Here is a 60948-nt window from a genome sequence, read left to right as displayed (position 1 = left end):
TTACGCAGATATGTGTGTTAGTCTGGCTGTGAAATTTTCCATGCGTGTGAAGTTGCAAGAGTGAACATCTCCACTTTTTATCACACTAACCTGTGGTCGCTTCAAGACAGACAAAGAAACGCAGACACAGAAAAAAAAAATGTCATTGACTGCAATTTTCTGAGAATAAATCCATTCTCTAGTTCCCACTCCACAGCATTCTCCAAACACACGCTCAATAATCCACATATTTTCAGTCAGAGTGAACCATTGTTGTGTGATGCACACAATGAAACGCAGCACGGCACAAGGAATACGCAGTACAACCATACAACCAAAGTCAACAGCGACAAGGGACGCTCAAACTCAAACAACAAATAGCCAGGCAAGTGATTCATTGTTGCTGACAAAATTGATGTATGTATTTACATGTGAGCTTCCAGACAAAAAGAAATCACAGAATTCATCATTCCCCCTACATACAATGACAGGTAACACCTACATGTCAAAGTACAGTGTACTTTTATGATTGACTGTTGCTCAGCTCAGCACGAGTCTCAAAATGTTTTCGAAACCTGCAGAGATTACAGTAAAATCTCATGATAGCATAAATATTTGAGTACCTCAAAGTTAGGCGGCTTAAATGAAATCTCACAGAAGATGAACACTTTTCTCACAATTCAGATTTTAGCGTGCACACACAATTGTGATTTGTTTCATCGAGAGCTCATCATATTCGTGTGTTTGCTTTGAGTTTCAGTAGGTTGGCATTCTTTCTCACCTTCTACTTCCTCTTCTTCCTCAGACTGTTGTTGCTGATTTTTTTTTTTTTTTTTTTTTTGGGGGGGGGGGTAATTTCCTTGACTTGTACATACTCATATGGATTGCTTGCAGCACTGAAATCATGTGCAACCTGCAATTTTGCATGTTGTTCTATACAGATGAATTTATAGACAAAAATGTCTCAAAATGACAATAGTCCCATGACATTATTGATGAAGTAGGGACTGACAAGGTGACATCACATATCTGTTGTATCTTTACCATTTTTTCTGCAACTTCAGGCAAATCACTTACGGACCGAGTGAAATACAAAACGCACTAAACGCTATAGCGCCTCAAAAATGTCTAAACGCAGTCATGCTCACTGTGTTTCAGCATTTTCTCTTTGCACTTAATTGCCGCCTGCTGCAAGTCAAAACTCTACATATTCTAGGTCATCAATGGCTGTACTGAATAATGATAATAACCACAGACATAGAACTCATTTCATGTTGGAGGGAAACGTTTGATGAGTCTGTGTTACAAAGTTTGCCCACACTCCTGTTGTATCCCATTATGCAGTTTGTCTTTCTCATTTGTTTGATAAATCTCGAACTATGAAAGCACCCTCATAAATCCAAACCTCAATCATTCCCTTCTCTTCACTTCCATTTGTTTTGTTTTATTTTGTTTTGTTTTTTTCCTTCTTGATACCTTAAAAATGTTCCATTTCTCTGATAATCATTAATAAATCAATCTTTTGATCCTGGGTTTAATGATGTGTACAATACACAAGTAATCTCATCAAGGATATTGTCATGAATTCAGAGTCAGAACAACAGAAATATTCAATGCAGCAAATTTCCACAACTACCGTCGGTAATTTCAAGTCCCTACTACTGCTGGGTGGGGAGGGGGGTGGGGCTCTCCCATTCAGTGTACCACAAATCTAAATTAACACAGGTTGTTTCATTCTTTTTTATTTTCTATAATCTATTATCAACTTCCCTTTCAATTTATTTCCATGCCACATAAAGGGAGCCATTCAATTGCAACACGGCATGGCAAAGTGCATTCAGGAACTCTCCTGTCAAATTAGTACTGCAACCCAAAGTCTTTGAATGTACCTGTCTTTATGGCAACACTTTCAAGATTTAACAAGTCCAACTATGGCTCCAAAATCTTGATTAAGGGCTGCCAAAATTCACTCATGACACTCTGGAACATTCCACAGAGCAATCAGGGAGATGCTTGCATGTTACAAGCAGCTCAATAGGCAAAAACAATAGAGCCCAAGTCATGGGAGGGATTCATATTCTCTTGACGGGGACATGAAAAGATGTCTGCATTTTGAGAAAGCCAACCACAGAGTCAGAAAGACTCGGCAGCTCTGTCTTCTTGACCCTGCACAGAAGATTGGTTCTGCAAAGAGGATTGGTTCTGGAGGGAAAAAGAACCAAAACTTTACCCACTATTGCCAATCTCACGTAAGCACTACCCACTTTTCCCTGGAAAGTGAGGCACCTTGGGATCGGTCACAGGACAAATCCACATGTGAAATATCTAAAGAAATGTTGGCGAAGGTGAAAAATACTTGGATTCATATCAAATTTGCTTATTTTCCTTTTCAATTTGCTGCATCTGAGAGGATTTAAGCTGGAAGGACCATCATTCGTGGGGCGATGCACATTGACATCAGTTCCTGGAACAGCAGCTTGCAGGCGTATGGCATTCTGACCTGAGACACCTGTAGGAATGTAAAAAGAGTGCAATTCACAACTTTTCACTTTGCTGTGAAGTCAGACATGTGATGATTAATGGTTGCAGCAAAAGCAAATTTACCCTGCTCTGTCTAGAAAGTATATATGAGTCATATTTTGAACAAACCACAAACTCAGTCATGGAATAAAAACAAATCTTCAAAAATTATGATGTATCACTTGTATCATACCATTCTAGGAAGAGGTTTTCCATTGGCACAGCAGACAAACTATATCTTGAGTAAACAGAAAATATAGGTCACAGAGTCTACCATGCTGCCAAAAGCTTATATACGATATTGGCACAGTCGATAATTTATCGTTCATGGTTATCGTGTAGACATGGCTGATAAGGAACGAAGAGCTAAAACATGCTTTATGCTCTGCAATTCTGCATGAAAAGGAATGAGGAAAATTGTTCAATTAGTGTATTCAAAAACATGTTAAAGACAGCTGACTCATCACACATCTGCGGTGTGAATCACAGTATGCCATTTCAGTTTTGATATATTTGCTTGTTTTTTCTGAAAACTCTACAAAATGCGCAAAGAAATCTCTCAATACCTGTGTCTTGTTCTTGCATCCTCTGCACTCAAAGGTGTTGTTCCTCAAATTGGCAATGGCAATGAGTCCGCAGAAGTTGCAGACATGGACCCTATATGGGTCTGACACCTCAAAGAGACGCTCCCGCAGGAACTGGGCAGCACCATGGGAGATTTGGCAGTCACGCTCCATCTCACCAAAACGGAGACCACCATCCCTTTTATCCAAAAGAGTGAGAGAAGAGGTCAAGCTTATTCCTGTTTCTACATTGCCAATAATTCTGGTATTCATATAACAAACTATTTTGCTAAAGCCTAGTGCAGTTTCCTTTGACATTGGGGTGACAAAATAAGTTAATACAATGCCTTAAAGGAAAAGCAGAAGTTTTTTTTGAAACCTGAGGATGCTCCGCTTCAAAGGTTAGGACATCAACACTATCTTTACTTTTCAAAATTGTTTAAGCTACTTTCTAATGCAGCTGGTGAGAAGACTTAGTAGCATAATGCCATATTTCAACTGACACAAATACATTAAGTGCTAAGAAAAGAAAATATTCTGCATTCTAATTTTTCCTTTATCTGCATTTTAATTTTTCCCTAAATACTCCAACCTTGTACACTTAAGCATCTTCTCACAAAAAACAGATGAGATTCAAACTGAGCTGATATTTAAATGATTCACAATCAATTACACTTTGACCAGAATAAAGCACTAAAGTAGCATTATGCGAGGGTGTATGTGTACAGTGCAGAGTTTGCTGTGATCTTACCAAACATATTGCAGAGGACTGATATTAACTACATGTTGACAATATAGACATAGACAGAAAATATTTGTACAGTGACTCCGTTTTGAAAAACATGGTTAAAACCAAATTCTTGTTATGACACAGTAAGAGTTCAGGTCCCAAAATCATTTATATATCTTTATTTTTTTGCTATAACAAAATTTCCATATAACTAAAAAAAAAAAGTAGTGCTGGTCCTGATGACTACATTATAATGGAAATCATCTGTATTAATTCTGGACACACTACTTGGGTTGCACCCACACAAACAATCACACACTCTCATACACACACACACACACACATGTAACCCTGCACAACAAAACCAACCAAAAGTCGCCAGACATGGATTTTTAGTTATGGGCGATTCTGAAAGAGCGGACTCTAAGCTTTAAAATGATGTATAACTCAATTCAAATAGACTCTCCTAACCTATCTAAATATTGGAAAGAAAGCACACACTCTGGAAAAGTGTGAACTGAGAAAACAGGTTCCGAAGTACAGGTTCTATTCAAGTGCTTAAAGGGATTGTATAGTTTTGGTTGAGACCAAACTAATTTTTTGGTGAGATAATGAGAAACTTCTTGCAAAATATGAAAAAACATGTACAATTTGTAGTTCCAAGAGGAATTAAACGTTTATTTGATGAAAATTGTTTTTGAAATGGCTGAAATATCCAAAAAAAAAGAGCAATCCTAAAAGGTGGAACCCACCTTTTATTACGAACGCTTTGTTTTTCATGTTTTTTCATGGATGTCGCGGCCATTCAAAAACCGATTTTCATCAAATAAACTTCAAATTCCTCTCAGAATGGTATGCTCTGTTATCTCGTAAAAAGTTAAAAGCCCAGTTCTCATCTCTACCAATACTATACCATCCCTTTAATCTTCAGTAAGCAGTGCTACCTGTGCGATGAATGGGACCAAAAAAAAAGGATTTAAACCACCGTAGCAACAACAATGATGAGATTATCAGAGTAAGCTAAAATTAGGCATGATCTACTATCACATTTTTTCCATGATTAATGTCAACTATCAAAGCAGAAGCATTATCCTTTCAAAAGTTATCGGAGTTGAAAGTGGAAAGTGTGCAAAGGATTTTCATGACATAAAAGGGACCTCGAAGACACACGTACATGATCACATGACTCTTTACTAAAAAAGGAGTTGTAGAAAAACTGTTGAAAACCCACTTTCCCATTCATTTTATGATTCCAAACTCATGAATAAGGTAGAAGAAGAAAAACTCTTTCACAAAAAATGGAAAACTAAAAATTGACGTGGTTGAACTGTTTCACCTCTTTTGAGTCCTCACGTAAAATCAAGTCAATCAACTTTTAATTGGTTTTGATATGCACGGTCATATATATGTGCGGCTTTCATAGATAAGTGGTATTTTTTTGAGATATTCATATCTCGCAGACTTATAAGACTGAACTGCACAAAGAATTACATGGTAAAAGACACAACAATGACTACACAACAAGTATTCACATCAAACAAAGAGTAAAGTGCACACAAATGAATGAAATGATATATCATCACACCGGATGTACCGAAGGGGCAAGAATTGAACTGTTCCTTAGATAACTTCATAACAAAAACACAAAGTCAGGTAACAAGGGTTCGGGATTCATTCCCTGTCTTTCACTATCTCTCATACACACCCTTTACTCTCTGTCACTTTCCCTCACTCTTTCACACCACTCTTGCATACACACCACCACCCTCACACAAAATAAGTGCATTGTACTCAGTCCTGTTGATTTCTCGCTCTCACTACACATCAGTACTAATCACAAACTTACGCATCAACATCACAACACTACTGACCAATAAAAGATTCTTACGAAGATATACAATTGTACACAATGTGCCTACTAAATTATATTGCACAGAAATGATTGCAGAGTTATCTTTCCCAGAGGAAATATTTCTCCACTCAGAAACAATCTCTACTATCATTATTTCAGTGGATTTGTTTTAAGAGTGTTGTTCTCCTCACCTTGATCTGCCCTCCATAGGTTGTCGGTTGAGAATCTGCACAGGGCCCCTGGCCCTAGAGTGGATCTTGTCGTCCACCATGTGCTTCAGCCGTTGGTAGTAGGTGGGACCAAGGAAAATCTGGGTGCTGATCTTTCTGCCTGTGAAACCGCAGAACAGGACCTGAAGGCAGGGAAGAGGGCAGAAAGACCAGAAAGTGAGTATATGTGACCCGCTACAACAAAAGGATCCGAAAGTCGGGGAAAGACAATTTTCTGAAAATGGCATGACGTTATTCCCTTACTCTTCTACTTTAATTTCATATATAGCACAACTCATAAAAGTACTCGGTTGTGGAGATATCGATGATTTTATTAGCCATGTCAAGTAGTTGAGGAAATCCTTTGGTGTGCATATTTGCTAATGGGCAATTCTATTCTAGCAGTCCAATGCTCACGGTTTTCTAATGTACTGCAGCTGGCAGTGAATGAAGTTTAATTCAATCTAAGAACCTTAATATCTGCCGATCGGTTCCCTTTAATCTGGGGCCATCCTGTACCAGGGAAACCTTCATCAGCACACACTTATTCTCTCTGGGTGCATTCGAGTGCTCTAAAGCGAACCAAAGCGAACTGAACCAGAGCGTACCGTACTGAACTGTGCCAGATTTGGAGCATTTGAGTGCTCTGTTGAGAAAGCGTACATCATTAATTATCTTTAGAGCGAGTCACACATTTTGCAGCAACAGGGTCATTCGCCCGGCGCACTTAAACTACTTACAGATGTCCCAAGAATGAAAATAAACTCTTTGAATTGTGACATATGTGCATGATACGCCCATTCTTAACATGCAAATTTTTGGTTTGCTTTTGGTACCCTTTTGGAGCACTTCGTGAAGTGGTCCACTTTTGGCTCAGTTCAGTACGGTGAGGTACACTTTAGGAGCGTTCGAGCACTCCTCTGGCACGGGTGCGGTACGATACATTTGCTTTTGGAGAGCGCTCGAACACACCCTCTGTTCACCTGTGGGGGAAGATTCTCACCTCATTGCCTCTCTGGTGGTAGCCGTACTCATGGAGGAGGTTTGAAACCTTCTGCACGTTGACTGAATCATTGAAGGGCGTGGCATCACCTATCTCTCCCTTGTTGGAGGACACCTTGCCCTGCAGGCACTCGATCAAGTGACCGATGGTCATCCGGGAGGGAATGGCGTGGGGGTTGATGATGATGTCCGGCGAGATGCCCTCGCAGGTGAAGGGCATGTCCTGAGGTGGGATGACCACAACAGTGACAGACGGTTAGTGGTGGTATTACCTATAGGTACTGTTCTCTTGCTGAACCATTTGATCACAATTACTCAGAAATATCTCAAATGATTTCAAATTCAGCCCTAACTTTTAAAAAAAGAAAAAGAGAAACAGAAAATAATTAGTCTGCCCTAGTGATCACATCAGTGTCTCACAGATTCTGGCTTGTAGAATCAATATGATAACAAGTTCCCTTATTCTTTATTTTATGATTATAACAAGATTATTATGATAACAACATAAAAATACAGGTCCAAAAATTATCAACTATATCTCTTTACATACTATACTGTTTGGCTATGGCAACATTTTGACATCATGAAAGAAACTGCTGGTCCTAAGGACCTCATTATAACGGGAGTTGCCTATATACAAATAGACATATTACATGATGCAACACATCTGTCTGATCTGTCTGATGCAACAGATCTGTCTGATATGAATGAACACAAACATTTGCTTTACAAATGTTTTACATGGGCAAATTTAATCATATAACACTCTCTGAGATACTAGTATTGGAATAATCTGTGTCATGGAGATTCTTGCCTACTTTTCATACTCTTCAACTAGTTAGTTTCGACTCAAAAGTACATTTTGCTCGTCATTTTGTAGCCAACATTCAACAGCCAACCATTGACCTGACAAAAAAACAAGATAAAAAGTAAACATCAAACGTAAGGTACAAGGATGAAGAAGACTGCTGGGATCTACAGTACACTATGTCAAAAACAAAAAAAAATTACAATCAGATTTTTGCATTGACAACACCCAACATGATTAACCTGTCTAAATGCTACTTCAGGGTCTTGAAATATAACATCTTGGTTCTATTTTGCAGGAAACCCCATTCAATTTGGTTAAGCGGTTACAGAGAAATGTGGATTATTGTAAAGCATGTCATGAGTCTGATTCTTCCAAGTTTAGCACTTGGATGCTCTTGGAACTGCATATTAATGTGTTAACACAATAGACAGAACTTGGAGGGAAGGGATTCGTGACATGCTCTACAAAAATCCTCATTTCTCTTTGACCACTGAAGCAAATCGAATGGGGTTTTCTGTAAGATGTGGGTAATGAGTTATAGATTCATACCCTGAAATTGTGCTTGGATTGATTCACTATTTTTAAAGTTATCATTGCAGAGGGTACCGTTGTAATTTTTTGAGTACATACGGTAGTGTGATCCTTTCATCATCTACACCTGTTTCAAGATGGATGGATGCTCTAATACAGTAATTCCTCCATCTTGTCACTTAGTAGGCAAGGGGAAGTGAGGGGGGAAACTTCTGCTAAGAGTTAGATGAAGACAGGTTTCCCAGAGTCTGTTGTCATCACACCGGGCTTATATACACAAATATTGCCCAAGCAGTGTCTGCCATCGTGCAACAATTTACCTCCACTCTGTACTTGATTCCACATGTTCCCTTCTGTCCGTGTCGACTGGCAAACTTGTCTCCAATCTGCGGGACGCGTACTGACCTCACCTACAAAATGTGCCATTAATGGGGTTCAGCATTAAAGTAGACTGCAAACAAGCATACAGATATTAATAAAAGTGGCCAACACCTCATGCCCTCCAGTCTGGCCTTGTGAAAAGTAATTAGGACCATGAGGTTTTATAATACAGCTCTATACCATGCCAACAGATATGATATAAACATGGTAATTAGCATAAAAGTGGATATGATCGTTCTCATATGTTTTCATTCACAGAATAATCACACACAAATGAAATAAAAAAGAGATACAATTCATTTTTTTAAGTACTTAAACCCTCACAAAACTGCTTGCTGCAGAAGGTTTTAACACGATTTAGTTTTGTCATGATGATGATGATGCTGTTACCATGGGCCAAATATCATTTGAAATGCTTTAAAAGTAGAAAAGGTTTACTCTTTCAGACCCCCCCCCCCCCCCTTCCCGGTCTGCATCACTGACCCCTACTGCATATTTCAGACCTTCTGGACATTGAGCTGTGGGCAACTTTAACAGACTTTTGCAATGTACTGTAAGAATCTAAGCATCTATCAAATACACTACAGTACGCGCAATAGAAAACGCCCGACGAAAGTGCGTCCAAATTTCGTCCCAACGCTTTTAGCGTTATTGATTTCGCCTGGGACGTTTTCAACGCTTTTTGCGTCCAGACTTCATGGACGGATTTTGGACGAATTCAACGAATTCAACGAAATCCCCGAACGCTTTTCCGAAGCTGTGGACGCTTTCAACGCTTTCAATGCTTTCAACGCTTTCAACGCTTTCAACCCTTTGTACGCGCGATCACACACAAAGCTAGCTACAGTGTATACAAAGTTAGCTCTAATCGCGAATCGCTAGCTCTTCTTTCGTCGAAGTTCTCTAGGTTTCCCGTCCATTTCTCTCATTTTCTCTCTTTTGCTTCCATATCATTGTATCCCTTTCTCTTCAGAGTACAATCATACTTCTGAGAGTGTTTTTTTCTCATTTTTATTAAGTGATTACCCTGTTTGCCACAATTTGGGGTGAGTTTTTGTTCGAGTGTTTGTTGAGTTTTTCGATTGAACGATGTGTCGATTATCTTCGTGTGTGCGAGAATATCGTACCCACTCGTTTGTTTCCGTGTAAGTATTTGTACCGTAAAAGTGTCTTCATCGTTCGTCTTCACGCATCGGGTTTTCACCCTAGTTTTCCTCATCGTAGTTTTCCACATCCATTTTTTTCCGGTGCAAGATACTCTGTGTATTTTCTGCTACGGTAAAATGCCATCGTCGATATTTTTTGTGTATTCATCGTAGTTTTCCACCTCCATTTCATTTTTGTGTGCAAGATGTGTAGCTAGGTCTGCGATGTCTGAATCGTTTACAGATGTGTTTTGTGAGAGTATTAACCACGATGATTTTGAGGATTTTGAGGGTTTCGCTTTGGATGAGATTGACTGGAATGATAGTGATAATGATAATGATTCTACTATCTAGTGGTGTTGATATAAGAGCTCTTATGATGATGCAATTTATTTCGTGTGACCGACCATCATGACGTTGGCGATGACGAGTACGAAACGATGTATGTACAATGTAGGCCTGTATGATCTAAGACGAGAGTGACACTGACGACATGGCCTGGCCCTGGGGGCTGTTTTAGTGTTGTTCGCTCGATCGTGCACTGGAGTGGTCTAGAGACCTGCATTTTATTTTTTCACTTAATTGTATCCTTTTGCTTGTTCACTCTGGTTTACTGCTACCAAAATTTATGTCTCTGAAGAAACTCAACCAGAAGCTAGACAATATGTTTGCATCAGGTCCAAGTCTGTAAATTGCGATGTTCCTACTCCTATTGAACTCGAAATCCCATTTTCTTTGCTCTTTTTTCCACTGATAAATTATTTAGAACTGTACTGCATTTCTGATGAATTGCTTTTGCGTTATATCAAGAGCCTGCTGAGTAGGTGTTTCATTCTATCCTTTCAATTATCTTTCTATCACTTTCTTCTTTTGACCCTGGATGGAAAAAAAAAAAAAAAAACCTTATCTTGCCATGTAAAGACAGAACACATGCCATCATGAAATATCATGACATTACGAAAGTAATAAAAGAAATAGGTAAGCGATGAAAATTCTTGTTTGTAAAATCATAAATCAAAGGTGATTTCATATGAACCAGCTCTTTGAAATGTATTTATTTTGCCTATTGATACTTGCTTTGCAAGTATACATTTTCTCTCCCATGGACTTTGTGTCCCCCTTTTTTATGTGCTTTAATGATTATTATTCTAATTTGTTTTGTCAATATCATCGTTATTACTGTATTAATATTACCATACTTTGATATGGTTAATTGCATTTGTTGATTGACTCTCACTTTCATTTTGTTGCATCCTCTTGGTACTTGTACAGATCCTTTCTAGGGCTTGCTGTTTGCTCATCCCCCCCCCCCCCCCCCTTTGCTGTTGCTATTTCACGCTTTACCTTTCTTTATCTCTCTGTTGTTCCTTATCTTGTTTGATGTTGCCTCCATATTCATCCTTTTCCTTCAATGGTTGCCCCCTGGCCCTCACGGCGACCATTACTAACCTTCCCCTGCCTTTTGTCTGTCCATCCTCCTGCTCTAATCCCCCTCCCTTTACCTGTTGGGCTCCTTGCCCATGACTTCCTACCCTCTCCTTTTGTTTTCTTTGTTCCGTGTCCCTTTGCCCTGACTGTTCTTGTTGTGTGAAGTCGCTTTACATGTGTGTGGTTGCTTTTTCTGCCTATTTGCCATTTTGCTTCTGACGAAGGTTCTGCTATAATCGAAAGCTTAGGTCTCTTTTGACTCTATCCTAAAAACATTCATGTACACTCCCAAAACTTGCTGGGCTAGTAATGAAAACTTCCATTATCTAGCAGGGGAGGGGGAATGCTTTCATTTTCTCAAGAGAGCTTTTGTGTGAGAGAATGAAAAACTTGATTGAGTGTTGCCAAGTTGTTTTCAAACTTCTTCATTTTATTTGATCTTAAGCATAATCACTTTCGTAAGTACATGTACAGTATTACGATTTCTTCTCCCTTGACTGTAATCGGAAAGTTTGCCATAACGACGATCGCTAATGTGTTTGGATGTGCCGATATGCGAAACACGTGGTTCAAAGGAATGCACCATGTGCTACTAACTTACTGCCTTAGAGGTTACTGCTAGTTGAACGGATCGAATGCGCCATAGGCTTAGTTACGGTAAACAGTTTACGTTCGATGCGAATAATTATTACGTCTTTCAGGATCGAGGAATAATACACACAAAACATGCAAACAAACAAATCCACGAACGAGTGTTGATAACCAAAATTCATATGAAAAGTAATAGGCAGTTTTGGTGAGCGTGAAATTTTACTGTCATGATTTTGCTGTTTAATCGGGTGGTGGCTGCATCTCACATAGGACATCTCAGTGAATTTGTCTAGGCATATGAGACCTTTCATAATCTGTGATTGCATTTTTGAGTGATTAATCAATTCCTTTTTACAGCTCGGGAACATATAAATACATTGTACTTAGATCAAGTACGCAATAATCGACTGTTCGATGTATGCGCCTAAAGAAAGGCGAAAGAATCAGAACATCTTTGCAATGATTGCTTTAACTCAACTCACCAGCGAGTTCTTCGATCGATATACTACACCAGTGCGCGCATTCTTTCGTCTGGCACCTGGGGTCTGGCACGCACCTGGTTTTGTGGAAATTTCCACAAAGGGATCCGAGGGTGGGGTTTTTCCAATCCCAAGAGACCGCATTATACACAAGAAGACAATCTCGTCGCTTCTATTATTTTCCGTCACTCGTGTTTTCCCCTTATTCTTTGCTAATAATGAACGTTTCGATTGAACTTAACGATGGTTGTTCACACGTGGTTCCTTTTGTTGTGAGGTGTAGGTACAGTATTTTCTTTTTTTATCATTCTTGGGAGGGGAAAGAAGAGTAAAAGAGGGAAAACTTATTTAAATAAACGAAGGGCACGTATAAACGCTCAGCATCCACAGCAAGCCGTCTTTTACATCAGCATCGTTGATTATCATCACCTGCACTATCATCAGGCATCACTCAGATAATGTCCTTTTTTTATAAACATTTAGAAACACGATCACCATCACTCGAGATAAACACGTAGCAGTGGCAGATCCAGAGGGGGCGCATGAGGCGCACGCCCCCTTTATTTATCGTAAAAAAAAAAAAAACTAGAAGTGAAACCCGGAAGTGGCACCAGAAATATTAGTTGCGCCCCTCCCCCCTCCTGTACAGAATTCCTGGATCCGCCCCTGCCTGTACGAAAATAAATGTCAACAGACAAAGTATCAACAACCTCCCCGACAACTACATAAACATTACCACAGAGCACACCGAAGCGGCTGGCATCAAACACCCTTCGAAATACTGCAGCAAAGCGTGAAATCGCCGTTACGAAAATGCATGTACACAGTGCGAGGCAATTGAAAGAATTACCTTTAGATTAAGAATATGAAGGGAACAAATAAAGTGATATGAAACGAAAGAAATCGTACACCAAACGAGAGGTATAACGACCTCCAATAGGCCCTTAGCCGCAGCATATCAATAAACATGATGTATAAATAAGCACACGGAATATGCGTGTTTCGGATTCCTCCCTTCTATTTCTTTCCTGAACTATTCCCAATGCCCGAATAAAATAATGACTAGTTTGTTACTCTGATTTCTTCGTCTGAGGAAAGGAAGTTCGTTCATCCGAAAACAAAAGGATTGACACTCCGAAGGTTTGCTAATCGGGCAATGCCCCCCCCCCCAAAAAAAAAAAAAACAAAACAAAAAACAGCCAACAAAATGCTCGTTAATCAAAATATTGGTTAATAATGTTAAAGACGATAATAATAATAATAATAATAATAATAATAATAATAATAATAAGAATAAGAATAATAAGAATAAGAATAATAAGAATAAGAATTATAATAATAATAATGTAACAATAGACAGAAATAAACAATATATGGCCCTATAGCAATTACCCGCAGCATGATTACATTTTCGAATCAACAAACATGGATAGGCACAAGGAATATGCGTGTTTCGGATTCGAAATAACGCCGTAACCATCGGAATAGCGCACCCGTTTTCTTTTTCGGAATAATGAACACCACGGAAATCAATAAAATGATTTCAAAATAAGAATCCATCGTAATTCTTGCCTTAAAGATATCCCTGAACTACGTGTATTCTCAATGCCCGAATAAAATAATGACTAGTTTGTTACTCTGAAAGTGGTGTTGTGAGTTAAGGAAGTTCGTTTATCCGAAAACGAAAGGATTGACATTCCGAAGGTTTGCTAATCGAACAATGGGGAAAAAAATAATAATAGTAATACATTTTATTTTCACACTAGGTACGAACATCTATGGTGTAGGGAATTTGCGTGTTACGGAACATTTTATCACTTTCGCATCAGCGAACTTTACGTGCAGTGGGTACTTCAAAAATGCCTCCCCCTAAAAAAAAAAAAAAAAAAAAAAAAAAAAAAATGTATATATAATTACACCAACACTTGAGCATAACAACAAACAAGCAAGCAAACAAACAAATAAACAACTTAAGATTTAATCTCATAGCTGCTTTGAATATTTCATGTTCCGTCTGTATACTTCTTTTCAGAATTATCTCTCGCTTCCCGCTTCACAACTAGGAAATAAACGATGTCAAACTATAATAAGAATTAAACTTATTGTCTTGCTCTGAATATAAAATTCATTATTCCAAAAGTTCGTTTATCCGTGAATACAACAGGCTCGATACTACAGTACTCCGAAGGTTTGCTAATCCGACAATAAACGCACCTATCCAATCACAAACATTCGTGCATTTTCGGATTATGAATCATAATTTGACTATCACATTTACGAACATCTATTTTTCGTGTAGGGAAGTCGCGTGTATATCTGAATGTTTCATTTTCGTACTAACGAACCTTATGGGTGCATGGGTACAACGATCATGACCCTCAACCCCCCACCCCCCCCCCCAAAAAAAAAGAAAGAAAGAAAGAAAGAGCCAAGTCAAACTAAGAATCAGTCTGAATTAGTCGCTTTGAAAATTCCACGTACCGTCTGAATTATCTCTCTGTCCAATACAGAAATAAACGATATCAAACTAAGAATTAAACGTATTGTCTTGTTTTGAATATTTTTTTTTTTTTTTTTTTTTTTTGCTTTTCTGGGGCCCGTTGCATAAAACTTACCATTGAATTTCAATGGTAACTACCGTCAAAATTAGGCATCACAGCCAATCAGCATCAAGGATTATAAAATTTACCGCTGATTTGAAGACTTACCGCTAGAAAGGAGCGGTAAGTCCAGCGGTAAGGGTTTTATGCAACAGGGCCCTGATTCAATAAAAAAAACGGGCAATATAACGCGCAATTGCTGAAGAAAGACAAAATATTTAATGACCAAATAACGGCGAACAAATCCTTCTACTTTCTTTTTTCCTCTTTTTGGGGGTTAATTTTCTTTCTATACTCAAATGGATTTTACGTACACGCAATTTTAGTGAAACCATTTTCTTTTTGGTCGGCATTCTACGATAAGGTTCCTGTGGGTTCCTGTCGGTTCACCCTCGCCAAAATTGCGTGATTTCTCTTAAATACTATGAACCCGAATGATCTCTGATTGGTAATTTAGTCTATTTCATGATCAACAGTTGTTTATTTTCTGCTTGTAAAAAACAAAACAAAACACGTGAACTACTACATCGTATAACATCTCTGTTTCGTTCAGCCGAGCGAGCCATGCCATAGCAATGGCGACGCACATACGGCGCACTCGCCTTTCCCATACGTGCACATTCCCTGGTTACATGCAGCCCGCGCATACCACCATGACAATTGTGATGTATCAGGTCACTTTCACTAAATGCAGTGAATAATCTGCTAACGGTGCCGTACTTACAGCTAGGGTAAGGGAGACTAAAACTTTTACAAATTGCTTCAATGAAAACGGCATCGATATATGTATACATGTTACCATTTTTAATATTATTATGTGTATCAGGTGAATTCCACGCCTGTCTACTGTTCTCATTCCCGACCGCTGTGCTACTTGTTGAGTCTAATCTTGCAGTGATTCACGTGTGTACTGTATTCCACGTGCGCCTTGGATCACGGACGCTTCTAACGAAATTTGGACGAAACTGCCGAGCTCCGAACACGCATTTTCCGAACGAGCAACGCATTTGCCGAACGGAATTGAGCGGGCGGTCGTGCGTGAAATGCGTCCACAAAGCGTCCACAAAGCGTCAGAATCGTTGCTAATGGATCGATAACGAAATTTCGTCCAAATTTCGTCCAGATTTCGTTGCTACTCGATCGATAACGAACTTTCGTTGGAAAACGAAATTGACGGAGGCGTTTCTTATTGCGCGTACTGTAGCTGTGAATGATCACACCTACATAAAACACAACAACTAACTCCCTGATCCCATACTAGCAGTCCTATGGCTCTGGGTCTGGGGTCACATCTCTCACCTTTATCTTGCAGAACTTGTATCCCTCCTGGTTGATGCTGACCATGACCTGGTCAATGATGCCGGTCTCCGTCGACCTCATGAAGGTGCTGCAGTCACGCTTGGTAAAACGACGACTGGTGCCTTCAAACTAAACGACATTGTTCCATGCAAAGAAAAAAGATTGTGGCACACAAATCAATCATGTGCTGGTCTTTCTTGCCACCCATTTTCTCTGTCAGGCAATAAGTCACTTTTTGCATGTCATCAAGCAGACCACCAAAATGTACAAGGGACAATCTTATCTCAAACCACAAAGTAGAAGAAGTGTGAGAATCATGTGTCACATCAAGATATCTCAATACAGAGGACAGATTTGGATAATGTGCCCGCCTTGACCTTTACTGTCCTTTGTTCATCTATTTGCACTGATGTCTTAAAACTACCGTACTACATGCCATATATTTCTTAGGATTTTTATTTTTGCAAATTTTGCAAGGTTGGGCAATATTTTCAAATTGAACAACATGCAAAAATATTATTTCTGAACCTGACATGAATGTGATGTGCACAAATACGTCACTTCTCTGTTCATTACTCTACTTCAAGATTGCTCATTTAATCAGCGACGAAATTGTCAACAAGTCCTGATTAACAAAAAATAAGACTGGCTATACATGGTGTATACAGTAATTGCTAATGAATAAGGATTTCCCAATCCCCTTAACTCTTTATGTGCCACGTTCGCACGTCCGACTCGGTCGACGGCGTGCCAACTTCGCATATTCTGCTCAAACACACAAACCCGCCCAATCCGATCAATAATTCGCCAAATGCTGCTGTACAATGAAAGGTTTTCTCGCATTTCTGCTCCTCTCACATATAGCTTGCATTATATGTGGTGATTGACTATCAAGAGATGTTCCCTACAGGATTTGCGTGTAAATTGTAAGTTCCTGTGACTGTTTTGTGTGCAAAAGTCATGCCTTAGCAGTTATGTAGCTACTAGTCATGTGAAAGAAAAACAATCATAGATTTGTAATACAATAATACATCAAAGCACAGCTTGGGACTTTTTCGAAAACTTTACTATTTGTCCAGCTCAACATAAATCTAAAGAAGTTACATAGACTTGAAAAACAGGATGTTTTCTGAAAGCATGACTACGTTAGTGTCCCAGAATAATGTGGCACACAGGGGGTTTCCACCATGGCACATGATATTGCTTGTCATCATGGCCCACCTTGTGGACTGATGCACATTGCTACACCAGAGAGGGCTGGCTAATGTACAACTAGGTCAGGTTTGAATTGATTACTGAATGCTGATAAAACAAAACAGCTTGGCAAGTGATACAAAGTGCCTGAGCACATTAAGGGCTTATAAACGATGGCAGATCAACACACATGCACTATGTATGGTGCATTGAAAAGCTACGTGTTTATCGTGAGGAATTGCAGTTGGATCGTTATGTGTCTAGCAGCTCAAGTCATGTTGGGTTAGTCTCACAATTTATTTCAGCTCTCTAACCACAGGAAGCCTAAATCAGTCAATTTCTCTCACCTCGTCGTCATTCTCTGGCAGAGTGACAGTCTTGCCGATGATCACATCATCACCGGACACCCTGGAGCCAGGAGGAATGATACCATCTTCTTCCAGTTTGTCGTACACTGCGTTTCGCATCCCTGCCAGGGGGACAAAAAAAAAAAAATTGCAATCGATCACTTGACATCTCGCTTACAATGTCTGAGAAAAACAGGAAAATTCTGAGACTGAGAAATTCCACACAAGGAAGTCCATATAGGTATATGTTTGCTTCCTTTGTTTGTCATTTTGCCTCTAACAAAGATTCCACTAGGATTGAAAGTTCAGGCCCCTTTTGACTCACTTTTACTCCACTGGCTCACTCTTATTGAATGAGCAGTTTTCAGCAGCTTTTTCTCCCTGCCTTAAATTCCAAAATACACACAGGCCTAAATTCTAACTGTGATTTACTTTTGCATGATTAAATGCTGCACTTGTCAATCAAGGGCAAGCACATGAGAACGTTGGTCTACACACAGGGGCAAATTCCAAAGCATAGCTGTGTTGTTAGGATTGATATGTATGCAGTTATCTGGAAACTCCAAATGGCAGACACCTATCTGCCAAAGCTGGTACTCACATACTCAAATTTGTAATGGATGAAATGAACCATTCTTTCATCTGCGAAATTCAAAAGTCAAGCTAGTAACCAGTTAGGTGTCATTGGTTGGCTACCAGGTGTGCCCTGGTTGCAGAGTAATTCAGAGACTCCAACCCAAAGCACCTTCTGATCTGGAGATTCTCCCGCCTGAAACCCCTAGCAAACGGGAGACTCCATTTTGATGTGTGCAAAGCGCGAAGTTCCTAGGGTTCTAGATGCTCTCTGGTGCTATCTCAGGCGTATTTTTTTCAACATACAATAGCAATAAGTAAGAAATCCTTTCCAACGGGAGACACAGAGCCAGGGCGGGAGAAATTAAGTCTGAAGCGGGAGAACAGGAGATTTTGCAAAAATGGGTTTTCGGCGGGAGATCTCCCGTCGAAAACGGGAGAGTTGGAGTCTCTGGTAATTTGCCTTGCACAGTGCATGTAAACTATGCTATGCTATTTTTTGCAATTGGTTTTGAAGAAGAATGCACTACAGTGAAATAAATTTCTTTGAACAAATATGCAATAAAACGAATTCAAAAGTGCGGCGAAAAAAAAATTGACTGAATTCAGACAAAAATGAAGAGCACTCAAACTACTTTTGACACAAGTGAACAAGATCACAAAGCAAATCAAAAGTTGCTGCTTGTTTATTGCACAGTAGTCTAGAACAATGCTTCTCAACGTTTTTTTCCACCAGAGGCCCACTTTTTTCCTGGTTTTTCCTGGCCCAGTTTGATAGAACACAAATGTTTCTGTATTTATTTTTTGGCCAACATCACGGCCCACTTGCTGAGAAGTGGGGGTCCTGAAAGTCATAAGAGGAGGTGCCTGCCTTACCTTGACACGTCTCCCTTGAAGGCTTCTCAAACATCTCATCCTTGTCTGTTGTCTTTGACTCTGCATCCTTGTAGGACCGGTAGAACACAGACCTACAGCACAATGACCGATAAAATACGCCATTATCAGGGGAACACGATTGAGGAAACAAAAACATAAAAGACAATGAAAAGAGCCAACAGTAGATCATACTACGAACACGCAAGAACTGTTTTACTGCTACTAATAATCATAACGATAATTAATCATTAATAACAATGATGGTAATGATGATCATCATAACAATAAGTATGACAGCACACTTGTATGTTTTTCTTTTTTCAACATAGAAAAGCTGTATGAGTTATAATAGACAAATGAGATTTAGAAAAGCTGTATGAGTTATAACAGACAAATGAGACTTGACCTTGGTCAGAAATGAAATCGTCTGTTGAGAATGAGAAGGGCGTTAAGTTGTCTTGAACACTACGGGTTTAGTGACAACTTAACGCCCTTATCATTCTCAACCGACGAAATGTGGATGAATGCCTGACAGAAAGACACAGATTATTCCACATTCCCTCAGCAACACATGTGAATTAACAACCTATAATCACAAGGATATTTCAACTTTGTGCAACTTTGAGAATTTCAGAGGCAAATGTACCTTTGGAGCAATGATTCTCAATTCACACAGGTTTAAAGGCAGATTCGTGGCAATTCAAATGAGCACAACACATTACTACACAGAAATTGCCTTTAACTAACTGCAAAGTCTGACCTAAAGAAACCTCTGTCGATGGCACTAGCATTAAGGATGACAGAGTCCTCCTGGTTGTAGCCAGTGTAGGAAGCGATGGCCACGATGGAGTTGATGCCTGCCGGTAGCTCCCTGAAACGGAGGTACTCCATGGATCGAGTGGTGGTCAGCGGCTTCTGTGGGTAGTACAGGACGTGGGCCAAGGTGTCCATCCGGACGTGGTAGTTGGTGATGTACACACCCATGGCTTGCTTGCCCATGGCAGACTGGTAGGTGTTACGTGGCGACTGCAGCACAGAGGTTTCAAAAGAGCACAAGATACACAATTAGCAGCAAAGGGCACAAACTAGTGGTTATGCTGATGCATCTCTCAAAACTGTTATACATTAATTAAATAAATATGTGTATGGCAAGCATCACATGCAGTTGTATGAAAAGATCATATCTCTCACTGGTTCAGCACACTGTGCTTGTCCAGAAGAAGGAATTTTGCTGAATATTTTTGTCTGCAAAATTGAATTGGTAGAAGACCAAGCAAGGCAGAGTGACACTAGCCAACACTGACTTGATCTAGCAGATAACGTGCACCATGTCCGCAACCCACCTGGTTGTGATCAGGAAAGGGGATGATGGAGGCGCACACGCCCAGAATCATTGACGGGTGGATCTCGCAGTGGGTGTAGGTTGAGCAGTAGCCAGTCCCTTTCTCCTGGAGGTCATCGGGGGTCATTGCCAGCATGACCGTTTCTTCCTCCATGGTGTCAATGTACTCCACCACACCACTGGCTACCAGGTCCTGCCAGCTGGTGTCGAAATGAAATTTGGTAAATAGGTTGAGGATGGATTAAGAGGACGAGGCATTTACAATTATAAAATTATACATTCCTTGTCACTCAATGAACAACATACACTCACATACATACACATGCAATCACATAGACTCACACACACACACACACACACACAGAGGTAGGTGGTAACTATATAATTGCACCTGCCTCAGGGGGCCCCCAGTAGGGCACCATCACCATTTGCACAAACTTTGATCCCCTCCCTACAGATATGATTTCTGCCAAGTTCTGTCAAAATCTAGTCATCTGTTTTCAATAAGATATAAATGCTTAAAGTTATGAAAAGTAGCTGATTCGGGGTATTGGGTCTAATCTCAGGGACCATCCGACTGGCACCATCACCATTTGTACAAGCTGATCCCCTGCCTGGCTGGTCAAAATATAGCCATTTGCTTTCAAGATGAGGAAGAAAGATTGCAAATTAGTGATACTGACCTGTAGTTGGTGTACTCTCGCTCCTTCAGCATGTTGATGTGTCTCTTCTTCAGGAGGAGCTTCTGGTTCTCAACAATGAGCAGCGGCCGACAGATTCGACCTGCGTCTGTGAAGATGCGGATCTCCCTCTCCCTGATGTCCCTCACCATGGAAACCTGGATGAGGGAGAGATGACGGCATTAACCCGTTGAAGACGTGTCCCGAGTATACTCTGGCAGGTGTCAATGGGAAATGCATGTTGAAGCAAATCAGCTCGTCCTCAACGGGTTAAAGGCCTCTCTTACTGATAAACAGCTTTATCTATTTTCTATAATTTTTTTTTTTTTTTTTTTTTTTTTCTGGGCCAGTTCCAATGCTTACAAAATTTTCAATTTTCAGATGGCAACAATTTATTTCAGAAGTAATACATTCCGAATGCTTGCAGCATCTTCTTGTTGCTTATAGAATGCCCAAACCGCTGAAGTTCATCTGTAACTTTTGACTTGACTGAAATGATACATCTGCCACAAATGCCAGTACGTCATATTTCTTGAAGCTCGTTCCTCATTTGATTACAGAGGATACTGTAATACCTTCAAATGAACAAGACAGTGTTTCATCTCACAATTACCATTCACTTGCAGTGTAGTTTATATCTCACTGGTACCAGTCCTTTACAATGTATTTATCACCAGAAAGTCAGCACTTTCTGCTTGGAGCATGAATTATACACCAATTTGCCTGACAATCACGGATACACAAACACAATAATATTGCTGATATGCGAAACACAAATACAAAAAAACAAAATACAAGTGCCATGAAATATCTATTTCATCCTTTCTAAGAGGGTGTACCAAACACTTGCAAGATGCATTCAGATCTTTGCAACTTACTAATGGTTGCCCATGTAGTTGACGACATTAGTTTCATGGTTGAAGTAATAAAAACCACCGCATGAAAGATACCCTCCTTGCCTTTAAAGGTAGGGGATACCTTTTACAGACCTCCCAAAATGCAGCAAAACATTAAATATGAACCTCAGGGGACTTGTTTAGGCCACTGCTGAGAAATTTGGAAGGCAAAAGTTATCTACAATTTGAATAATGCACAAAACTCAACTACTCAGTAGTTCTGTGTGTCAGCCACACTTAAGCCTTTTTGTTGCAGTCTTCTGTATTTTTTTTATCTATAAACACAAATCTAAAAGTATAATCTGAGCTGATGTAATAACATATAGAGTGTGTGGCAAGAATGTACATATAGAAATGTTTGTAAGTTTTGATGAACTTTCTTCACAAAATATACATGATGGACACACATGCAGTGCATGGGTCTGCAAAGGTAGCCTAGTAATGTACAGGAATTTAGGATGAGCCCCGAAAAAAAATTCAATTCAAAATCAAACGGTCAATAAAAATGTACTAAATGTTACCTTCCACTTTCAATACTTTATGGGAGTTTCTAAAATGATACTCTCTTCAACATACCACTGTATTTATACAACTCTTCATTTGAGGTAGGCAAATGGGATTCCCTACCTTTAACAGTCAGCAATGGTTGCAAACTAAGGGGAAAAACTGAACATGTACTACTTCTGCTCCTGCTCTCCTAGCTCTTCAATCACATGTAAATTGAGCTAGCAGTTGACAAACATATTTTCTGTAGGAAACGTCATCCGCATGCATCAATAACACATGAGTGATACAGTGCTCATCGGACAATCAAGAACAGCTTTAACGGGAAAACTGCTCTAGTGCAACAAAATTCAACATTCATGTGTTATATTCATCGCTCTGAGGAGAATGAAATGTATGTGGATTGAGTGAATGCAGAAACACTAGTTGAAATAACTGTGCACTGATTTGTGTAGTGCCCACATACTGGAGTTCATGTGGAGTGATTTGCACAGGCCAATACCAGCCAGCACTATGTAGTAGCCCTATTTTAACAAGAGAACAGCTCGTCTCCTGACCATCCCATGTTAAGAGGGGGGCAGTGTATTAGGCAGGCATACTGAAGTCGATGAACATCTTTCAACATCATTACCAACAGCTGTGTCTCGTATTTCTGCTTTGTGGATATACAGCACTGCCACAAGCCACAGGTATCAAAGAACTTGGGATGCGAAACCCTCCCTTTCTCTAAGCATCAGCCTTGAAAACCCAAGCGTGACCTCTCACCTCCGACACGATGATGTCCATCTGCCTACGAAGCTTCTTGAGAGTGTTCATGAGCTGTTCGGGGTCACGGTGGATTCCTACCCAGCAGCCGTTCACAAAGATCTTGGTGGCCCTGGTGCACACGCAACATTCAACAAAGGCTAATTAGAATTTGACCTTGACCTTTGAATCCCGACCTCATATCCACCAGGACCAAAATGATCTCAACGCAGGTAGCTTTCTTGACACTCATAATTTGTATTATGCTGGATTAAATGTGCTAAATACTTTTTCCAGTAATTGCAACAAATCAGAATTCATTCTGCCATTCAACAATTCCATCCCAAACATATTCTAGGCAATTTGCTTCTACATTGCAATTTAATTTGTATTAAAAGACATGATTGATTTCAACACATTTTGCCACTTACGGTACATCAAGTCGGAAACACGTATCTCACAATGTAATATTGCTCTTGGACCTCGACAAAATAACTGTCCTCCATGTACTTATAAAAATTCATTACACAAACCATTTGTGCATTTAAATGTGATAATCTCGATTTCAAAGTGTATCCCATTACATTTAACAATTGTCTTCACATCCTGTAATTAGTTCATATGTGTATGGTCATACTAATTCCAATATAGATATCCCTTTCTTTATTAAGTGGTTAAATATGCTGATTGGAACCACAATGCAAGGATAACAGGTGCACTGCCAATCTGCAAGCATAATGCATCAGCACTGACTTCAGGGGCAAAGGTTTTTGACATCGCTGTCTTTTTATGGGATGACCACTTCTGGTGGGTCTTTTCCACACGATATCACATTTTTAGCAAGAAAATGAAAATCTTCTTGACCCATCGAGAAACAGAACAAATAAAGTCAATAAGCTCACTCATTGATGGCAGAGGGTGCTATCTCCTCCAAGTTCTCCATACTCCACTCCTCCAAGAATTCCAGGATTGGACTTGGCTGAGACCCTACAGAGATGTACGCCATTAGGGCCAGGTTCTTTACCAGGCCGACAGCATGGCCCTGTAGGAATGCAGAGTGTCAGACCCCCACAGAAGTGAATATGACTGACTTCTAATGGTGCATGTTAACAACATGGGTACTACTGATCTCTCAATTCAAGAGGGCTGCATTGGATTTTAAATTTCATGCTGGGTTATGTGAAAACTAGGTCATTTCATGATGATATGAAATCATGATTTAACAAACTTTGACAAGTGTTACACTTCTCATTATTCATGGAGGTCCACACCATAAATTAAACTAATGTGCTGTATCCACATAGGTTGCAAAGTAAAATATCAATTCAAATACCAAAAACAGAAATTCATGCAATAATATTTGCTGCTGGAAAACAAAATATTGTGGCAGACTGTCAACCAAAATGATGCTTCATTTGTTTAAAAGCATGTCAGTCATATTTGTCATGATGGAAAACTCGGGACATAAATGGCACAAAATAAAGGCCAGACGATATCTCTCTCTGCACAGGCCATACCCTACCTCTGGGGTCTCGGCAGGACACACCATACCCCACTGGGTGTTGTGCAGCTGACGAGGGCGGGCTAGCTTGCCGTCTCGTCCCACAGGCGAATTCAGACGACGCAGGTGAGAGAGCGTAGACACAAACGTCAATCTGTTCAGCACCTGTTTGCCAATGCGAGATCAAACAAAATGAGTGTTACAACCAGTGGATTGACATAGAAGTAAAAGAAGTGTGTTTGAGCAATGAAAGTGTGATTATCATTGAGACCATCATATCATGCCAATCCCCTCAATGGCATTACAAGGCTGACAACATTCTGTTATCAAAACCAAAGAATGATCCATAGAGCATTCAAGGTGATACTTGTGCATTACATGCATCTCAATAGCCATATATAAATTCCAAATTAGGGACTTTTACGCTCTCCTAGCAGATTAACCCATTAGTCACTGAAATGCCCAAAACGGCCTATCCATTTTGTGTGGGTTTTTTTAAAGGCTTTATTTACCTTTTTTTTTTCCCACAGAATATATAATAATGTTGTTTGAAAGAGGACTAAGGTCAATAAAAGCATGTCAGAATTACTTCTGTGACACACCATTTTCTTGGTACAGTCTTAATAGGCTTTCAAATAAACATACCTTATAATACACAAAAATAAATATGCTGTGAGCTATTTCACATCATTTAGAACGTTGTCAAAAAGGGTAGTAATACAGTCATACCTTCTAGGAAACGATAAGCCATTATGTACAGAATCTTCAGTTGCCAAAGGGTTAAAAACATTTGTACATTTTGGGGGAGCCTCATGCAGAAATAAACTTGGCAGCTCTGAGCAAAATGTCAGTACCTTAAAGGTACTAGCCCACATTTGCAAACCCACGAAAATCAAAACTGCATAAAACAGGTCCAATATGACTTCAAGTACAAGTTATAACAGTAACATACCTCACCTGTCGCTCTTTGTCTATACCATTCGATAAAAGAGAGAAAATCATCGTTTTAAAATCAATTTTCAAACCGGGTCAACTGACCCAAAATCGAATTACGAGCGCGGGCTATAGCTACGTACATTGTACATGTAACACGTACGTGGACCGGAGCCAGCGAGCGTTATACGCATGCATACGGATTACGGTGCATTTTCATTTATTTTAAGTAATGGACTAATTGGAACGAAATTTTGCACAGGTGTTACTGCAATCATACCCAAACTCCATGCTAACTATGAGACCAATTGCTGCAGGTTTACAAATGTGGGCTAATACCTTTAAGTCTAGTGTAAAGGGGCCACACATAAGAATACACCAGCCCTACAGCCAGAGAGGGTCTGAGTATGACCAGCTATGATACATCATCCCATTGCATTACTGTAATCTGGTACATCATCCCATTGCATTACTGTAAAGAGGCTATAGAGGTTTGAATCTTGCCTATATGTGGCAATCCACCATCTGTCAAAAATAAAGGGGGCTGAATAGGATTTTACTTCAACCCAACTGTGAAAAACTATGGAAATCACTTTTCCTACTGTAAAGGGGCCCAACATGGTTTTACTTTGGTCAACTGTAATAAACACGTCAAGCCCTTGTCTCCTGTATAATAGGGGCGAACACGGTGGTGTTTTGACTCACCTGCGATACACCAGCCCTGGCTTGATGTGCCTTCTTCTGGTCACCCCAGTTGCCCGTAGCCAGGGAGTACTTCAACCCGTCTGTGATGATTCGTGTTTTGATTGCCAACTCCATATTAAAGTCCTGAATACAATATTGGATGATGAAATAGAAAAAAGAATATACTCATGGAACCAACAAAGAAATGAAATATGTTTTTTTTTTAACTTAAAAAAAAAAAAAATCTTTGCTTAACATGGCCAAGAAGAAATTAGATAGGGTCTGGATAATGATTTAATACATGCTAAACTTCAAATCCGCAAAAATCTTCACAAAGAGAATGCAAACAACTGAGTAGCAATGGCCTGGAATGGGCTACAATGAACACAGTGGACTCCCATTATAATGAAGTCCTTGAAACTGGCTGTTTTCTTTCGTTATATCAAAATTTCGTAATAATCGAACAAATAAACAATAAAAATACAAAGAATGGAAAATGTTACGGCCTTAATTTTTACTTCCTGTAACCTGAATTTTGTTATAACCATGTTCGTTATAAAGGGAGTGCACTGTATATAGTTTGTAGAAAAGCACACAAAAATGAACATAAATGTCTTAAATCACAAGAGGAGATTAACAGCTATGTATGCTGAGCAAAGTCATCCCTATACCATATGAGGGCAGTAAAAATTCTTGCTTTAGTGATCATAGCTATAACTTTGTTACAGCAATTACTTAGTGATTATTAGAGTTGAAATTTCCCACAACTTGTAACTTCAGTCTTTTTTCCTTTTGACCTCCAACACCTTAGCGTACACTTTCAACACCTTTTACAGAAATTACGATGGGACAAGAGTAATGAAGTAAAAGGTCATTATGTACATCATGGTATTCCAAAAAATGACGAACACATCTTATTTTCAATGGAATGAGTTCAAAAAGTTTTGGCACTCCTTACGGTGACATTTTTGGGCAAAAGTTACACAGTCATCACTGACTTTGACATTTGACCTTTCACCACGGTCATAATGTGGTGCGACATCACATTACCTGCATAAAATCAGAGATCATAAAAGGATCAAAAGTGTGTGTAAAGTCAACTTTGGGAATATAACTTTTACAGTTTCTCTAATTTCTGATTTTTTTTTTTTTTTGTAAATATTTTCTTTGCAATGAGGTAGGCCAATTATACATATATCTAAAGCTTAGCATCTGGCAAATTCACATCTACCCAAAAGTAAAAAAAATATTTTTCAAACATTACATGGCTTCCCTGACAATGCATCACATATTGTAGTTTCATAATTGTGTCCCTCCCACTACCTCACCTTGCCCTTGTCGATGAACTTCTGGGCATAGATGCGGACTTCCTTAAGGAGGTTCTTGAAGAGGCCCCTGAAGAGGAAAGCCAGGAGTGGTCCCGCAAGGTCCAGTCGCTTGTTGCCATAGTGATCACGGTCGTCGACCTCTCGGCGACCGATCGTGGCGAGGAGCAGTCTGTGCACACAGTAACTGTCGGGGGGAAGAGCAGAAACACAGAAATGCATGCTGTTTGTGATGCTGACCACACATATCAAATCTGCATAATACTCCTTGCATATCTTGTTGTTGTTGGGCTTTTGTTTTTTGGTTTTTTGCCACACCCTAAGTCCTTACCTAATTCCACACCCTAAAATGCTCTACTTCTGTCTTAACTCTCTGGCAACTCTGACACATATATAAACAGGTCACTGTGACTGAAGTAGATTATCATGATTAACCCTTTGCTCATTTCAATCACTTTCTGCCCCATAACCACCAGTCTAAAAAAGGAGAACCATTAGCTATCTCTAACAAAGAAATCAAAACAAGCATGGATACAAAAATGCTTTTAAAGGGATCGTATAGTTTTGGTTGAGACTTTCCTTCAGGTTTTTATCATTTTTTGGTGAGATAGCGAGAAACCTCTTATGAAATATGAAAGACCACGTAATTCCAAGAGGGATTCAATGTTTATTTGATGAAAATTGGTTTTGAAATGGCCGAGATATCCAAAACAGAGCAATCCTAATAAAGTGTGGGACCTGCATTTCATTACGATCGTTTTGTTTTACTTTGTTCTTGGATGTTTCAGTTATTCCAAACCTGGTTTTTATCAAATAAACTTTGAATTCCTCTTAAAATGGTATGCTCTGTACCCTTTCATAAGTGTTTTCATGGTATCTCGCAAAAGCCCAATTTTCATCTCTACCAATACCGTACCATCTCTATAAAGTGGGGTTTTTTTTGGGTTTTTTTTTACTGGGAATCACCAAATCCTATCACTTGACAAATCTCATTCATTCATAGGTTTAATACCAGTTTGAGATTAAAGCTATATTACAACAGATGTCCATATAGTTTGCAAAAATAGACTTCTTCCATTTACCAAGAAAATAATCTCATAACTTAATAGCTCCTGCATCATTACCCGAGGAAGTATGCCTTCTTGGTCTCGCAAAAGTCACTGACTCCAACGTGAGGCAACATCTCCTTTTGTAGAATCTCCCGGGCGTATTTGATTCGCTTATCTTTGGTGACACCAGGCCGCGCCCCACGGGCCCCAATGAAGTTAAGTGCCACACTCTGCTCCTGAATGACAAAGGCCTCATCGAGGGATGGTTTGACCTGGAAAGAGATCGCAGCAGAAATTATATGTAAGTTTAACACAAAAGTGCCCTTGATGTACCTGTAGTATGGTGCTCTCAAGATGAAATGCTAGACAGCTCATTTTGTAGTGTAGTCACATTAATTGAGTTTAGGTGTTTCTGTTTTTGTTTTTATATCTTTCATTTGCTTCTGGGGGTGAAGAGGATGCATGAATGAACGATTTGTAAATAAGAGCAAATTTTATGTATATGTACATATTTAAACAATTTAATTTCACTGCAGTGATATACCTATAGCTGTCTTTATTATTGATAAATGTATGAAGACCCACTACAAAATTACATATTAGTTGATTGAAGTCATCATCTCACCGGGTATTGTCATCTGCATTAAGTTTGCATTTTGTCTATGCTTTGTGTAACATGAGTAATTCAGGAGACAATATAGATGAATTGTGTTATATTGCTCTTTGATATGATGAAGAATGTTAACTAGAAAAGATAATTATTTGAATGTAAGGAAATCACTCTATAAACAACCTATATGTGGCTATCAATGAACAGAAAACAGGTAAGAAAAAACAAAATGGAACATGCAGAAGACAAGTGACTCTGACAAAGATCAGATCATTTTCATGTCTCTTTTGAACTATGGCAAATTGAATAACCAAATATAATCATATGAGGGGAAAACATATCAACCCTACACTTTTAGGCATTCGACATACCACATTTTCTTAATTCAAATAAATTCAGATCGAATGGTAATAGGGAAATTGATAAAATAACACAATCTAAAATTTATTGATCCAGCAAAACCAAATAAAAGAACTTCAGGAACAGCTGGTTTTTCTCATCCACCAGTTTGACCCTGCACCACATAACCAACGAAAAGTCGCCAGACATGGATTTTTAGTCAAGGGCAGATTCTAAAAGAACTGACTCTAGGCTTTGAAATGATGTATAACTCAATTCAAATGAATTCTCCTAACTTATATAAATGTTGGAAAGAAAGCCGACACTCTGGAAAAGTTTGAACTGAGAAAAGAGGCTCTGAGGTACAGGGTCTATTCAAGCGCTTAATCTTTACTAAGCCGTGCTACCTGTGCCATGAATGGGACAAAAAAACATGATGTAAACCACTGTAGCAACAACAATGAAGGGATTATCAGATTAAAGTGAAATTGAGCATGTTCTATTAACACATTCTGTTCATTATAAATGTCAACATTCAAAGCAGTAGCATCATCCTTTCTAAAGTTATTAAGAGTTGAAACTGAAGAGTATGCAAAGGATTTTCAAGAAATGAAAAGGGGCCTCTAAGACAAACCTGATCACACTACTCTACCAAAAAAAAAGGGGGGGGGGGGTTGTAGAAAAAATGCTGAAAACCACTTTTTCCAATGATACCAAACTCAATACTGTAGAAGAATAGCTCTTTCTGTAAACACAGAAAACTAAAAATTGACTTGGTTGACGCGTTTCACCTTTCTTGAGTCCTCACGTAAAAATCAAAGGGTGCGACTCTTTGTTTATTTCGCGTTGCACAGTCACAATCTTCTCAACAGCCTAGATAAAGAACACGGGGTGCTGCACATCATGAAAACGAAAAGTATGAGGAAGCAATATCTGTTACCATTTCCATCATTTCTGGGTCATCAAAGTCGTAGATGATGTGTTCCAGGATGTCTCTGTCGGCCACAAAGCCCAGAGCCCTGAAGACCACCATGATAGGGACCTCCTGTCTGATGTAGGGCAGCACAGCAATCATCCGCTGACCAATGGCACTCTTCCTTGCTCCCTGTCCACAAACAGACACAGCAGATTCATTCATAGAGGGCTTTAAGACATTTTTAAATCAACATTTCCCTTCATCCATAGCAGCAAAAAGAGTACTGACAAGAAGGGCCTTTGTAAGACTACTCACTTTACAAAAAATACATTGTAGAACTTTTGATTATATCTTGAAGCAGAAAAGTGCTTCGTAAATATTTTAGTCTTTTCTTTTTTTTTTCTGCATTTACGTCAATCTCGGTCAAAAATCGATGGATTTTTTTTTTTCAAACTAGCTTTTAAGGTTAATAACTTTTAATTTCATAAACCTCACAAACCTATAAAGTAGTATGTGTTTAACTATTTTTAAAATGACACATTTAAAAATTGTCATGATATGTTGTATATGAATAAGTGCTTGGTACTGCAAAATCGGAAAATAGCATTCAACACACACATACTGAAGCTTTTCGACATGCACTTATCAGAGTAAAATCGCATGAATGAACAGAAAGCCAGAAACAAAACAATATAAAGGAAGCGAAGGAAACCATACGGGCGAAATGGCGAGCTGTGATTGGCTGTCAAGGTAAACAAAATTAGCCTTGCTGCCAGCCGTTTGGTTGATTAATGCTAAAATAATGCAAGCGTTCTTACGAACTCTTTCTGACGACACAGAATGGGGTCCGTGAGCTGAATGCATACTGCTTCGAGCATGCGCAGATGTGTGAAACTTCTCGCCCGGCTGAGAACCTTAAACCAAGATGAACAGTATTGTTCCGCGCACTCTTGGTTGTTCATCAAGTGGTGAGCAATGGCCTAATTGCCACCATCCACCGCAGTACCCACACTAGGCTGTCTACATGCGCGCGAAGGTAGTGTTTCTGGCTTTCTGTTCATTCATGCGATTTTACTCTGATGAGTGCATGTCGAAAAGCTTCAGTATGTGTATGTTGTATATATACACAATATACAATATTAATAAAATTTCATGAATAAACTGCCTGCTATGTCTCCAAAAGCACTGTCTGGCTGCAGCAAATAGTTGGATGATAAACACACACACAAAAACAGATTTACATACTGGTGGCATCTTGTGTCCAACAACTCAATATTGAACTCTGGATATCTCGGAAGTATGATAACATCAGTATTGGTGCAAGAGACTCTTATGTGTAAAACTTACTAACAAACAAACACAACAACAACAACAACACATGAACTATGAAAGCTCCATTCCATGCTTGTCCTCACCTGACCCCCCTTGGCCATCATGTGAACCCACAGAGTACTGGTGGGGCGGGACGAGTGCTCCAGGCAGGAGCGGCACTCGGCCGTGAAGGCGTACTTGGAGTCCTTCTTGGCGAAGACGTAGACTGAGTTCGTTGACATCTTCTCCTGGGCAATGAGCACCTTCTCCGAGCCATTGATGATGAAGTAGCCGCCAGGGTCCAGAGGGCATTCGTTCAACTCTGGACAGGGATTGAACACACAAAATAAAGTGACATTAAATCTGCATGGAGTAACGACACATCAGTGAGGCTGATATGTCACGTCAATTCAAACTCTGAAAGCTGTCAATGCTGATATCTTCCTGTATCTCGCAAGAAAAAAAAAAATACTGAAAGAAGAAAAGAGTAAGATGGCTTGACAGGACGGACAGACAACCTACTTGTCAGTGCAATAGGAGAATGAATCTTTATTATAATCTTTGAGCAGAGAGGAAGCATTCCTGATTTTCACTGATACATTAATTGACGAATGACCTAACATTCAAATTTGGCACACCTAAGTAAACTTCTTACCAGAAGAGAAAGAGGTAATGACATGAAGAAGGCATGAACATTGCCCTACAAAAGGCATCATGAATTGATGGAAAAACAATTTGTAGATCCATGATCAATTCATGATCATCTACTCACAAGTCATATACCACTGCTGGCTTTAGAGTAGTTGCAAATTTCATTATTACCAATCATCACCTCATCACCAATCAGTGCTCGTCTGTTGCTTCATGGTCTTCTCTACATTTCCACTGGTTTCTGGGAGCACAAAAAAACACATCACATGGCAGTCATACCACATACCTGTCAGATCACGATCTGTGAGGCCGTTGAGCAGGCAGTAGGTGGAGCGAAGCATGATGGGGATCTTGCCGATGAAGGTCTTCTGGTGAATCGTCTCCTGGGGATCTTCCCCATCCTTCAGCACAGTCTTGGTGATGTCGACATAGAGTGGGGCAGAGTACCTATTGGGTGAAGAATAGAATAATATAGAATATAATATACGTAAATTATCAAATAGTATCAATAGAATCTTTCATCTTTAATCTTTTTTATATCTAAAATTTTTTCTCAATTACAGATAAGGAGATTTTATCAATTTACAATTTTCTGATTGATAACATTTGTAAATAGATGAAAAGTATTATTATAAATATGAATTCAAATAGATCTTGTCAGTAAGCAACTAAACATGAGTCATTTTACATAATCATATTTGCACTAATAAAAACAGACTTACATGCATAAAATTGCCAATATTACAAAAAGTCAAAGAAATTGTGCCGAAATGGAATGATTTGTACAATTTCATGTGTTCTGATGGTCACTATCGATACGAAAATCACAACCATAATCATTATCATCTTAAACAATAATGTTTGTCTGTGATCTCTGGTTTTCATGACAATATGAAATACCATATGAAGCTAAAAAGAAAAATTATACGATGAGTCACAATCGTAAGCTTGTGAATTTTTCATTCCCATACCACATACATGTACTGTTGGGTAACATGAACCATAAGATACATTTATTATGGAAATGATCACATACAAAGAAAAAAATGAAGATTGATACAGCTTTCACTAACGTGAGATTTCGAAGACGAGCCTCATTTGGCATCATTGGGCTTGGTGAACCATCTTTCTCCCAATGCGTTGGTTTGGACAGGTAGATCTGTTCAAACTTGAGCAGATATCTTGTCTGCAGAGAAGAAGAAAATAGTGCCAGTTTACTGTACATGTCAGTTGGTAGGGCTGTATGCATGCACCTCACAGTTTTCAAGTGATAATCAAACAAACCACTGAAACAAAGGTAAAACAAGAAACAAACATAAACATGCAAAATGATGTCAGTAACTTTATTGAATTGCATGTAAAGCTTCACAAAATCTATTTATTCAGCTCTTCTCTACTGTAAAAAAGGAAATTTTTTCAGTGTTTAAACTTTTGCACATTTAATGCGACAAGCTACCAGCACGAAAATAAAAACATGTAAATATTTTTGCCCGTTGTACATGATGTATGTTCCACTAATATAATGTCTTGATTTCACAGAATGATAAACATGCAAAATTCATCTCCCCATGCCCAGCGCAAAAAAAAAATAAAAAATTCAAAAAAATGACTTGCACAAAAATAACCATTTTTACAGTATTCTGTTTGGATGACAACCTGACATGTTTGTGATGATAAAGTGAACTGATCCAAAGCTCCACAAATTTGGCTACTTATCTATAAGACACCGTTGTACTTTGTCTTCTGGAGTTAGATGATATGTGATATCAATATTGGCTGAAAAATTGTGTCCAAAATTCTGTCACAGCTGATGTGAGGGGAAAGTCCCCACTGCTTGTGATTGTTGGCTTACTGGAATTTCTTGTTCTGTGGTCATGTGCTGGGCTTCTGCCTGAAGATCTACGGCTGGCGAGTCCTCCACAATGCGCTGCACAGACATTTGAATGAACTCATCAAAGGAGTCCAACTGCTGTCGGACTAGACCCTTCTCATCAAAGTACGAACTGATGACAATCCAGCACGCCTCCTGCCAGCGATCTGGGGTAATTTCATCTGTCTCATCATCTCCATAGATTTCTGTTGGTTGAAGGGAAAAGCAGTTTCACATGTACATGTATGCCAATCATACACATGTACAACGTACAAAATGTAGATCAGCCACTGTACTGGTGATCTTGCACCAGGCAATGGTTGTACAAAGTATACAGACAAACATATGTGAATATACAGTATGTATTTCGATAAATTACATCTGCAGAGGAGCGAATGTTCTAGTCTAGAACTAGAGTCTACACATGTAAAAGTGTACGCCTCTAGTCTACATTCATTGTATTTTATAAAATAAATAATAGTGAGACTCTCATAAAGTGCTCATTTCTACCTTAAAAAGATACTCAAGGCGCTATACATAGAACAGAGTACATATTGTGTCACGTTACAACAGTATCACAGAAAATGATAAGACAATAAACCAACAAACAATATATACGTACACATATACATACAGGTATGGTCAATTTAAATTGAAAATGTATAGACTACATTCGGTTCTCAAGACGCTCAAATCAGCTTTTCTTTTTATTCGGACAATGAAATGTAGTGTACAGTTTGTAAGTACATTGTGGAGTATCAAAGTTTACAGTGTACAGGGTCTAAATTGGGTGATCATGCACTTTAGGGCCCAATGGTACAAGTACAAGTGCTTGCAAATTGGAGTACCTGTCCGTATCAGGCATTGTGTTGTGCTTTTTTGCTCTAACTAGCGAGCTTCAAATCTGCCATGTGAACACTAAAAGACAACACTGAATTAGGCAAAAAAAATGGTGTTCTGCACATGCGCGAGACAGCTGTAGTTTCTATTGTCCAACCCAGGAGGCCGGTTGTCTTAGCATTCGCGTTGCAGATCTACATGTACAATGTAAAGCTTGCTAATGCTCTTCCACACGCCGCGTGAGCAGGGGCAGGGTGCTGTACATAGCACTCAACTCAACTCAACCGGGCTTAACCTTCAGCCTTCATATGATTTAAAATGAAAAAATACTGTATTATACATGTATCTCATGGAGGGGATCACAAATTAACCTACAGTGAACTGCAGCATGCATACAGTAGGGCATAGAGTGTACATGTAATTACGTCCACTGTACTCAGCGAAATATTCTGTAAAATAATGACAAAAAAATCAGTAAAAATTTTATCCTGACCCGTCTGTTACCGTCTTACGCAGTTACTGATTTACAGTGTACGGGCATCCACCTAATGCACAAGCATACACTGTGTACAAACCACATACTGTATGTGTACGCCTCACCTGCACGGGTGATTTTCGCAAATTTTGGCAGTGGATGATGGATGGAGGAGGCATGAAAATATTTACGTGGTAGTTGTGGCTAGCTAGGATGTTAAAAATTTGGAGGCCGTTGCATTGCAGACTTCCTCACACTTTGCGCGATCTGGCACTCTCCTGCAATGCGACATTGTCACTGCATTGCAAGAAATCGCACAGTGTAAGCATGGTGAGGCAGGCTTAAAATCATACAAATGTGTTGGCATACAATGTATATATTAAATCAGGGGCAGATCCTGGAATTCCATACAGGGGGGGGCCCAAAAAAATATTTCCCAATCAAACTTTTTGGGTGTCCTGACCTCCCTTGGAGGCTTGGTACAATTAAGGTTTGGGGCAGATTTTTTAGTTTTGCCAATAAAAATTGGGCTCTAACAGTACATTCTAGACTATATTAGAGTAAAACCACCAGTTATGGGACACTTAAGCTTTTCTGCAATATTTGTTCAACTCAAATACAGTTCGACCTCGATTATCCGGCCATGTTGGGACCGGCGGTCATCCGGATAAGCGAATTGGCTGGATATGGGAGACACAATGTTAATGTATATAAACTGTAGCTGCTGTCCAAGCTGCCATCCCAGTGCACTGGCAGCTACAAGGCAGGTAGCGTACCCCGCAACGGTGGTGTAATCTATGCTAGCCTGCGCAAAATTGTAGTCCCTTCCTCACAAAAATAAAGTATATCTTTATGTGAAAATCATACATGTTTTACCTCAGGAGATATTGAGAAACCTATCATGCACATCTTATGAAATTAGTGAAATACACTTGTAGATCCATGGAAAGATGTTAAAGTCACTGTTTTTTCTCAATTTATGGATGAAAAAAAAGTCCTTCACTGCGTGAGCGCGTCCGGATAATAGAGATTTCCGGATAAAAGGAGGTCGGATAACCGAGGTCGAACTGTAATACATACACATTGTACATGTACAAAATTATACCTACACTCAGCAATGTTTCATGTTAAATATATTTGATCTCAATGTTGATTTGGTTAAATACATCATACATTTTGACAAAATTTCCCCAATATTATGACCTTGATAATCCACCAGAATTTGTCCGGGCTCTCCAGAATCCACACACGTGCTATGCACCTTCAATGTCATTGTGCCCACATGGCCACTGAAAAATGCGCTCTGCTACATGTATATCTTTTTGGCGAAAGGTTGCATCCAGGATGTTGTGGCGCCCATTGGTGTCCAAATTCCGGTGAATCGGCATTTGCATTCAACCCCTGTACATTTAGTCACTGCATCGGCACGTACGGAGATTTTGTTTTCCTTTTGTGTTTTTTAGGACACCACGCCATCACACTCTGAGCTTGCCATAAGCGAAAAATCTCAATTATTTGCGCTTTTTCGGCGACCCCTATTCTTAACGAGGGACTTTAAAGGGTGTGTACAGTTCCGGTCGAGGTGAGGATTTAGCTTTTAACATTTTGCAAGATATTCAGAAACCACTCTATGATGTCAAAGAGCGTGCAATTCTAAGGGGTATCAAAAGTTTATTTGATGAAAATCGGTTTTGAAATGGCTGAGATATCCAAAAACAAGGTGAAACAAAGAGATCCTAATAAAAGGTGTGGCCTGTCGCCTTTTGTTATTATCACTTTTTTGGATATCTCAGCCACTTGAAAACCGATTTTCATCAAAAAAACATTGAATCCTTCTTAAAATTACATGCTCTTTGATATTTCAGAAGAGGTTTCTCATTATCTCACTTAGAAATGGTCAAAACATGAATCCCCATCTCAACCAGTACTGTACAGTCCCTTTAACAATTTGAGCACACTTGGAAAAGTTGCGCTGATTCTGCACTTACAGTTGTATGATAGCGAAATTCAGGATTTTAGATGGATTTTTGGAGGTGACTAAAATAAGGCACTTCTAATCCAATACTGTATAAGCTGTTATTTTCACCTACAGATATTTTTCGCGAATGAGGAGGTGATGGACATTTTCGCAAGATGCTGTTTTCATGATGTGATACCAAGGTTATCGTAAGTGCACTATTACTACATGTACAGTACAAACATGTAGGTCCAGTAGCAGAGTGTCTATTGTAGTATTAACCCTAGCATGTTGTTACAGTAAATTCGCAGTTCAGCCAGCCCTAGCCCTGATTCGCGAAATTTGTGAAAATTAAACACTTGCAAAAATAATAGCGTATACAGTAATTGAGAAGTGTCCGGGTTCTGGAGGCCGGCCAAAAACTGGGGGCTTTTTATAATCATGTTAATGCCTTAACTCTATTGGTCTCTAGTTTCTACTGACAGTAAACTTGCAGATAAAGAGTAAAACCCCCAATTTTCAGCCGGCCTCCAAAATCCGGACACTTATCACTAATCACAAGCCAGCAAATTCTACTGTCACAACACACGTGTATTACAGTACATCGTTTCACATACTGGCACACTCGTTCACCACAGGAAAGTGCCTGAGTCACCTCCAAAAACCCATCTAAAATCCCTAATTTTACCGTCAAAAACGCAGAATCACCACAACTTTTCTACTGTCACAACACATGTGTATTACATCGTTTCACATACTGGTACACTCGTTCACCACAGGAAAGTGCCTGAGTCACCTCCAAAAATCCATCTAAAATCCCAAATTTTACCGTCAAAAATGCAGAATCACCACAACTTTTTGAAAGCGTGCGCAATAGGTCCCGCGTAAAGAATCGGGGTCGCCGAAAAAGTGCTAAATATTGAAAAATTAAGCCGGTTTGTTGCGAGATTTTTCGCTCATCGCAAGCTCAGAATGTGATGGTATCCTCAAAAACACAAAAGAAAAAACAAAATCTCCATACGTGCCGATGCAGTGAATAAATGTACAGGGGCTGAATGCAAGTGCAGAGTCCTCAAAATTCGGACAGGAACGGGCGCCGCAACGTCCCTGATGCAACCTTGCGCCAACAAGATATGGTGCGTGCTCATTTTTCAGCAGCCTTATAATATGCATATTGACATTGCGCGTGTCCGGATTTTGGAGAGGCTGTCCGAATTTTGGGGAATTGACAAGGTGATAATATTTGGGGATTCTGTGAAATGTTATGATGTACGTGTCCCCATAACAAAATCAATAATATTGGGAAAAAGTAGGTCGATACATTTAACATACATTATTATATAATATTGACTGGCTTCGAGGGAGATACCAGAAAATATTGCCCAAACTGAAAGAATATTGCCTGCGTCGAAGACGTGGGCAATATTCTTTCAGTGCGGGCAATATTTATCAGGTATCTCCCTCGAGGCCAGTCAATATCATACTTATTACCTATCCCCAAGGTAAATTAGGAAAATATGTGAATACGGCTATACACTATGATATAGATCAAGCCACATTTGACTACCTGTAGATCATCACCAACATGTCAAATAATTGACAAATTGTTCATCAATGTATATCATTCAACTCCAACTTCAAAGATACATATGTAGTTTAACAGGCGAACTTCAAACATCCGAACGCTTTTACACTTTATTTTTGCTTCTGTTTCAATTTGGAGAGTTGTAATAACTGATGGTCACTGTGCAGTTATTAAGCACAAATGGACTACACAGTCATTGTTTGACGCGTAGTGCTGCTGGAAGTGGTCGACCTTGTACGAGTTGATTTATCGGCGTTCTTCTGCGGTGCGTGTAATCGACACGCAGTGACCTCCTTGAATGTTTTCTCTTCGTGGTCGATCGGAGTGTTTACATGTAAAGCAGGGAGGTTAGATTCCACTCCTTCTCTTCCCACCTCCCTGTTTTACAGTGCACTCCCATTATAACGAACACGGTTATAACAAAATTCTGGTTATAACAAAGTAAAAATTTGGGCTGCAATGTCATCCACTCTATGTATTTCTATTGTTTATTTGCTCGGTTAAAACAACATTCCGATATAACGAAAGAAAACTGCCGGTCGCAAGGATTTCGTTTTAACGGGAGTCCACTGTATACAGTATGTAAAACCTGGATGATCGTGATATGCTCTGTCGCCCGCTGAACTCCTGACCCTGTAAAATACAAACTGTAATTGCCTCGCAAAACTACCTCGTTTAGGTAATAATTATAGATATAATTTTGTAGAGTAAATTATTATTTGAGTTGAACAAATATTGCAAGAGAGTTTATAAAAGCCTTAAGTGTCCGAAAATTGGGGGTTTTATTAATATTACTCTACTTGACTACCGACTACTACAAGTAGATTCTAGTGTCAGTAGAAGAATGTTCTACTCTAGTAAAATTAAACTGTGTCACTTTTCTACTAGTAAGAGTGTTAATAGAATCTAATCTAAAATTAGATCTAACGACATACCGGTACGTTACACAGACACGTATCTACAACTACAAGTAGGCCTATGTATAGAATCTAGATTCTAGACCTAACAGTGTTAGTTACAGTAAGTAGGCCCCTACTACTAGTAGTACTAGTACTAGAATCGACCAAGTTGAAGTTCGGTTCGAACTAGAGACGAGTAAAATATCCCGTTTGCGGCAGTTTAAGCATTGTTAACACGGTTAAGGGTTTTTCCACCTTGTCTAGATACTTGGCAAATTTAAAGTGGCTTGCACAACATTACGCCTCACAAGTAGTTTACTAGACACCTAAGTAATATTAAACGTTTATATGATACCTAAAACGTATAAGTTTACTATACGTTACATGTAAAATCTATTGTTGAATGTTACATGTAAAATTTAACAACGTTTTAGCATTTAGGCCTAGGTAGACCTTTTGAAATGACAAACCCTTACACATGAGTAGGCATGTGGGACTACAGTGCAGTGTAGCCCTTTAGTACATTTAGTACATTTAACGTGGTACTTTTGTTGCAACGACACAGTTGCATTAATTGTTATCTGCGAGCGTTAACGTCAGTTCTAATACGACTAAATATGTTCTTGCTTTGTTTCAGAAATACACGTACCTTCTTCCTGTTCGTACATCTTCGAAACGTGTACAGACCCTGTAAATCAGCACGCGATTGACTGAGAAAGCTCTCTCGATCTCATAAGCATCGCATACTATAGTTTCGCTCAGTGAAAATGGCGACAATCAATGCATCATCAAGCGCCCAGTGGCCAGCGCCACACATGCACACAGCAGCTGCAGCATGCACAACATACACAGGCGCGCGCGATGCAGTGCTGCATGCACGCCACCCTCCTACTGCACCATTGCACTGCAACTGCAGCATGCATTCGTGCATTCGTTGCAGTGCCGTTTGTAAATTAGGGTAGCCTTGAGTACAAAATAAGTTTGGACAATTTGACAGGTAGAATAAGGATTTTTTACACTGCTTAAGTGTTTCAAAAAACACTTCCCACTTTTGATCATTAATAGTTCAACAACTATTCATCCGATAAAACTGTCATTCATATGAGTAATAGCTGAATAGTGTACAAGTTTGTTGATGGTGATTTGAATGTGAAAGCTTAAATCAGTTTCATTAAATCTAAGATTGATTTTCTTCTTCTTCTTCTTCTGATTAAGTCTGCCTCCTTCAATAGACTGAAGATTCTTGCAGACTGGTGCTATTTACATTATAATACAATTTGATTACAGATATTTACAAGCACGTAGAAAATTTGACGAAAAAAACTAGCCACTGTGATTTTGAAGTAAGGTTTCAGATTTTGGTCAAATTTTAACCCTCTGTACAAACATTTAACTTTGCACAGGAACCAATGATGTGTATGTGAGTGTGTGCTGACAATGGCCCTTAACAATGGACATGCCTGAACCACCTGTTGACTAGGCGTCAGTCTCGCGCTCCCAGGCACATGAATGCTTAATCAATAATTCATGTGGATTGCCCTGGGCACTGCTAGTCTGAATTCATGCACGGTAAAGGGTAAAATGTATGCACATGGAAAAGGTATAAAGCACATATCGCGATTTCCATGTGCTTGCAAACACCTCATTTCATTCCAGCTGGCAATCATTTCGAAATTTTGCTTCACATATCACTAAATTTGGGAGATAAATAGGCATAAATTATCTAAAGTTCTTCATTTTGTACAACTGTCTTCTAATTAAATAGTCTGACAAATTTTTCGCTTTTTCGATAAAAAGAGATCATTTTTGGTAAAGAGTTCAGCAGCATTTATCATTGGGGCGATTTGTTTCACAGTAGATTAATTTAAGGCTCCATATACACAAGTGTATACTCTAATTGATTTTCTTTGCTTCCTGTCACCGTGTTTACGATAGAATAGAAGGTAATCGTTGTAATTACGTTTTTCAGAAGTAGGGAGAGCACTGTGACGACTCAACGACAGTATCGGCAGGCGTTTGACTTTACACAGATACTGCCAGAGACTGAATAAAGACTAGTTGTGATGTTGGAATTTCTCATGAATAGATAATGAAGCATTCAAACACTGGCCATTGTTTAGGACCATTCAGGGTGTTAACCACACACTCCCATACACACCCATTGACCCCTGTGCAAAGTGAAATTTTGTACAGAGGGTTGAAAATAGAGCAAAATCTGGAACCTAACTGTGAAATTAATCATGGATTTCATGAAACTGATTTATGCTTTCATATCTACATCACCTCCAACCAAATTGTACACTATTTAGCTATCACTCATATCAATGACAGTGTTATTTGATATACAGTTTTTGAATTATTAAGAATCAAAAGTGGGAAATGTTTTTTGAAACACCTAGTACTAATCGACACTAATCATATCCGTTTAGTTTAGCACCGTTTTGTCCTTTTTCTTGCCCCCTTTTAAAATTGTTGCTGGTACAGAGTATGATGATGCCACTACTAATACTACTACTATACTACATGTACTTTTACTACTATACTACTAATTTTGATGATTGATAATGATGATGATGCTGATGATGCTGATGATAATAATAATAATATTATTATTATTAATGTCATTACCATCATCATCAGCATCATCATCATCAACATCATGACGTTTGATACACTTGGTTTGCGGTTCACCATGTATGTATAGTCCTGAGAAGGACTGTTGGAGTGACAGGAGAAGGATAGAAAGAAAAGTTGGTTGAGAGGTGAGAATGGGTAAGAGTATTCTTTCTGGAATGAGTGTAGTCCTGAAAAGGACTGTGAACCAAGGAAGTATAGGAGAGTACTTCCTTGGTTCACAGTCCTTTTCAGGACTACACTCATTCCAGAAAGAATACTCTTACCCATTCTCACCTCTCAACCAACTTTTCTTTCTATCCTTCTCCTGTCACTCCAACAGTCCTTCTCAGGACTATACATACATGGTGAACCGCAAACCAAGTGTATCTAATACCACGCCATGCAAACACCTTCTCTCAAAAATCATCTGATCATGACGTTTGTTATACAATTATTTGATTTCCAGTATTGTAGTTAAAATATCATGCTGAACGCCAACAACCCCCCCCCCCCCCAAAAAAAAAAAATCATCATTACAGATCGAGTATCTTTTGAAATGTGACACTATTAAGTTTCAAATGCAAGAAGATAGAGTCAATATATGAAAACGTTGCTAGGCCAGCAAAAGCAAAAACATTGAAGACAAGAAGATCGAACAAAAGATTCAGAGCAACAACAAGAAATTGTGTACTCAGTATACTGATTTTTTTTTTAACTTTTCACACTAGTCTTAATTTCAGTAATTCAATTACCTATAGTGCCAAGATGATAATATATCTTTTAATCTATCAGCAGCTTTTATCAATCCTTTTGTTGTTGTTGTTGTTGTTGATTCGGAGAATGCACACGTGATGTAACCGCTTTGGATGAGGAGAAGAACAAAAGTTATTTACGTCGACGTAGGGCAATTTTTCAATAAGTTGCAATCAGAACCACATCCTCTACGGCGAAGTTGCTTGCAACATGACTTCCAAATGACCCTTGTCTTCGCGATCGAGAGCCGATCCGGTCTGGCTATTATGATTGGTGTAGTAGACAACGTTTTGTGTTGTTACAATGTATGAGCCAGGGAAAGCTCCATCAAACATCTCACGCCAGACAGAGAAGACAGTAGCGATACATCAAAACCTACCTAGAGACAAAAGGACAGAGATGGCGATAAAACCACAAATCCCGATTCCTGCATATTTGCACCCCAAGGTTTGTCGTCGACGCTTCCTAATCGATCGGTTGTTTTGAACAAGCTCAGTGGACAAGCAATGACAGAGGATCGAGCCCTGCTGACCTGCTGCCATTCACCACAGACTGGCGTTCGGCCGTTGCCCTTGGTCTCAGTGATTCTCGCAGTCATTATCGAATGGCGACAATTCCTCCATTCCAAAAGGGATAATGCCTGGATAAGAGAATGTGTTGTCCATTGTATCATAATGCACATTTCTTATTTCTATGAAGCCATCAATTTTTCTCTGCTTATTTGTCTGTCGGTCTGTCTGTTTAATGTCTCTTCCTCTCCATCTCTCCCTCCTTCTCTCTTTCCCAACCCCCCCCCCATGTGTCTGTGTAAAATCAGCAGATATCTATAGATACTTTCTAATTAAACAACGCCACCAGAGCTAGATTTACTCCGAATTGAGTAGATGCAGAAATAATTATGAACAGAATACATTCCGAAAATGAGAAAAATCGGACAATCTGTTCAAATGAAAGAATTTGTCAAGTTTTTTTTTTTAAATCCATGTGCCGTTATCGCTGCTAGATAAGAGACCAACAATCATGATGTCACAGTAATGAAACAACATGAAGACAATGTTAAGCGAATTCCAGAAATTTATTATCTATGAATTTAGTAATGATAAAATTAATGGGAACACTTGTAATGCGTCCATCATGAATAGATGCTCATGAGATAGCACAGAGAGAGAGAGAGAGGAAGAAAGAAAATATGAAGAGTTAAGTGAGAAAAGGGATGAAGAAAACATAATTTAAAAAAAAAACATTTCTAAATAACCACTTTCTCAAAAAGTAGGCATTCTCTCCACTTGTTACTGACTTAATGCTAATAGTGAAATCATTCTCTCTCATCTTTGAACGAAGTAACGCAAGTGCTTTTTTTCATTACCTTTCAAAAAATAAAATCTATATTGAATTCATTTTTTCCTTACAGTATCTTTACTGCGACATCACGAACTGGAGCAGCCTTCCTATCCAGCCATGATTCTAACTAAACTTTTCAAATTTCATAACCTTTGATCGGGTTTTCCTCACACTTCACTGATGTGTCGTACTGATATTGGTGCATTTACTAAATCCACAAGGTACTGGGAGTAAATTTTTAGTTACGGTTAGTAAAAGGTATATACAGTCATGGTATAGCTTGAACTACAAAGCTTGTACTTTTAAGGCAAAAAAAGTATATACAAATTGTACATAATATGTATGATCAACACAGATGTGGGCGATAGCTATTATCCTATTTTCTGTCCGTGTTGGAGGAAATTAGATTCTTTTCAAACATTTTGATGTCTCCTTTCATTTAGATTATTTTCCTATTATGCAGGTTCTATACACGTGCCAAGCCTATATTGAAAAAAGTTTGATTTACCAATGGTACCAAATACCTTTTTGCATGAAAGTGAAGTTGTAGTTGACCGGTCACCAGTAACAGCAACCAAAAAGTTCGGTGAAAAGAGCTACTTGACACAGACAAACTTTGCAAACACAAAATAACTTTGAAATTAAGAATGCCGTCAGGCTACAGTACAAACAGAGAACTTTAAGTTTGGTCCTCATACAGTGTCATTCGATGTATTTGGATGCGGGCTATGTTAGTGGTAATGATATTTATTTTAAGAGACCTCACAGTAGTATTAAGGACTTTTACCGGATTTAAACTGAACAACCTTGCGATAAATGCGTCCAGTCATTATGGCCCTAACCCAAGGAAAACCTCCACTTGATCCATCGAGAGACTAAATCAATCATGAGTAGGCCTACCTTGATCATCTTTGATATCTCAGGAGCATGTGGTGAGAGAACGACGTGATGCTTATTTGCGTACAGCTGTACTGGTATTTACAGATTTTATGACGCCCATCTTTTGGCAGCATCTCTTGACGTGTTTTATTTTATGATTTGTAAGATCTATTTGGGCGACTTTAGCAGCTTGAAGTTTAAACGGAAACTTATCTGTACTCTGCGTTCAAGTTTACTTGGATAAGAAGAGTGAGGACAAAGAGACAGAACATCTTTTATTTCATTAGAAATGGACAAACAGTATAAGATCGTAATGTAATTCAATTCCATATTTCGCACAAATGCAAACGTTGATCACGATCTAATGTGTAAATGTAATTAGACAATGCGACTTTATCATTACCACACGACGTTTGTGCACAAAGTATAAAATCGTTTTGTTCGTTTAGAGTTCGGCAAACCGATTCTGTAGACGAAGTCATCACGCTGAACCGTAAGAACTTTGTAACAATACGATTTAGAATTATATCATTTCTTAAACTTTAATCTACATGTTTAAAATGAAATACAAAAAAAAGAATGTTGCGTGCAAGCGACATGAAAATTCGTTAGGATTGGACAATGCCACATCACGTCATGAAATGTACAGTGTGACTTTGACCAGTATCACTGTTTTACGAAAAACATATGAACTTCGACATTCAGATGGTTCGTTGAAACTTGTCATTGGAATACATTTAAATAATGATAATAATAAGGTCTTCTTTATCCAGGGTAGCCTCTTCATTGTTGCCACTGCTCTACCAGAGGGCCCTGCCATTATCATTACCCTACCCATTTATACACCTGGGTCGAGAGGGAATTGGTGACTAAAAAATCTACTTCTCCAAGGAGGTAAGCACTGGGCGGGAATCGAACTCGGGTCCTCCGACTGAGAGTTGGAGTCTTATCCACTATACCACATCGCCCTCCTTCTTTGATATTCAATAAATTATATAGATGTGTGTGTGTGTGTGTGTGTGGGGGGGGGGGGGGGGGGTAATTCTCAATGAAACACTTTTTTGTCTAAGGTGAACGCAAGAACCCCTCTACGGTATGTTCAGTTTCTATCCAGAACTAACGGCTATATCCCCCTCATATCACTAAGCGGAAGTAGGGAAATCCTGCACGATATATAGCAAAGAAATCTAACCGACTAGTTCAGAGAAATATCACATTATTTTGTAAACAGCTTCAATACTGAAGCACTTTACGGACCAGTTCCGCGAAAGACAGACTGCCTTCGTGCTAATCATAAGAGGAAAAACCCCAGTGATGAACAAAGGCATGTTGATGCATAATGTTGGACACCACACGCATGGGAAGGTTATGGCGTTTCCATCGTATGAAAGCAATCAGTACATGTCGGCTTTTATTTCGACATCAAATCCTTCTCTCAACTCTGATATGATATACTACTAAATGAGAACAAAGATAAAAAGTTACCATCATCAAAAGATATTATTTCATCAAAACATGATAGTACCCTTGAACTGTCTAATACTGAATATGAGGTCATTGTTCGACAAGAATCTAAATATTTTGAATCTGATCTGTCTCGTATGAATCGATCCAAATTATACCTATACAGCACATCTCATTAGTCTTACGCCATATGAAAATTTATAAAATGGGTTCCTTTTTAGACTCAAAAGAAAAACATCACAGACAATTTTATCATATCATATCAAACAAGATTCATCTATTGCCTAATTGTATTTTGTACCTGATCATCTAGTATTGACCGATATATCGTACTTGATCGAATTGATATATATTTAAAAACAAATTCATTTCCTGACCTTCGATGCTCTTTTTCCACATGTCACTGGGATAAATCTGGTGGTGTATTTCGAAACCAGGTTATCAGAAATGAGGATAGGACGAATATGATGAATTGTCATGGACATGGTGTAATTACCGATGGTCGTTTGCTGCCGGGCACGTCAGCAATGCCATGAGGCTATATCATGAAGGATCGTTCCAACGGTACACAATGTGTTCTTAGAAATGGCACTCCGGAAAAAACAAAACAAAACAAAACTAATAAATGTCATCGCTAATTTGTTATATCTACAATTTCCATGTCTATCTATAACTATATTTATATCATTTGCTGTTGTTTCAACAGTACTTGGAGAAACCTTGCAAAGCGGTCTGATTTGTTTGATTGCACAACGTTAAAGTTATTCGACATTATGTAATGTGTGCTGTTGTTGACTAGTGCTAACACGCATACAAACAAAGAAACAAACGAGACCGTTTGGATTTGTTTGTGTGGGTTTTTTTTTTTTTTCGTTGGTTTTTAATGCCTATGTACTGGATTACGAAAGATTCAACCCAGTTGTATATGACTGCCAAAATATAGTGTTATATGAACTGTACATGTGTAGTGATATGTCAATATCAATACATTCACTTTTATTTTCCATACAAAAAAAAAAGTAACCGTTGTGCTGCTTCTGTTCCCATACAAGGTACATCGGTCAATTCTTGCCTAGGTAGTTATCAAGAATAGTGTAAGTCTGTGTGAGTATAGTGGGATTACCAAAACAAAAATGCATTGTATTGTGGAAGTGCATGGAAATAATGACAGAGAACGTCATAGGGCGTCATTTGAGCCTGAAATACGCTAGTGACCATTGCATAATAAAATCGAAATTGGACAGATGACCTTGTGGCGTGAACAGTGATACGCATATGAGATGCACAGAAGCCAACAGTCGGAAACCTTACACATGTATCTATCACGTCTCAAGACGGCATGACCCCGTGTTGGAGATGATTCGCTCTGTTCTCGACAACCAACAGTTACCACTTGTTATACGTTATCGGTATAAAAGAAGGGTAAATGATCACTGATTAGCGAGATAGACGAACACACCGATTATTATTGCATACAATGGTAAAAGAAAGTGAAAAAGATAGAGATACATAGATAGATTTATAGATGAATGATAGGCAAACAGATAGATAAATAAATAAATAAATAAATAAATAAATAAACAAATAAATGAATAAGCTAGGTTCATGAATGAATACATCCGTGCATGGATGGATATATTTAGCGATAATAGATCTATAGATAGATAGAGGATAGATAGATAGATAGATAGATAGATAGATAGATAGATAGAGATAAATAGACAGATATATACAAAAATGGAAAAATAGATTGAAAATAAGTTTAACTAACACTGCACAAGGGCATAAGGCAAATAATCCATACAAGAGAGAGGATGTTTCCAAACCATATTTTCATGAAAGTCATGATTTGATTTGATTTGATTTGATTTGATTTATTGTTCCACATCTCAAAACACATGACACAATCGATTTGACATGAGACTGAACATAGCGTCGTAATCACAAAGAATACAAGAGAAGACAATTTTACAAACATGAAATGTGGGGACATCCTAAGAAGCAAAGCTTGTAATGTATAGGTCCCTGTCTAGATGAAAATGTTGGTCTTCTTAAACAACCTAGTAACGAAAACTATGAAAGGAAGGAAAGGGACGTATAAAAGAAAAGAGAGCAAAAAGAGCAAGAGAAAGAAACAAAATATACGACAGCATAGCGAAATACAAGTAGCCACCTGCATTGCGCTTACAAGATTCCTTGTCACCCGAGCAACATAGTTACGTAACTGTGAAAAAGCGCCAAAATGCACATGATACATAGTGATTCATTAATTCAGGAGTAGCCTTGACATAAAAGACTCAATACAAAGAACGAAAAGCAAACCTGGAAACCTAATAAACGACGAATCTGATAAAGAAGAGGGAGTTCGAATAAAACTGCATGTTGTATGATCAGACATAAGCCTGCACGAGGGATTTTTTTTTTTTTTCAGTGACAACGATTCAGTGATGTTAGAGTCAAGGCTATTCCAGAATGTCGGACCTGTATGTACTATTGTTTTAAGAGCAAATGCAGTTCTTACGGGAGAAAAGTGAAATGAATTTTCCTGTCTTGTAGGGTAGGAATGTATAACTTATTTTTCACAAATATGGGAGTGAAAGCATAAGGTAATTCGTCTTTAGTTAACTGGTACATAAATATCCCAAGGGAGTAAGAATATATATCAAAAATCTTTAAGAGGTTATTACTTTTGAAAAGTGGGCTTGTCGGTGCTAAATAATTTGTACAATTGATAACCCTTATAGCTCGCTTTTGTATTCTGAAGATAGACTCCAGGCGTATTTTGGAACAATTCCCCCAGGCCAGTATGCTATAATGAAGACACGGAAGTAACAAAGTCGAATATAAGGTACGTAATATATATATGGGGAAAACATGCTTAAGATTCTGTATAACACCCAAATTTCTTGATAGTAACTTACATAAATGATTTGTTTGTTCCTGCCAAGCTAATTTACAATCAATTAAAAGGCCAAGAAATTTAACTGAATTTGTCTGTTGTAAATTTACCCCTTTGATTGAAATTAAGCCAGGTAAACAAGTAATACTGAACATCATAAAATTAGTTTTGTTTAGATTTAGGGATAATTTGTTACTTTGAATCCAATCATTAACGTGATTCAACTCAAAGTTAAGCATATCAAGTAACTCAGTAGGATTTTTGTGCGTCAAAAAAAGACTTGAATCGTCCGCAAAGAAGAGGAAAGAAAGGAGTGCTGACGACCTGGGTAAATCATTTATGTACACAGTACGCACCGTAAAATTAGTTTTGTTTAGATTTAGGGATAAATTGTTACTTTGAATCCAATCATTAACGTGATTCAACTCAAAGTTAAGCATATCAAATAACTCAGTAGGATTTTTGTGCGTCAAAAAAAGGCTTGAATCGTCCGCAAAGAAGAGGAAAGAAAGGAGTGCTGACGACCTGGGTAAATCATTTATGTACACAATAAAAAGAAGTCGTCCCAAAAGGGAGCCTTGTGAAACACCACATATTATATTTGCTGTGCTTGAATCAGAATAATTAACGTGTACAAATAAACATTGTGATCGATTTGTAAGGTAATCTCTGAACCACTCCAAGGCGCTGCCACGAATCCCGTAATGAGACAGCTTGTACAGTAATATTTCATGATCAATTGCGTCAAACGCCTTGGAGTGGTCCAGAAAAACTCCAACAGTGTGAGATTTAGCTTCGATAGCTTGAAAAACTTTATCTATCAGCAACAAAACGGCGTGAGTAGTCAATGTTTTTTTCCGAAAACCAAATTGAGTGTCTAATAAGATATTATGATCATTTAAAAACTTGATAGTTCGGGAGTAGACAACTTTTTCAAGTACTTTGGAGAATGATGATAAAAGAGATATAGGTCTGTAATTGCCCAGGTCGTCCTGACTGCCCTTTTTAAAAACAGGAATAATCTTGGCAACTTTCATTATACTTGGAAAAACACCAGTCATTAAAGACAAATTAAATACATGTGTCAAAGGTGCGGCTACTTCATGAATAATTTGTTTAAGAAGAAACATTGAAATACCGCCATGACCTGAGCTTTTTTTAGGCTTTAAAATTATTTACAATATCAATAATATCCAATTCATCTACGGGCATGAAGAACATAGAACTAGGATTGGGATTCACTAAATATGAATGAAATGTTTTTTCCGTTAGTGGAATATTTCTGGCCAAATTTGACCCAATATTTACAAAATACGTGTTGAATGCTTCAGCAATACCATGGGAGTCATCAATTATCATTCCATTTTGTATTATTTTATCAATTCCCAGTTTCTTTCCGTCATTATTTCTTAATACATCATTTATGACTTTCCAAGTAGACTTGATATCACTTTTGTGGATTTGAAATTGTGCTGAAAGATAATCATTTTTAGCTTTACGTAGCACAGAAGTCAAAGTATTTCGGTAAGCTGAGTATTTGCGTTTTGCTTCTTCTGTGCCACTGGACTTGTATCTATAAAATAAATTATTTTTACGATTAATAGATCTCAAAATTGATTTGGTGATCCAAGGACTTCTTGGGATTTTTTTTTTGTAATTCGATTTGACCAAAGAAACTGGGAAATGAGCATCATATAAACGCAAAACAATTTCATTGAATATATCAGCGTCTTTCGTATCATAAACGACAGACCAGTCGGTATGATCAAGACTCAATTTAAAACTTTCTATACGTTGTTGTGATATTACTCGAAATCCCGTTTTATTATAATTCATTTTACTTTTTTCAAAAATATTATGTAACGTCACGAATATAGGGAAGTGATCCGATATATCAGAAACAATGATTCCTTGATCGGCAACGTGAGATAAATTTGTAAATGTGTTGTCAATTAGTGACGAAGTTGTATCAGAAACCCTTGTTGGTTTCGTGATACAAGGTATAAATGAATTGTACATCATTGTATCTAAAAATTGCTGACACTGGGGCTTTTCATTATTATGAAATAGATTAATATTAAAGTCTCCCATCAATATACAATGCTTGTTCATAAGAGAGGGAGAGTCAAGTATAGTTTGCAATACATCAACAAAATCGTTGAAATTACTATTTGGTGGCCTGTAAACCTCGCCAACTATAAGGTTTTTCGCATCTGGTATAACAATTTCTATGAAGACACATTCGATCATATCAGAGACTTGGCAAAAATTTTCCATAACATTAAACTTGACATCATCTTTAACAAACAAGGCCACACCGCCACCATGCTTACGTGCTCTATCCTTTGAAACTAGAGTGTAACCTTCAATACAGACAAGCGAATGAAGCGGATCATGCAACCAAGTTTCGCAAAGACCTATGACTGAAAAAGTGACTGATGAAAAATTTAAAAGTAATTTTGATTGATCAAACTTTTTACTTAAACTTCTCACATTATGATGCATAACAGAAAAATTATTTCGTGAAGTAAAGGTTTCGCGGTGTACCAGTTGTTGTGGTAAAACATAATTTTAATTATTCAGTGGTTATATGAGGTACAGCTGCATCATTTTCGTCATGTATTAAATGTAAGTCGGGCATTTGCTCATGTAAACGATGAATAACATCAGACTCAAAATACACCGTATTTGTTTTGGGAGAGGTAGTATAATTACTGGCAAGAAAATCATCGTTTGACAATGACTGCATTGGAAGACTATCCATTATGATGAGTTATTGGGGCATCAACACAACGGATTGAAAAAGTGTAGAGAATTTCATCTCCATGACTACCACGCAATGCACAAATAGCAAAGTACACTACCATCAAGTATTCAGTATGCATGAGTAATATAAATGCTTGTTTACAATCAGAGTTACGTAATCGAATAATGATGAAAAGGAAAGTAGGTTGCTCGGGTGACTCGGGCTTGACATGAATACATGAATAATTTTGATTACGGCGCATGACAATTACATATCGTATCAGTAGTACTGCAGGCGCTAGTAATGATACCCGGGCCGGCCGGTCATTTTCCATTGAGAAGAATTCAAACATTATAAAGTAAATTGCTATCACTAAAGAATAAAAGGAGTGGAACATTGTCATATCGTCACCCTGGGTACAAGGTAAAACTCCAGGTACAAACTCGAAATTTGTACGGCACAGGGATTCACAAAATGAAATAAGAAATGCTACCGACACGATATGAAAGCACAAAACCATGGCCTTAACAGGTACTGACTGAGCTTTAAAACAAAAACAACGGAGGTTCAATCCACCTACATCGGGATATTATGCTGTTACACTTATTCATAAACAACAACTACAGGAAATATCATGTATTATATGCTGCTATTTTAGGAGAATGAAATAGCTGTGCCTACTTTACATGAACATCAACAACTTTCAATGTAAATTACCTATCAAACGGATGCAGTTGTCAATTGTTCAATTCACTTGAAGTATGGCGTTTATAGCTGGTATAATTTAAATCTGAAGTCTAGTCTGAATTACACACAAAAGCAAAAAAAAAAAAAAAGATGGCGTCGGATTGATGTAACAAGTAGAGTGCTGTAAACAATAGCTGTGATCATGGCTAGATGTGAATTTGACAACTAATCAGAAATGAAAATCTCTCACCACTTATTCAATGTAATGGGTCCCATGGCGCTGTTTTCTGGCCCTTATCGCGTGACTCCAGGATAAGTTGGGTTCCTACCAAGCGGATTCGTGTAGACTTTCCGTGATCCTTTCTGAGTTTGTACGCGGCGGATTCAAGTTCGTAGCGGCGGGCTTTGAGCTTTGGGGGGAGGTCTGTTTTCACAGTGAAGCATGGCCGGGTCTCGGGCGAACGATGTCTGGTCTAAAAAGCGTGAAGAAAGGCATTCCTATCAAACATCGAGATGAATCGCGCGATAATCGGGTCGGGGGTCTTTGGAGTATCTCCATTGGTTCCTGTGTGGTTGGGTCGGGGTTTGCGAGGCAGGCGATGTACGTTGGCGAAAAGCATCGCGGAGGTTTCTTGGTCAGAGAAGCCAAGCTGCTTGATGGCGTCACGAATATCCAGCAGTGCCTGGTTGGATGTGGGATTCTGAGTTTCGGCCTTAATCCCATAAAACAGCAAATTTTGTTTCCTGTCGTATATTTCCATTGCTGTCATTGCATCAAACAGATCCTTTTCCGTTTTCTTTCTGTCTTTCTCTAGCTGAGGCAACTTCTTGTTCTCGATGTCTGTCAATCTATCTGCTGAATCCTGCGCTGACTCAGAGAAAATCTTTATGACACAGCATTTGGGGCCGTGATTTGTTGGTTTTCATTTCAGAGAATGGAGGAGAAACAAAAACACTGAAGAATCACTGTGAGCACTGATAATTATAATACTCAGACTGTCTTGTTTGATCAAATTATGAATCCAAATACTCGATGCAAATTATCTATTATAGGATCCAGGCGTGCTTTAACCCTGTTATCTCATGTCATTCACCATATACTGATGTAGATCCTGAGCAGACAGCAATGACCAGTGCAGTGTTGCGTCAAACACAATAATCCTTCAACAAAATAAACGAACAGAAACAAAGACTTACATGAGGTAGGACAATATCAAACGTCGAGCAATTACAAGAATATTGTTTGTTCGCATTTGCGCGCATTTAATCTGCCGAACGAAATTAGGAGGAGAGCCGTTCATAAACTCTATGGACAATGTCAAAAAAAATTCCTCGTAAAATGCACCGTGGCACTATTCAGTCCTCCAAGTTTCCATTAGGATAGCATGGAATTTAAGAAACCGACGACTTGGTCAGAGGCCATTCAACCTTTGTCTATTTCGATAGCCGCGCATTCACCCAGATGATATACATGAGGTTAAAATCATAGGAGCAGCGATCGTTTCGAATCGAGACATCATTTTAATTGCTCACGCAAGGACCACTCTTAGGCTGCTTTCACATAGAAGTATTCGGTATTCGCTATTCGCTATTCGCTATTCGCTATTCGCTATTCGAGCACCGAATACACCATCACCCGCACCGTCAACTCACCATCCCATGTAGTGAGGATTTCTTTCTCCTACATCGCAGCAAATCTTATTAACAATTTCTAAACTGCATCAGAATGTCGGTCTACATGCTTATATTTGCTAACGGGCAAATCCAGACCAAAAGTGTCATTATTTCATAAACGAGAGACGGTATACGCTGCAAGAAAATCGAACAAGCTCGATTTCCACTTTGCTATACTTTTCGCAGGTATTCGGTACTTTCGAATAGTGCCCTCTTATGTGAACCGGTGTGAGGAAATCCTATCGTTCGATTCAAGCTATTCGCGTGCCCTCGAAAAACGAGCCCGAATACCCGAATAGTATACTTCTATGTGAAAGCAGCCTTAAGGAGTCCTGACAAAGACTCGATAAACATGATAAACGACAAAGACGTTGTCACGATGTGTCAAATGAATAAAGACAAGAGTTACACAAGTGATAAAAGTGGCTCTGTCTAGATGAGATACATTGTAATACAGTCATAACTCAGTGCTCTTGGTTTAAATATTCCTCCGACCTGTGGGTGTATCATTACTGCTAAGCTTGACTCGTTTTGAGGCACAATGTAAATAATTACGATTTATACATGCAGTGCCCATTGTTCTAGTCTATCGTCACTGCAAGTTGTATAATAATCATGATTCATATCCGACACAAACAAACCGTCTTTGGTCTATTCAGGCGCGGTGGAGCACCCCAATTTGCATCTCATTATCGCCCCGTTCTATTTGAATTTCCAACGGGCATCCACAGCTGCCCGAAACTGTGTGCATGAAAAAGTCAAATCTTTACCTTCTCTTTGTGCCGCTATGCGTGCCGCTAGTAAACTCAAACTTCCCACACTATCTAAGTTTTTAAAAACCTTCCTTTTGATGAAAAAATTATGAAATTTGCTGCACTAGAACTTGAGATATTAAAGCGTTTTGAAAATCACCTCTCGCAAAACATGCTCTCTGTTTTTTTCCGACTGGACTATGGCCGGGCTCCAATGTGTCCGAAATTGGCAACATAAGTTCATCAGGCCTCAATCCATATATGGTGAAAGTTTTCGCTTGGTTCCACCTGTACTTTTTGAGAAATCAACTTGTTTCTACAGGGTTTGGAATAGAAAATTGTAGTCAGGGAAACAATTGAAAATGACGTCATTTCTTTTCCCGTATTAAATATTGGGCATGTGTGGTACGTGACCAGATTCAGGATTTCGTGCTCATTGTTGGTTTGCATGTGACGCAGTCAATTTTGCTGAGTGTCGCACGGCGGTGACTGCTGAGCTGCTGCCGCGCACGCTGCATGCAGCAATGCGTTGTGTGTGCTGTGACATGCAACGCTATATACAGTGACGCGATTATATATACATGGGACCGACCTGTACGCTTTGCGTTCGTGTCATTTTTGACATCACCTTCTGTTTTTTTTTCCGACACAACCATAGCCGGGAATATTACGGTATGAAATTTAAAATGCAAGCAGATAAATACATTTCGATGTACTTTATTCGAATGGCGCTTTGGTTCCGCAATCACACTTCGTGAATTTTAGGATGATTTTCGAGGCATATTTTTGGTAATTTTGCTCGCCAGGTTTTCGCTTAAATTTCACATTTTATCATTGTCAAATACTTTTATATGTTATATGTGCATATTCGGACATGTTTTCAAATTCAAACTAACTCAATTTTAATCCGAAAATAGGTTTCCTTAATTTGTTATTAGCTTGAGAAGTTGTTTACTTTTTCTCAACTACGCGAGTACATGTTGTTTACTTTATGCAAATGAGGCTCGGCTGCCGATGGATTTCTGCGAGATAATTGGGGTGCTCCACCGCGCCTGTATTTGTGTTGATTCATACTCTCACTCTCTTTCCCCCTCTCCCTCATACACACACGCACGCACACACACACGCACACACACACATACACACACACACACCAGTGACACATACACACATTCGCCCACTCATTTTTTTTTTTTTTTAGCTGAGTATAAATAGTTTCTGCTCCTCGTGTCTTACTGAGAGGAGTTGGCGTACTATAACTCTTCAATAAACCATTTTACCATCTTTGCAATTACTGATAATTATATACTCATATTCTTAACATCAACTTTATTCTCATTGTTATTCAGTAAATGTCATTACTATTATCTTTACTGGCGGTAGTACGTATGGTAAAGATGAAGGGGTAGCGTAAATATGATTACGTACAAATCGGGTTCAAAGATAGCATCGTCACAGGTCCCTTATAAATTACTACGTTTATATTAGTACAACGCTTATTTCCGAGGGGTTAAACTTGGACTAACAAGTAGGCCTACGTTGTTCGGGACACGCTGGAGGCATCACTGGTAAAGATGTTACATCTACGGCTGATAACTGACCGACATTACCTACCGGTACTACATAGCTCTCTGATGGGCTAAGGACTTTGATTCCATCGCATACCGAATATCATTAATTCATCTCATATCGAACCAAAAGCTAGCATACCGTTGTAAATTTCTGGCTGGATCATATTTTCTAAATGCTAAGAGGGAAGAGACAGTTACTGTATCTGCTTTCCAACATTAGCCCTTAATGGGCTTAATCATTCTATTGTGATTTGTCTCTGGACATAGGTATATCTCTGAATGGACGTTGACCATTACAAAACAGTTCGCGGCTCCGACTGTTCTTCGTTTAGTCAATGCACGCAAATACACAGACCCCCTCCCCCCCCCACACACACACATACACGCAAACACACACGCACACATACACATATACGCACGCTCCACACATACACTCATGCACCATCATTGGGGAAAATAATCGAACGTAATATTTCCAAGAAGCAGGTCGTATGCTATACTGACGTACAAGGTTGAACTCATTAAATGTTGGCAGTACATGTATGTGAAATGGTCAGCTCTTTGCAGAGCTCAGCATGGGGCAACGAGGTGAAGCAGCTGAAAGCGAGCCTGTCTTGCAATCAGTGGACTCGGACTCGCGAGGCCCATACGATTAGTTCGTTCGTTTGTTCCTTCGTTCGTTCTATTCTGCTTCTCAAATCAAAGCAAAATAAATTACATGAGCGTGACAAATTCAAACAAAACATAACAAATGTCAAAGCAAAATTACAAAAGAGCAGGTTATACTTTATGCATAACAAAATCAATGTGAAACATTAAATACAGAAAAGGCAGTACATTTGATGGAACAAGGAAGCAGGAGACCGTAGGCATGAAGCATGGCTTGACTGGGCTGATGGCCTCATTTGGAATGTAGCTCAGGTTTGCCTCTCACGAAAAGTAACTTTTTTTTTATTGCAATAGTATGTTTTCGTGGAGGAAAAACATGTGAGTGAGCGCTGTTTGTGTGCATTAGTGAGACAAATCAAGACGGAGGTCTTGTGTGTTTTATCATACCGTGTCCTCTGTAATGAATTGCAAGAAGAAAAACACAGATAGAAACATTTTGGTATTTATATAGGGGCTGCCCATGCACTTCGTCTGGGGGAATAGGGTGAAAACCCACTGATTGGACTTCAGTCAACGCACATGCGGGAAGGGCGCCATGCAGCTTTGTATATCTCTCATTATAACGAAACCCTGTCCAGCGATTGGTCGCTCCATAGGATCATGTGACCAATCAACGCATTACTATGATTTTGATGATGTTTCGCGGAACTCAAGTTCGAACGTAAACATACACTTCCTCGTGATGAGCAGGCAGGTTTACAAATTAGTCGGTGGCCTTTGTTTCCAAGTAAAATTTGCATACGTACGTATTTAGTATCTATATTTATAGAGTTCTTACATTGATTTAAAGTTGCCCATAAGGCCGTGTGTTTAAAATACTGCATGGTGTATGAAATGATAACATCAAGGTGACGGAATTGAATTCTTGTTACAATAATGCCCAGAGGAGCATTCATAGCCATATTTTGTTTTGAGGTTATCAGTTTCCTTTCTTTTCAAAATGTTATCCGGAGACAGTTCTGCTGTGTTCATGTTTCAAAAAATACAAAACAAAACAAAAAACAAAAACAAAAACAAAAACAAAACAAAATGAAGAAGGTTTAGTCACCTCGATGATTCATGCCGTTTTGTAATCTCTCTATATAGGTCTAGGGGGATATCCTGTTGTTTCCGGTTTTATGTCATTTAGGAGAAATTTCGCTTTTTACCAAAGTTGCATGGCTTTGATAAAAATGATAATGTAATTAAATCATACAGACAAAATAGGAAAGCATCAGCAAAGTCGGACAAACATTACACCCTTTATTCAAGTTTTTTTTTTTTTCAAAATACGTCACATTTTTTTTTTACACGGAACAGTGGCACTGATTACAACCACGTAACGCGAACTAGTATAGCCGAGACAATGATATCTTTACATCAATGATTCCTCATTTCTTTGTATATAAACAATACAGCAGGAATTATTACAATTATACAGTATTGTACAATTATATATAACAGAAATTGATATGCGGGAACATAGTGATGAACAAATCAGAAATACATGATTGTATAATTATGTATTTAGCCTTTATTTTTCTGAAGACAGAAGCCTAACTTTTCTCCAATATGCTATGTGGATAGCTTAAAGTCGTTATTCATTTGTTTTTGTAGTGGAATAGAAAAGATGACGAGCCATAAATGCATAGCAAGAAAAGATTTAAAAAAAAAATGAAAAGTAATCAGGAAAATGTTTGCGCATCGTTTATTTCAAAAGCCAGAAGGCAAAACGATATAAGCAAGAATCTTATGGGAAGATTGAAACTCTAAAATGCGATGGCTCCTATTTGATATGACTTTGATTTGTTAAACTTAGGAATCCAGTCAATGTCATTAAGTCATATTAACATAACACATACAAACAATTTTCCTATAACCTAATATATCAAACTGTAAAGCTTGCAATAATAAGACACATCGTTAGACACATAGATCATCAGACATATTAAAAGACATATTACGTCTTTTGCACGAATCACTGAGTAATTGATATAATATGAATGCGTTTTAGAGTAAAACACGCAAATTAATTTCAGTTCAGTTCAGTTCAGTTTTTATTTCTGCATTTCAAAATCAATACAAATCCACAAATCAACAAAATACTTACATAGTCATTTACACAGCTAATATTAGTAACGTTTGGATCTTACATACATTTTTTTTTTCAAGAACGAATATCATATATGAAAGGAAGCAATAGGAAATGATAAAAATGAAATGCAGGGGACCATCATCATAAGCTAAGCTTGACGAGGAAGATGGCCCCAGGTAAAGAGATACATAAAGAAAATCTTGCCACTCACTGAGTGGGGGGTAATTGTGTAAGGGAATTAATTGTGTAAGGGAAACTAAGAAGATTCATTCAAAAGACAATTGCAAAAGTCCTTAATGTATGTGATTCGATGGGAGGGGGAGGAGATTTTGGGACGGAACACTCTGATAATCATGAATGCTAGGGACTTTGTGAGGGGTTCTGAAGATTAAATTGATATTGTGAGGTGTTTTTTTTTCTTTCTAGCCAAGATGTACTATGATTTGCTTTATTGCGAAATGTATGTATGTGTGGGGGTGGGGTTGTGAGAGGAGGAAGTGTACGGTTTCAATGAGGTGGATATGGATACTACTTACAACGATAGATTTACAAGATTGTTTCGCAATATCTTTCACGCCATGATTTTCTGAAACATTAGAGTT

General features: G+C 38.6%; 1 protein-coding gene across 1 annotated transcript; it reads right to left on the bottom strand.

Annotated features, from left to right (window-relative positions):
- Window positions 1-376: 376 nt before the first annotated feature.
- On the bottom strand, window positions 377-40968 carry LOC140241822 (DNA-directed RNA polymerase II subunit RPB2). Its single transcript, XM_072321577.1, has 23 exons — window positions 40871-40968; window positions 34448-34671; window positions 33669-33781; window positions 32882-33042; window positions 32049-32266; window positions 30658-30822; window positions 28844-29040; window positions 27723-27906; window positions 26416-26538; window positions 24799-24942; window positions 24179-24318; window positions 23298-23409; window positions 21136-21290; window positions 20454-20652; window positions 19871-20136; window positions 19111-19202; window positions 17662-17783; window positions 16121-16249; window positions 8518-8607; window positions 6857-7078; window positions 5836-5996; window positions 3066-3261; window positions 377-2488 (listed from the first exon to the last, which is right to left on the bottom strand). The coding sequence occupies exons 1-23, from the start codon at window positions 40887-40889 to the stop codon at window positions 2393-2395; spliced, it is 3528 nt and encodes a 1175-aa protein (XP_072177678.1). The 5' UTR covers window positions 40890-40968; the 3' UTR covers window positions 377-2392.
- Window positions 40969-60948: the final 19980 nt, after the last annotated feature.

Source organism: Diadema setosum, chromosome 18, assembly GCF_964275005.1.
Source record: "Diadema setosum chromosome 18, eeDiaSeto1, whole genome shotgun sequence".
Classification (NCBI taxonomy): Eukaryota; Metazoa; Echinodermata; class Echinoidea; order Diadematoida; family Diadematidae; genus Diadema; species Diadema setosum.
The sequence above is the reverse complement of the archived record's forward strand: the minus strand, read 5'-3'. Positions and strand labels throughout refer to the sequence as shown.

Excerpts from the sequence above, each read along its gene's own strand:
- LOC140241822 (XM_072321577.1), bottom strand. Across the intron at positions 32,267-32,881 it reads CACAGATCGTGATCTGACAG|AGTTGAACGAATGCCCTCTG; the intron begins GTATGTGGTATG and ends ATCCCTGTCCAG. Across the intron at positions 27,907-28,843 it reads AAGAAGGCATACTTCCTCGG|TTACTGTGTGCACAGACTGC; the intron begins GTAATGATGCAG and ends TCCCCCCGACAG.